The sequence below is a fragment of the Corylus avellana genome, chromosome 8, assembly GCF_965113065.1.
Source record: "Corylus avellana chromosome 8, dhCorAvel1.hap1.2, whole genome shotgun sequence".
In the NCBI taxonomy this organism is placed as follows: domain Eukaryota; kingdom Viridiplantae; phylum Streptophyta; class Magnoliopsida; order Fagales; family Betulaceae; genus Corylus; species Corylus avellana.
Window position 1 is genome coordinate 17996866 of NC_142497.1, and position 72089 is coordinate 18068954.

The window sequence follows — 72089 nt, forward strand, 5'->3', positions numbered from 1 at the left end:
TTGGCAATGTACTCCTTTAATGTTTCAAAAATTTTCAATTCAGATCTTCCGTTACTAATTTCCATCTAATTGAATGGAAATCATCTCATTTGCGTCTCATATGGGATTTTGACGCCCTCTATTCTAATTTTGCCCTCATTAAAACTTATGAAATTACGTAATTACCCTCATTAAAACCTATGAATTTAACCCTTTATTTTATATCAATGAAGATAATATGATAATATGTTAGTGTACTAAATAGTTAATATATCATTAAGTATTGCTAATTTGCTATAGTAGATTAGGGGTGAAATTTAAAACCGTCTAACCGCTAACCGCCTAACCGCTTTCAAAGCGATTAGTAAAAACCGCTAATCGCCTCGGCGGTTGCGGTTAGCGGTTAGTAGGTTTTGGAAATCCGCTAACCACTAACCGCTTTTTTTTAAAATATATAATAATAATAATAATAATAATAATAAGTCGTTGTAGCATAATGGTAATTATGCCCCTCTTTCACCTAGGATTCCCAGTTTTGATTCCCTAAACCTTGACTTTTGTTTAGGTTTTATATTTTTATTATATATATAATATAGAAGTGTAAGAAATAGGATTTTTTGGTTGATTGAATTTTTATGAACTTTTTTTGGTTGATTGAAATGGGCTTCAAGCTTCAAGTTCAACCATGTTGGTTTTTTTGGTTGTTTGTGAGTTTTTTTAACTTGTTTGTGTTTTATTCTATTTCTATGTTGTGTATAAGACTACAACTACAAGTGAAGTGATAATTTTGTTGTAATTTTATTTGTATATTATATGATGTGTAGATTTGTAGAAGGTGGCCAATAAGATTTTGGTATATAGCAATTTTTAATGCTAAAATAGCAATGAAAAGGCAAAAAAAAAAAAGGTTTAAAATGAGCAAAAAAAATGTTTAAAGTGAGCCCAAAACCGGTTCAAAACCAGCCCAAAATAGGTATAAAAAAAAAAAAGCCCAAAAAAAGGGTCCAAAAAAGCAGTTAAAAAAAAGTGGTTATCTCAAAGCGGTTAACCACTAACCGGGCGGTTAACTGCTACCTGGTTAGCGGAGGCGGTTAGTAAAAATTACTAACTACCTAGGTGGTTGCAGTTAGCGATTTTAGTAACTAACCACTAATCGCAACCGCTATTTCACCATTATAGTAGAGTTTTAGTATACCATCGTAACTTGTTAGTTAATATATAAATATGTTGCGTCTATTAACTAGCATCGCCCGAAATAAAAAATTATATAAAAATTTGAGAAACTTCTTAGAATGGGACCATTCACAGTCTACTAGCGTGAAAATAGGTTCGCACTTCACGCATCCTTGCACACCCCGCAGGCCCGCCCAATGTCATTGTTTGTCCAATAAAGCTTCCTGGCACCAATGAGCTATTATCTATTAACATAGAATACACATTTAAACCTTATCATGACGAAAATTGCCAAGAGTGAAACAAATGAATTAAGAAAAATTTTTAAGCTGACGTGTCAGGTTGTGAGTGGCAAAAAAGAGAGAAAAAACTGCATTTTTTTTTTTAAAAAAAATTTTAAAACCATTGCCACGTCAATTTAGAAATTTTTCTAAGTTCATTTGTTTGGCTCTTTAGTACTTTTCTAACAAGACAAGACCATGCCATTTTTTATTTTTAAAAAATTGAACCTCTTAATTACATTGGTCTATATATAAAGAGAAATGTTTAGTTTCCATCTTTTGTTAATTTTTGTCTATTTTCGTATAAGAGATGACCAAATCTACCATTAAATATGTGGGATTACATGGGAGTTCCACAAATTTAATGATGAATTTACATAAAAAAAAATAAAAAAGAGATGAATGAGAAATGCTTTATACTAGACACATATCTACTTTTTATTTACCAAATTTGATGTAATGTGGTTCCTCGTAACATTTGGTAGATAAAAATAGATTTTTTAGTTAGAAGACCACGTCAATAAAAATTAAATACTTATTTAGTATATATATAGTTCATAATATTGTGGGAGTTTTGGTTTCATCCCTACCCAATTACAAACTTAGTTCGTTTTGCTTTATAATTTTGTATTTTTAAACAAAAATTTTAAAAAATATCATTTGTGAAAGTTTTTAGATTTTAAAAATTCATTTATTTTAAATGCATTATAAATTTCTATTCTATGTATGCTTTCATTGTTATTACGAAAACTTCACATATTTCTTGAAATGTCGTGCATTTTGCAAAGATCTTTCAAAATTTAAAAACTTTTACTCTAGTGTATCGATCTTTTAATTATTTTTAATTACCCCATCTATTATAATTTTCTGTTAAATCTTAACGGAATGATATAAAATTTCTAAAATGCCCAATAATTGGAAAAAAATAAAAAAATTAATCTATTCTTTAGAAGGTTCTTTATAAAATACATGAAATTTTAGAAAATAAGTGAAGTTTTTCATCGTTATTTGTAGGATGGATTCAATTTTCATGTTTTCCAATGGTCCGAGCCCAAATTTGAACTTTTTATGGGAGCCAATTCTCTAACAATGCAGCGTTGAAATTTCTACTTTGAGTGTTAGGTAATACACACTCACTATCGTGGGATCAAACTATGACCGACGTGGCACACATCGGAGTCAGCGTACAAAGGAACTCTTCAAGACACGGAACGGAGAGGATCCGGAACTGCTGAACCCAGTTCCCGAACTGGACAAAACCGGAACAGAGGGACAAAAAGCGAAGGGTGGCACACCAGTAATTAACACAAAATCCAAGGGCATTCACTGGAAGTCTATAATATTTAATGACAGCGACGCAGAGAGAAAGAAAAGCCAGCAGCCAAAAAAGCCATCCAAACAAGAGCTCTCTCTCTCTCTCTCTCTCTCTCTCGCTCTTAAAGGCCGTCTCTTGTGGTTCTCTCTTTCTATATCGTGCGCTTCTCATACAATCTCATCCTCAGGCAGATTCGTTTCCTCTTCTCGATCCCTACCCCAACTGTAAGTCCTTGGAGCTCAAATCTCAAACCCTAAATTTATCGATCCTTCTCTGTCTTTCTAAGATCCCTAATTTTTTCTTTTTTCGTTGGAAAACCCTCAATCGTGTTTTTTTTTTTTTTTTTTTTTTCCTTCGGGAATTAGGAAATTTTTTGGATGAAACGATGACCTTCCGATTCGTGTTCGTTTGCATGTTTGGTTCCGATTTAGTGTGTTGCATGTCAGCGATTTTGATTAGGTCGTCGGTCATGAATTTTGTATTAATTAATTAATTAATTTAATATGACTATTTGGTGAAGTTGTTCTGTTCGATTTTTCTCTTGAATGATCTGTGGTGTCTTTACGCCGATGTTTGTAAGATTGAGTGCTGGATTATTGGTCAGTATTTGATTTTGGATAATTAATCGCAAAATGCCGATATTTTGAACGGATGGGGCTTTTAGGATTTGAATTTGGGGTTTTGGCAGAGAAGCGTAAGAGGTAGTTTTCAGATGTGTTTTGGTTAGATTGGATGCTTTCTACGTTTTTGTGATTTTTTGGGGGTTTTAGTAATATTTTTCTTTTCTTTGTTGCAATACATGTAATGCAAATGTGGAACATGTACGGTTGGGAGTGGGGTTTCTATTAAATTGTTATTGCATGATGAGTAGTATGCGTTGGTAACTTCCAGCTATCAAATTATGGTTCTTTACTTTCCAATACTATTAATAGAAAAGGTAAATGAGAATATGATTGTATGTTTCAATGTCATTTCGTTTTTGAAAAGCAGAAGACTGACCTTGGTCTTTTCAAGGTTTTAAATTAGCAATTGTTATCGACTGCCAAAGGGATCTTCAAGGATTTTAATAGTGCATTTTCAAGCATATTGGTTGCAGTATTTGGTGCGGGCGTGCTTGTGAACTGGATATTGGTTCTGCAGTATAATTTTGTGTTGTGCTTTTTCTGGATTCTTTAAGGCAATCATGAGTGACGAAGGAGAAAAGACTTGTCCTCTCTGCGCAGAAGAGATGGATTTGACTGATCAGCAGTTAAAGCCATGCAAATGTGGTTACGAGGTATGAGACTTTATTATTTATCTTTGGAGAAGGTTTTTGGCTCAAGTTGATAACTTTACTTATTCAAGTCCGTATTCTAGCTAGTATATTGACTTGTTTTTGCCTTTTCTGAGTCTTGATCACATCAAAGGTTTTATCACGTGTATCTCTATTGCATGCTCATACAATACCTAGCACACCTTTTAGCAGCACGTTACCTGTAGATCCAGTGGAATTATTTCATTCTCCCCACTTTCTGATAAATTTGAATAATCTCTTGCACTCTATCCATTCTCTTGGCGGTGGTACTAAGATTGCTGTTTTGTAGTTCTTGCAGTTGGAAGATTGGTTAACGTATTATTTTGTTAATTAACTATCCCTGGATCAAAATTTCTTGTTGTCAACCATCTAATTTATTTTTGATATGTCCATTTCCATTAGTAGTTGTGTTTGTTAATTCTATGCTAAATCTTTGTTCACATCTTCATAGATATGTGTTTGGTGTTGGCATCACATATTGGATATGGCTGAAAAGGACGAGACAGAGGGGCGGTGTCCTGCATGTCGTTCTCCTTATGACAAGGAGAAGATTGTTGGGATGGCAGACTCTGCGAGGTGGTTATTCTAGGAATGGCATATGATGCTGGCATGGAATCGATATTAGTTTTTGTCCGTTTGTTTTGATTATACTTTTATTTTAATTTCTTCCGCAGGTTGGCGGCTGAATTTAATGTGGAGAGAAAAAAGGGCCAGAAGTCAAAATCCAAATCATCCGATGGACGGAAGCAACTCAGTAGCGTTCGCGTGATTCAACGGAACCTTGTCTACATAGTTGGCTTGCCTCTTAATTTGGCAGATGAAGATGTAATCCTCCTATCTGTGTGTGTGTGTGTCATTTATGTACCTAGTATGTTTGGTTAAGTTCTTCGAAGGAGTACATGACCTTTTTTTCTTTTTAATCTTTTCAATCTTTTATGCAGCTTCTCCAGCACCGTGAATATTTTGGTCAGTATGGTAAGGTTCTAAAAGTGTCCATGTCTCGAACAGCAGCTGGTGTAATTCAACAATTTCCCAACAATACATGTAGTGTGTAAGTTTCTTAACGTTTGTTTTTGCCTGGTTAGTCAACAGTAAGAACTCTTATGCTTTGTGCAGTAGGATTTTTCCTTTTCACTAATGCTTATGTGTAAAGTCAAGTGCTCTTTAAATTTAATCATATACGTTTTTACTATTATTTGTCTTGCTTTAATTTACTATGCTTATGTAGTTTTTCACCTTTTCATTTTCCAATTTTCCTGTTTTATGGGGTTTGAGTTTAATTTGTTTCCTTGGTTTTGATTACCTTTCTTCATAGTTATCAGTAGTATTATTCTCACGAAATGTTTATTTTTATTTTTTTGTTTTGAGCCTTATTAATTTTTTTTATGGACTCAGATATATTACCTACTCAAAAGAGGAGGAAGCGGTTCGTTGTATTCAAAATGTACATGGGTTTCTTTTGGATGGTAGATCGTTAAGGTAAATGCATGTTGATATCTCTTTAAAAGTAATTTCATACTACGGCTTATGTGTCCCCTCTGTTGATTACTTTCAATGATTTCCTTATTCGCCTTTTCCTTTCTAGTTAGGTGTTTCCTTTTGTATACCTCCGGTGTGCTAAGGGGCACCCTACGCCTTTAATGAGATTGGATTATTACTCACAAAAATAATAATAATAATAATAATAATTTCATCAATGGGTTGGATGAGTTTGAATCATTTTAGTTTGACGTGGAATAATTTTTGATGTGTCAGGGCTTGTTTTGGAACCACAAAGTATTGTCATGCTTGGCTCAGAAATGTGGTATGCATTATTCACTTTGTTTATTCAGTTGTATGAATTGTTTTTTAGTTGTTGCTTGAGCAAAATTTAATGTATCTTTTTGGGTATGGCACTTCTACTTGGTGCAGCCTTGCAGCAACCCTGATTGTCTCTATTTGCATGAGATTGGTCCGCAAGAAGATAGTTTTTCTAAAGATGAAATAATTTCAGCATATACGAGGTATATGGATTAGTTTGTACTGTTATATTTTTTTCTGGGAGACCTTCAATATTGCCTTTTGCAACATTTTGGGAATGTTCATCACCTTTTGCTTTTGTGAGGATACTAAGTATGAGTTCATTGAGTGCGAGTGTACAAATTGTGATTTTCTTATCTCCTTTTGATAGAAAATTTGCTTAAGGGGGCAAAATGGATGTTACATGCAATTGGTTATAAGCCCATTGGTTTAGAATGAAATCTTGTCTCTTGCCTCATCCTATTGCTCTGTCTAATTAAGTTGAAAAACCTTACCACGCAATAGTGCTCCATGTATATGTGAAACCTAAGTATCAGAAAGATAAGAATGCTCAAGAGCTTTCTGGATTTTGTTTATTGACACCATTGGAAGGTCGTATGGCAAAAATGAGATTGGAATTCTGGAGGACTTAAATTCAAGATGTCATTTCTACAACTAAAGAGAAATTAGGAAGTTAAAAGTAGCATATGAAGTCGTTGGAGTTTCAATGTTTGAAAAGTTAAAAATGGATTTGAAAAGTTGATATTATATTGGTTTTGGGTTTTCATTTTGCAAAGTCTTTTGAATCAATTTTCCTGCTTTGTGCCGCTTGATAGTTATGTCGTGCCTTCACTGGATATTCAATTAACTTGCATAGTGTTTTTAAAGGAGTCGAGTTCAACAAATCACTGGTGCTGCAAACAATATGCAACGGCGTTCGGGGAATGTGTTGCCACCACCAACAGATGAATATTGCAATAATAGTTCTGCTTCTGCTGGAAAGCCAATTGTTAAAAATACTAGTGTAAGACAAGATGTCATAAATCAGCATTTTTCTTTATCGTTATTCTCATTATTGCTTTGATCTATGTTTGGCACTGTTCTATACTTTTGGAGGTACTGCTTTCAGTTGCATGTCATGATGTCATTGATATTTGTGTATGGGATGCGTCCGGCAAGTCTATTGTTGCAATAATGCCCATTTATATTGTATGACTGAGGAACTCAGAACAGAGTCACGGTGTCTCATTTAGTGCAAATTTTCATTACTTGTGTGTCTCTGTATTTTTTTGAAATTTACTTGTGTTGGACTGTCATCTAATTGAGTACACACTTTGTAACATGTTATGTTACATGCGTACATCATTTTCCTCAATGATATTGAAAATGACTTAGCAAGAGAATCATCAGCGTTACACCCTAGTACCTGAGTATGTCTACAATTGGATAAGAATGGGGATGCTCTTTTATTTTGTATAATGGTTGGGACCAGAATTAAGGGATCATTCATATATATATATATAGCATTCATGATAGTCAGTATCAAAGTTATGATTGAGATGTATGATTCTCTTCTGAACATAGGTCCAGGCAACATAATATATTTTTTTTGATAAGTAGGTCCAGGCAACATAAGAGTTAATGTTTGGTTTTACTTCCTTACAATATTATTATATACTTGGGATTCATGGAACTTCTGCTTAGTGAAAAAAATGTTTTAATTTATAGAATTACTGATATTCAGCTGTCATTATTGTGACAAACACATTAGCATCTATGTTTCTGATGATATGGCTACATTTATCTAGCAGAATATTGCAAGTGTTGTTAGAGGTTCTCCACCGAATGGAAGTTCTGGTAGATCAATAGCTCTTCCTGCTGCCGCCTCCTGGTATTCAATTTTCCTATGTTCCTTTAATTTTGTTGATGATGTTTGCTAGTCTAAAATTTTTTATTACTTGTACCAGGGGAATGCGTGCTTCAAATGGCCAGCCACAAGCAGCCAGTATAGCATGTCCAAATGGTTCTTTGAAGCAGAAACCTGACACCGTTGTCAGTACATTGGAATTTTCATCCGCAGTTGCAGGGACAACTTGGGCTTCGTCTATGCATGGTGATGCTGGAAAGAGGCCTACATTGAATGAAGAAATTCAAACTATGAACCCTCAAAGTAAACCGGAATCATTGAAATCTTTGAAACAGCATATAAGTATGGATTCTCAAGCTAATTCATCTGAGAAATCCGCCACATCGGATGGAACTTGTGCTTCTTTAACTTTGAGCTGTGAATTATCGTGTCCACCAGCATCTAAGGAAAATGATAGAGGCATTAGTATGCCAGCCGAGATTACAAATTCTGGTTATCACACTGGGCAGTCTTGTGATTCTGTTCCTGAAAATTCAAGGGTTGCTAGTGATGGTCAGATTCAGAACTTGTGCTCTGACATGTCATCAATAAGCATTGATAGAATTGCTAAAGATGAACATTCTAGTGTGGTCAGCCCAAATAGTTCACTTTCTGATCACGGCTTGAATATAGCACCAGGAAATCAAGGGTTACAGAAACATTATGTTGCTCAATATAGAGAACATTCAATCACAACAGTTGGGAAAGCTAATTCAATCAATGGGGTATATGCATCAAGAGAGCAATGTGACTGGAGATCAGATTCACATGCTCAAGCAACGAAGGATACATCTCCTGGAGTGGAAGATGATATCATATCTTTTGATAGTCAAAGACTCAAGGATCCAGAAGTTGTAAGTAGGTCTTCTTATTTGACTAATTCGTCTAACCCGCTCCATGTTTCAAGGTCTAACCCTTTGCAATATAGTGATGCTTATGGTGCACTTAGTTTAAATGCTGATCATCCAATACATGTGGATAATAGAGTTAGCGACAGTCCGCTTCTACATTCATCTAGTGTTTCAGTGATGTCTAATGGTTTCCCTGAGAACTTGGTCAGCAGTGCCTCTGGTTCAGGTAGGACCTTGGAAGATTCCTTTTTGCTTCCAAATGAAGAGAAAGGGAAGCAGATGGGAAGATTCCTGGGTGATACAGCTAATGGTGATAGCAATGCTGCTGTAGATAAAGGAGAGAGCAGCATAATCTCAAATATATTATCCTTCGAGTTTGACACGTGGGATGAGCCATTGGCATCCCCTCAAAATCTGGCTAAGTTGTTTGGTGAAAGTGATGAACAGTCTGGTTCTTCTGGCAAAATATCGAGTTCCTGGAAAATACAAAATAACAATCAATCCCGGTTCTCTTTTGCAAGACAGGAGGATTCGAAAAGTCCTGCATTTGATGTACAGCCATCTTTACATGCCATTGAGAATTTGCCAAAAAGCCGTTCATTTGGCCAGGATTTCACTGAAAGAGATTTGTATATGGACAAACTCGGCTTTGGCAACGGTTTCTCCTTCCGAAATTTTGAAGAATCTGAAAATCTTGTTAACAGTCATCCTATTATCTCTTCTAATAAGTTTTCTGGTGAGTCTTGTTTAGTTTCTTGAAATTTTGTTTTACTTTCTATGTTTTTATGTTTTTGGGTTTTAGTTATTTAATTGCAGCTTCCAGTTTTATGTAATGTTTTGTTGATTACTCTTTGGTTGAATGTAGCATACCACCCCCCCCCCCCCAAAAAAAAAAAAAATAATAATAATAAAAAAAAACCCATTACCATAAAATGAAGGAAGAGAAATAGCATTTGGGACTACTGTTTGTCCCTCTTGTTGATTTATGTTATAGAGGATCTAGGAGAGGACTCATATAGATGATGGTTTGATTTATGGCATGCAATTATGTTAGGTGGTCATTGTTGTACCACCAATTTGGCTAGCATCTAGACTTTCAATTCTGAACACCACTTGTTTGTCAATATTTATGTGATTTGGGGCCATAGAAATGCCTGTTGTGCTTTTGACATGTGCACAGGCTGTCATACATGTCAACTTCTAAATATCTGGGTGGAGTGCCCCAGATCCCTTGGCTGTCAAATGCGGAAGTGGAAAAAAAAGTTAACGAAAAACCTCACTAGCAGTTACTGTTTTTTTGACTTTATTGAATTGTAATGAAACAAGACTATAAGACTCCACTTACCACTCACGACATAGGGGGCCGAGTCCAAATACTCATTGCTTGAAAAGGCATGCTTTGCAGCTGTCTGAGGCCAGTGGATAAGAGTGGTAGTAATCCTGGATTTAAAAGTTAGTGTTGCAGTCAGTTGTTTTTCTTTCCTTTTCTTTTTATCCTTTAACTGCTAGTGGATGGATTAAATTCCACTGTCTTATGATCTTGCCAAAATTTAAATGGACTGCATATTCGTTTTGTATCCACCATCCATAGAAGTTGTAATTTTGTGCCTATCAATCTCTTCATCTTTTTAGTACCGATGTTTGTCAGGCGTCTCCAGAGCACAAATTTCAGCCCCTCCTGGATTCTCTGTACCAAGCAGGGTACCGCCCCCAGGTTTTTCCTCTAATGAGAGAGTGGACCAGGCTTTTGACCCCATGTCTGGTTAGTTACCGTACCATTTTTCCTAATCTTATAACCAGATTATTACATCTATATATTTCATCTTTAAAATGATTAGTGATTTCTTTTCTGTTTTACTTCTCAGGGAGTCATCTGCTTGACACCACGCCCTCCTTGTTGAGAAATTCATATCAAGCACTGCCCACTGGAAATGTTGGTAATGCTGGGGAGATTGAGTTTATGGATCCTGCAATTTTGGCAGTTGGGAAAGGGAGACTTCAAGGGGGCCTTAACAATCCAGGCTTAGACGTGAGATCAAATTTCCCTCCACAATTAAGCACCTTTGAGAATGATGCCAGATTACAACTATTGATGCAAAGATCGCTCTCCCCACAGCAGAACATGAGGTTTGCTGACATTGGGGATAATTTTTCTCATCGTAGTGATTCTTATGGCCTTTCTTCAAGGCTTGTGGATCAATCACAAGTGAGCAACCTATCCCCTTTTGCTGCACAGCTGTCCCTCCAACAGTCTAGAAATGCGCTTATGTCTAATGGTCATTGGGACAATTGGAATGAAGTTCAAGGTGGAAACAGTCTGGGTATGGCAGAGCTCCTAAGAAATGATAGACTGGGATATAATAAATTTTACACTGGTTATGAAGATTCAAAATATCGGATGCCCAGTTCTGGTGATCTCTATAACAGGACATTTGGGATGTGATTCTTGTCAGGATACTTTTGGCATGGCTGGCAATGCTTAAAGAGGAATTGAAAATAATCTTGTGTGATTTGGTGGCACTATATTGAGAGGAGGGGACTGACTAATAAGCTATAACTGGTCTCGTTGGACAGCCTGATGAAGAATCATAACTCCTTGAAAGAATACGGTCTGGTTGCCAATGGGTAAGGATGATTTTTTTTTTAATTTTTTTTATAACTTTTGGGCTATCATTTTGTTGTTGGAGTGCCTGCATAGTTTGTGACACCGAAGCATATGCCGTTTCTTCTCCACCTGGAAGCATATAATTTTCTTTAACCCACTCCCTCCCTTCCTTCCCCTCACCTCTTAGGCCCCGTTTGGTTTGCGGAATAGGTATTCCATTACGAAAAGAAATAGGTAGAAGATGTTGGAATAGAATATTCATTCCAATTCTGTAGTTTGGTAGCAACACATATTTCAAAATTGGAATTGAACCAAAATTACCCCAATGGGTGGCCGGCCACCCACAACAGGCACTGCGGGTGGCTGCGCTACCCCAGAGGACCTCGCCGTGCCCCTCTGGGGTTGGCGTGGCCACCCCCGGTGCCATCGGGGGTGGCCGCGTCCACTTGACGGTCCTCTGGGGGTGGTCACGGCCGCCTTGGATTCACATTGGTGATGGACTTGGCCCCCGATAGCATCGGGGTGGCGCGACCACCCTAGGGCCTTCTGTGGGTGGCCGGCCTCCCATATATATATAGAACGAAAAAAAAAATGCTTTTTTTTGGAAAACTTTGTCCGTTCTCTCCGTCTCTCATTCCTCTGTGTAAGAGATTTGTTATTTACATGGGAGTAACTTTTCCTAGAAATAGGATCCTACCAAACAAAAGAGTCATTCCATTCAAGTGGTCTATTTCGCCATGCCCTTAATGCTCAAGTTTTTGATTCAAAAAATTGTGCTTAGTAGTAGATGTCCCACTTTGAAATGTCTTTTAATCCCCCAAGCAGCATAGCTATCAGCTTCAAATTCGGATTTCAAAATTGTCGAGCAGAAAATCAAATTAAATTTATTTGTGGGCTGAATGCTGCCAATTTCTAGTTTAATCTGATGATATCGGGGTGTAGGTATTTTTCAACGTTGTGGAAGAATAATCTTTTTATTCTTTTTCAAGTACCCTCTATCACCATGCTTTATCTTAGGTTTACAAAATAATGACGCTTGACTATGTTACTTTTTGGTGCTTGTAATCTGTATTAACTGATTGATTGGTTTGTTATATTTTTTTTTGGTTTTCTGCAGGTGAACTAAGCTGCGAGTCTACTAGTAATGACCATGAAGACCCGCCATGGATAACAGATTATTGTGGTGAATGCTTTAAATGATCAAATTGGCATGCAGATGCTTCAGATGTCCCTATGTGTTGCTCCTAATTACACCAGTTAAAATCGGTGTTGCTCTCACCTTAAAGTAGATGGAATCTGACCTCTTCCTTTTGAGTTTTTTCACTGCCTTGACAGATCTAACCCTACTAACATAAAAAGTGGCCTAGGCCTCAGAGTGGTCCGACTTTCTTGGGGAAAAAAATGCCCTTTACAGTTTTTACAATATAACGATATCATCTCACATGTTTAGTTGCATTCTTTTGTTGTCGGATGGTATACATGTTAAGTTATTTTGACTTGGCATGCCTTTTTGTTTGAAGTGTTGCAATATATATTGGTTTGGTTAGTCATTACAAATTTACAACTATCTTGGAAGCCCGTTGGCACATTTATAAAACGTGCCAGCTTCATTCGAGAAAGGACAGAAGTCTTTGAGGAAAGTTGGAAGACTATGAACTAGACATGGCATTCAGGAATCTGAAAATGCATCGACACTTTTGTTAGTCCGAGTTCACTGCTTTCAGCCTCCCTTTGCTCAATCTCTTGTGTATTCCAGGGTCTGCAGTGCCCATCGAATCATCCCTTTGTGGGTAATGCTTAATTTGGAAAGTTGAGAGATTTACCAATCAAACTGCCGATTTGCAAGGACAAAGAAGAATGTCTTGCTCTTCCTTGCATCACAGCCTGCTTACAAGGTTTGACAAAGCAGCATTGTCATTGGAAACCAAAGATCTCACTGGAGGTACGCAGCAAAAGTTTAAATCTATCTTAAGGTTCTCTCTAGAAACCTACCTACCAGAAAATACGATTATTAATAAAAGTTCCCAAATGCTCTTGGATAAAGATCTATCTTTATTTCAAATAAAATTAATATTCAGTTTATGGTCTTGATGTAAAGTTTCTGCATTTAATGGTATATATAAAGCTATGACATGTCTCTTAAAAAAATTAAATAATATAAAATATGTATACCAAGTTACAAACTTAAAATCGAGACCATAAACTGAGTGGTATCAATTTTATTTGAAAATAGAGATTATCCTATTCTCTTTTTATGCTCTTGCATCTTGGCTCGTTCTAAACACCCGTTATCTAGTAAGTGTTTGTTTTTGCTACCAATTTCACAATGGGTCCTTCATTACTTGAGAATTTGCTCGTTCTATGCTGATATAATTCTCAACATCCCTCTTCCTTTTGACCCAGCCGAAGATATATGGACTCTTGAAGCCTCTGGTAAATTTACAATACAATCTGCTTATGGTTCAAGTGTGGCCTCTTCTCTCTCTACTAACCCCCTCCTCCGATTTGGCTGAATTGCCATTTGGAAGCTCAAATCTCTAAGAGCTACGAAGAGTGTTTGGGATTGTATTAAGGAGGGTAAAAAGTATTTTTTAATATCTAAAAAGTTGTGCCTAGGGGTGGGCATGGGTCGGGGTTGGTCAGGTCCTTAGTTTACCCCAACCTGGCCCGTGGGTGCTGGTTAGAAAATTTAGGCCTGTTACCCTTAGAATAGTCATGCTTCATGCCGGGTTTTGGGGGGGGGGGGGTGGGGGGGTAATGTTTGGGTATTATTGAGAATTGGACACGAAGACCCATTTCCGCAATCCGCCCTGTACAATTCGGTTCCAACATATTGAAACTTGTGTTTAACATTTTGAACCATGAAACCGGTAATTGTGGGGTGGGGTGGTTTTTGCTCGTACATGTGAGTTATGTCCACTCTTAGTTATGCCAAATAAAAAGTTGGTATGTTTGGTAAAAAATTTTAAAAGTATTTTTTTTGACTTTTTTACTTTAAAAATGGCAAAAACGTATTTATGTGAAAAGTTTAAAATTAAAGCTTTTTCTAATAAGCTCATTTTGACTTTAAAAATTTTACTTGCCAACGTAATCCCAAATATGCTCAAAAACTTCTCTTATGAATCATAAACTAGAATATTCTTCCCACTTGAGGGAAAATTTCAAAATTCTAGACATATGTTCGGAGGACTCGCTATGCCCTCTATATGCCTAGCTCGTTGAAAGACTTTGTGGCACCTTTTCACCAAATGTAATATGAAAAAGATTCAACAAAAATATAAAATTCGCTATTTATTTTACGTCAAGCAATACATGGAGTAACTATTGATCTAGCAGTAAAGGCAAGATATTTAGGTAGATCGACTCATCAAGTTTTCATTGAAATATTATCGGCACAAGGAAAAGCACTTACCATTCGTTGGTTATCAAGAGCATCCAGAAAACGTTCGGGTCAAAACATGAATTTCAAGTTCTGAATTACTGGCTATTGCCAAAAGGAGTGATGATGCTAGGGCTGTAAATGAGCCAAGTTGGGTACTAGAAATTCAGGATCGGCTCGTTTTAGAAGGCAAATAAACGAGCCGAGCTCGAGCCCGAGCTGAGCTAGGAAACCCTTGCTCGAACTCGGCTCGCGGAGAATGTTCACATGCTTGGGATTGAGCTCAGGATCGTCTAAGGGAAATTTTGAGCTGAGCTTGAGTTAGAAACAAAAAGTTCAAATTCATGATTTCGAGCCCGAGCCTGAGCTCGAGCTCGGCTAACAAACCAATCGAGCCTTAAATAGGTAGCTTGGCCTGATTAAGGCTCGTTGAGATTGATATTGACTGAATTAGGTAAGATTCAACAATGATAAAATTCACTAAATTAGGTAACATAAAATTACATAAGGGCCATTGTTCAGGACAAGATATTAGGGCATTAATTCATGGGAAAACCTAAAACTAGGTAACTTACAATTGCAAAAATTAGAAACACCTAAAATTACGTACTTATAGGACAAGTATATCAGCGCATGGGGGCCATGATTCATGAAACATTTATAAATTACAAGCAACTTCAAATTGAAGAAAAAAAAAATTAAAAGTACCAACAGAAAATGACTCAAGAATACATAAATGAGTCAAATGACCAAAAGACAAAATTCATCTAAAGAGACTACAGTCTTCGACATAGCCACCAGCTGCCCACACCATACTGCATTCAATAAAAAAAAAAAGGTGTTAAATGTTTTTTTTAACTTCCTCGCAAGATGTCAAGGGAGGGGCTTGTTTGGCAAGCAAATTTTACTCTTTTCAATTTTTTGGGTTGATTTGGCACCACTAACACTTAACTCAATTCAAAAAATTTCAACCAAACTAATAAAAAACATTAAATAAAAATTTAAAAATCAAGAAAAATTTTTAAAAAATTAAAAAATATATATATTTTAGGGTGGTGGCCGAACCATCCCCTAAGACTCGGGGTGGCTGATCCACCCCCTAGATGGTGGATCGGCCACCCCCGAAACCAGTTGGGGGTGGCTGAGCCATCCTTATCAAAGCCACCCCCAACTGGGGGTTGCCGAGCTACCCCCCATTAGTTTCGAGGGTGGCCAATCCACCTTCAACCCTCTGGGGTGGATCGACCACCCCAAGCAGCTACTAGGGGTGGCTCGGCCACCCCCCATCTGTTTCAGGGGCGTCCTTCCCATCCCGAGTGGTTTTTCGGGGGTAGCTCAGCCCACCCCCGCCTATTTTTGGGGTGGCCGAGCTACTCCAAAATCGCTGTTGGGGGTGGCTCAACCACCCCATCAATTTCGGGGGTGGCCAAGGGGTGGTTCAAAACCACCCTTGCATTTTTCTTTTCTTTTCTTTATCTTTTTTGTTTATATATATATATAAAATTTTTAATTATAATATTTTATATTCTTCAAACAAACCAAACACAATCTCAACTCTTTTTTCTCCTCGATATTTACAATTTTGAGTTGAGTTGAGTAAAATAGAAAAAAATCGCACACATAAACAAGCCTTATCACTTAAGGTTGAGTAATGAATAATTATTCAAAAAACCAGATAAGCAAATGCACATAAAAGACCAAGATAACAACTAAAATTAAACATTGCAAGATGTTAAGGATATTAGGATATCGGTTCAACTTGCCAGTTGACACTGATCCACACTGCAATTCGTGAATAAAAGAAAAGATGTTAGCTGTTTTTAGGGGAAAATGCATTTTACTCCCATGAAGTTTGAAGTATTTTTCAATTTGAACCCTAATGTTTAAAAATTTGCAATGTATCTCCCTAGTGTTTCAAAACTTTGTAATTAACACCCTTCGCTACTAATTGCCATCTAAGTAGACGGAAAGGACATCACGTGTGTCTCACGTGAGATTTTTATGCTGAGTCTTCCCATTTTACACCCAACCCACTATGTGAAATTACCACAGTGCCCCTCATTAAACCCAATGCCTGTATTTTTGTTTTTCTTGTCAACTCTTTTTTTTTTTTTTTTTCAAACCCACCCACACGACAACACTCTTGTGCTCCTTTTGGGAAGCTATCTTTTTCAATACTATTTCCAACAGGGAGGAAGTTCATGGCTCTTGGTGGGAGGTAATCCCTATCTCTCTCGCTTGATCTATCTAAGGAGTAGACATTCCAAGCACCATCTCTCCAGTAGGTAAAGTTGATTTTGGGGACATGTGCAACCTTCCAATAATGTCCATTTTCGATGTTTGGACGTATTGTCATGATCAACTCATTAGGCATGTCAAAAAATTCAACCAATTTAAGCACTGCCAATACTTGATGGCAGCCTGTGCAAGGATTTACAGTGCTGCAGGATTAGCTTTTCAAGGAAAGGCATTGCTCCCATTTCTATTGTAACTATCTTCAGTGCATCTAACTTATCAAGGCCTAAAACATTCAGCCTTTGAAATCCTTGAGCCGTAAACTGCAATTTCTCTCCCTCATAAACCTACATAAATTCAAGATGTACAAGATTTGGCAGACCTTAGAGTGACTCAAGTGGATCAGCCCTCAATTGACTCCACTTCAAAGATACCTTTGCCAAACTATGGAGAGAAGATATCTAGTATGGTAACTTCTCTAAACATCCTGTCAAGTATAGTCGCTACAGAAATGGAGGAGGGAAAGATAGGCTTTCAAGATCGATGATCTCGTTCTTTTCGGTTGACGTTATCGACAAAGTGCGAAGGTTTGCTAGCATGTTAATGGAGGAGTACAAAGCAGCCCCATTTTCTCTTCTGAGCTTTACAATAACAATCCTCCACAGTTGATTCAGCCTTCCAAGCTCTTTCATCGTATCATCGCCACCTAGATCATCGGCCTTGATGACGCCGAGCTTTTGTAAGAATCGGAGACGTCCAATTTGTGGTGCCATGGCCTTAAAACCATATTTGGAATTGAAGTGTGCATAGGAGTGAATCTCATACTGATACACCAATAGATGGCGAAGTTTCTGAAGCCGCAAGATCTCAGCAGGCAATGCAGTCACCCATGTGTGTTTAAGATCAAACGTCTCTAGGTTTTGTAGATTCCTAATTGAGCTTGGAATGATTTCTATCTTTGTGCCTCTCAAGCTTAGATATTTCAGATGGAACATCTTGGTGATCTCATTTGGGAATATCTCTAGAGGTGCACCCTGCAAATCTAACAAATTAAGTAGCCTAAAATCAAGAGAAAACAAAAGGGAGTTTGAAGACTCGGACAATGATGATTCTACCCTTCGAAACATGAGCAAAGAACGAAGCCGAGAGATGCTCTTGGTTTCTTGCACATCCTGCGTGGTTTTATGTATCGATAGGTGACAAACTTTTTCCGGCCACATCATGTTCTGTTCTCGAGCTATGGTTACAAAATTTTGGTCTCTTGACTTCGAAATGATTATCTCACGAAAAAGGTCATGGATGCGACAAGTTCTGTAAAAGGAGCACGAGAGTGCTGTCGTGTGACGCACGTGATGTCCTTTCCGTCTACTTAGACGGCAGTTAGTAATGGAGGGTTTGAAAAACAAAAGACTTGACGAGAAAAACATAAAAACAGGTGTTGGGTTTAATGAGGGGCACTGTGGTAATTTCACACAGTGGGTTGGGTGCAAAATGGGGAGACCTAGCATAAAAATCTTATGTGAGACGCACGTGATGTCCTTCTGTCTACTTAGCGGCAATTAGTAATGGAGAGTGTTAATTGCAAATTTTTGAAACATTAGAGAGTACATTGCAAATTTTTAAACATTGTGGTTCAAATTGAAAAAGACCTCAAATTTCAGGAGGGTAATATTTTCCCCCTGTTTTTAACTCCCTTGCAAGATGCCAAGGGAGCTTTATCACTTAAGATTTAGAAATAATACAAATTGGGTAGGGACTTTCTATAGCTAAATAGCCTAAACACACACATAACAAAGACCAAAGTATGTACATCAAATTATAGTAAAACATACAGTAAAGTGTGATGTACATGAAAACAATAAATGGTATAATAGAATAATAGAATATGTACTCAAATGTGCAAAACTCAAAAAATAATAGAATCAAGTTGATCAACCAAAACTACTAATTATAAACCACCTACCTATAAACAAGAACATTAGGGTAAAAAAAAAGATGTAATCTCAACAATTTACAGATTGAGTCAATAACAGTTTACATATATCATCAAATTACAGTGTATCACAAACCACATAGCAGCAGCATAAAGAACCATATACCGCAAACCACAAACAGATACACATGAAATTACAAAATGAATTAGCAGGAATAAAAATAATTTTTTAGGAGCAGAGCAGTAGCATAAAGAAATAAAGATGATCCCAATAAGCACAGTTTTTAGAGATATTCAGGCAATATAAAATGCAGAAACTTAAAAATACTAAACTAGCAACTAGCAAGTGAAAAAATGTTGCAGCTTTTAATGAAGGTTCTTAGTCAAGGACTCAAGGAATATGTACTGCATTCACAAACAAACAAAAAAAAAAAAATTAGATAATTTTTACTCACTTGCATTTAGTTAGTCAAAGTCTCAAAGGTCTTTGACCTTTAATAAACGAGTCAAGGAAGGTTCAAATAACCAATTTTTTGTTGAAAAATGAAAACAATACAATGAAAATGGAAAAAATATATTACCTCAACAGGCTCAACAATAAAATGAAAATGGAAAAAATATATTACCTCAACAAGCTCAACTCCAAGTCTCCATGCATTAACTACTTGCTTAAATACAGGTTGTCCAAGTTTCCAACAAAAGTATAATATAGCACTTAAACATAAAACATAGTAATCAATTTACAGACTTAATAAATAAAAGGAGACTGAATCAAAAAATGTAGTAATCAAATTGCAGACTTAATAGAGAAAAAGACTGAAACAGTTCAAAATACACTCCCTATCTGAATCTGAAATTCTGAATCACATTCAGGTAGTTGTTGTACTTGTAGTTGTAGTTGTAGGCAACTCAACTTCAACAAATTTCTACAAAAACAAACACAAATTTAATAAGGCCAGTTCATACAAAAATAAGAGTTAGTAAATCACTAAATAATCTAAATACATAAATTATAAAGTCCTTACTTCACCAACAGATTTTATCTTGATGCCATGAAGTGCTCTTACCCAATTTGAACCACATAAGAGCATCTGAACAGTTTCAGTGGATAATGATGCTCTATGTGGTTCAATAACTCTACCACCAGCACTAAAGGAGGATTCTGAAGCAACTGTACTTATGAGAACAACCAAAATATCCATTGCCATCTTAGGCAAGATACAGTACTTCAAGGCATTGCATTTCCACCATGCCAAAGCCTCAAAATCAGTTTCCATATCTTCTCCATTCTTATTCTTATCACAAATGTAGACATCCTCTTCAAGATAAACATTCAAATTTGTTTTAACGGGCTGGATGATGTCATTGCTTCTAATATATTGAAAATACCTTGATCAACTAAGGGAAACTTTGGGTACTACATCTCTAACTGTTGCACTTGAGGAAGAAGAAGCATCTACTTGGGTAGTTTTTTGCAAGATAAAAGCATTATGAGCAAAAACATATAACTCAAACAACTCTTGCAGAACTATTAGCACATTGTGAGTGTGAATACTAGCTTTAGCCCCAGGATAAATGATAGGAAAACAGAAATTGATCAACTTCATCTTATATCTTGGATCCAAGACAGCAGTTAGGGACATCAACAAATTACTATCACCCCAATACTTATCAAATTTGGCAGCCATCTTAGTTGCCATTGACCTTATGTAATCATTCCTATCCTCACACTTAATCATCAAAACTTCTTTCATCCTCCATCTCAGGTAAAAACAGATTTGCTGTAGGGTAGTCACTATTGGATACAACATTGGTTACATCATTGAAAACTGATAAAACCTAGTTCACATTATCCACCATATCCCACTGTTCTGGACTTACAACCTGAAAGGTTTGATCAACTCTATGGTACCTAGGAAACACTTCTTTGATCCTAATTACAGTCTCCAACATCATATAGGTGCTATTCCAATGTGTGGGGACATCTAAAATCAACTTCTTGCAAGGTAAATGCAATCCCTTTGCTATCTCACTAAAAACATTCAACCTACCATCAGAAGCCACTATATATTTTATGCCCTGCCCAACAGAATCTATGATATCCCCAATTTCTGTAAGCCCAGCTTGCACCAACAAGTTTGTAACACTTAACATGAAACAACCTACCTGCAACCGACAAAAAATTCCTCAACTCAAAATCATCTTTAATAAGTCCAATTGCAAAATCATTAGCTCTAGCATTATCAACAGTAATTGTAAGGACTTTATCCTCAATTCCCCAATCAGAAAAACAATCTCTTAATGCATTAGTAATCACAGCACCAGAATGTGGAGGAGGTACATTGCAAAAGTTTAAAATTCTTTTTTAGAGGCATCAATTAGAATTCACAAAGTGGCAAGTCACCACCATATATGACACTCTTTGAGAGGAGCTCCACATATCAGTGGTGATGTTTACCTTATCAACCGATTTTAAAAGTGTTCTCAGCTTCCTTTTTTCATTGTTGTAAGTGGTAATGTAGTCATTTCTTACAGTTGCACAACTTATTATTATTATTATTTTTCCAATGGGGTGTGCAGGCCCTCATGAACTTTTTAAAAAGTTCATGCTCTATCATATTAAAAGGGTACTCATTTAGAAGCACCATATGGGCAGCAAGTTCCCTAACCCTACTCTCTTTATAACTAAAAGTTGTCAAACTCCCTACACCATCAGGGCCACTATTAGGTTCAAATGACAAAGTGTTTTGCTTTTTACTGCTATTAAACTCCATAAATTTAACACATGAAGTCAAATGCCTATTTAAGGTTAAGGTAGTACTAGATTTGCCAACAGCAAACAATCTCTTACACCAATTGCATTGTGATTTTTTCACTCCCCTTTTTTGTAACTGAACTAAAGTCATTCCAAACTTTGGAAGTCTTTTTCCATTCCTTCTTTTGATATGGTGCATTCCCACTCGAGCCACTCCCATCCCCAGACCCAGCCCTACCAACAGCAGGAGAAACAGTGTTAACAAGTTGATTTGGTGTATTTTCAGTGCTACGAAACTCAACAGATCCAGGGGTAGGGTTGACAATAAGTGTATCATCACCTAAACAAGTTCAATGTCTTCCAATTCCAAAGTCTGACTCGTATTCTCCATAACTGTTAATTATAAAATTTAATTGATGATTAAATTCTAGCTTTCTATTTTCTAACATGACAGATTTTTAACTAACATAAATCATGCTTAAATTGATTAATAGATATACATAGCACAAGGAGGTAGAGACTTTATAGAATCTTGAGTAATAACATAAATGAATAAATTGAATAATAGATAGACATGTTAAGGAGATAATTTGTTTTAATCAAAGCATTAAGTAATTAGAGAGTAAATGTTAACAGAATATTGAGTTCTAGCATAATGTAATAATAGATAGATATAAGCTGATAGGTTACAGGTACAAAGCAATTCATTTTAAATTTTTAATCAAAGCGTAAGTCATTAGAAAGCAAATGTTAACACTTAACAGAATCTTGAGTAATAACATAATGGAATAAATTGAATAATAGATAGACATAGCAATTTGTTTTAATCAAAGCATTAAGTAATCAGAGAGTAAACATTAACAGAATATTGAGTTATAACATAATGTAATAATAGATAGACATAAGCTGATAGGTTACAGGTACAGAGCAATTCATTTTAAATTTTTAATCAAAGAGAAAATGTTAACATTTAACATAATCTTGAGTAATAACATAATGGAATAAATTGATTAATAGATAGACATAACAATTTGTTTTAATCAAAGCATTAAGTAATCAGAGTACAAATGTCATTTCTATGATTCTATCTAGGGTTTCCTATTCATTAATCAAAGCATAAATTATAACAAGTTTTTTTAAAAACCTCAAGGCTCAACAATCACACTGTTGCAATTTCCATAGCCAATTGGGGTTGTAGCTTGCAAATCCGATAGACCTTCTTCCCTAAAATGCTAAAAATTAGCAACATTAGTTAGGATTTAGGAACAACCAAATCTGAAAATAAAATAACAAATACTCTAAAAATTGAAATAGTTAGGAATTAGGTTTTAGGAGAAAAACATAAATTAAAGGCAGAAGAGGCTCTTCAGAATGTTTTCCCTCTCGTTAGCAAGAAGCAAGAGCAAACATGCGAAACAAGTTGAAACAACTAAACAACTCGAGTAACTTGCATACATAATAGGTTCATACTTGTGTATAAAAGTGGGGGGGGGGGGGGGGGGGGGGGGGGGAGGAGATTTGGGAATGAATAAAAAATAAACCTATGATGACTGAAACGCCAATACTCGATTGCCATTTCTGTCATAACAAGATCAGGAGCAATAATGTTTGTCTTTGCCTTCGGTATGTGCTAGGAATTGGAGAAGATAACATGTTGTCACACCACAACCAAGATGTCACAAAACAGTTGAAAAAGTAGAAATAATCAAATAAACTATGTAAAGAACACAAAAAAATGGGGATTTGGTGACGAGAGTGAGAGTTTGCAAGAGAGGATAAAATTAGGTTTAGAAACCAAAATTAATGTTTGGTTTATGTGACGACCCGCTTGATAAAAACATGACTACAAATTTTCTTTTAAAAAACCGATAACCCACAACAAAGCGAACTGTCATAGTGGCATGGCGATACCATAGTATGCCATGAACCCATGCATTAATCTGGTTGACAATATAATATGCCACACAGAGCTACATGCATCATTAATAATTCATCAGAGATATCTTTGCAGCGGAATATAAATAACATTAGACAAACATAACACATTAGAGCTGATTTATATATCTATGTGAGTAAATTTTACATATAAAATAATGGCTATACACAAGTGTCACATGCGACATGAGCCATATACAAAGCACTAATATCTAAGCATATACATGAATGCTTCTATACAAGCGGACTATCAACTAGTCCAACAAAATAAACAGTAGATGTATCTAGGCCTTAGAGATTGTGGTAACCCAGACACATATCCACTGAGTCATCATCAAGAGTCTCTGCCCCTGCATCAACATTAACAATATCGTTTCCACCACATGAATCATCACCACCCATGATACAGGTGGAATTATGAGTCCGCCGTCTCCATAAAATAGAGACCTTAGTAGTATAGGACTTACTAAGCTTTCCAAAAGAGTCAACCCCTCAACATTACTTACGTTTACCCTAATGACTACATTGGTATAGATGTAGCTGATACGATAGACACCCTAGTCTTGAAAGTCATTTGAAATCCTACTGTTTATTTGTGAACATAAATAAGCTCATCTAAATCATTCATATGCAACCATTCGTAACGGTATGCATTATGCGCAGTTGCATGTCCTACACATAGGCATACTGATACGCCTAGTATAAAAATCATCATATGCAACCATTTGCAATGATATGCATTATGTGCAGTTGCAAATCCTGCGCATAGACATATTGATACGCCTAGTATAAAAATCATCATATGCAACCATTCACAACGGTATACATTGTGCACAGTTGCTTCTCCTACATATAGGCATACTGATATGCTTAGTATAAAAATATAAACAAATCTTCATCATCATAAAATCGTATGCTATGCATGCTCATGCTCTTCATCTCCTCATATATATATATATATATAACATCATCTCCTTCATATCATCCATACATATATACATCATCTCTTTCATATCATCCATGTTCATGCTCATGCCATAAAACCTTTGAACTCATATGCTATCGCATGTCTTTTCATAAAATCATGAAATCATGTTATAAACCATTAGAACCATAATAAGTGCTTATAGAAACTTTTCATTAAAATATGTCACGAAACATCATTAAATCGTCATAGTGTCGCAAAACATATTTTAAACCTTAAAACATAGCATCTTTGCCGAGTAAATAAAATACTTATCTAATCCGTTTGGGATTTCTTAGTAACCTTGACCCACTTGCGAGTACCTATGTATTTGCATGATAAACACAACGTTAAACTCTTTTATAGGCTCTATCAATTCAAACTTCACCAAGATACTTGAATCCCATAAGCATCTCTCACTACAAGGGAACCCATAAAACCTAGGGTTTCCATTTGACATCATTTTCATTTATAAAACTAACCTATAGAAAATCTAGAAGGTTAGACACTTCAAAAATAATCAAATCAACACTTAGTCAAAACTAGGGCTTTGGGACTTACCTTGATCTTTGATGAAATTTGAAGTTCCTGATGAGTGCTAAAATATACATATTTTAGCCGTTTAATTTACATATGTTAATCTCTTAGTCATGCTATTTTATGTTGTTTTACTTCATTTTTGTGTTTTTGTCAGTTTTTAGGCCTTTGAAGGGAAAGGAAGCATTTCTGAAAGTTTCAAGCATACATGACCAATTTTGGGAAAAGCTGGAGCTCGGATCGAGCGCATCACACCTAGGCTCGAGCGCAAGCTACGATCGAGTGCAAGGCAGTGCAATCGAGCGCACTCAGGCAATCAAGATGCGGAAAGATGTGTTTCTCACTTAAAATTAGGTTTTTCAAACCCTAATTGGACTAGGGGTCTGTCTTCCGATTTTATTAAGGTTTCTAGGGCTTCTAGGTTTTTCTAAAGCCTATAAATAGACCTCTAAGTCTCTTAGAAAATACACAATTTTAGAGAGAGAAATTGGAGGCTACTTTCAGGAGTCGTTTTCGGTTTCTTCTTTCCATTTTCTTTTAGTTTTAGTTTCATTATGTGTAACTAAACTTATTGTTAGGGTTAGATTGAAGCCATAATCATGTCTCTTTAAGATTAAATACTTGTACCTTTGTTTCAATCATATTGTGGTTTATTTTAATTGATTATGTCTATGTGATTGAATTCCTCATATGTTTATGGTATGGCTTTGTTAATTATGTTAATTTAGATGACCGAATCTTGGGCTTAATAAAGTAACAAAAGAATTTCATCATCATGGGTTCTTGACTTAATCAACGTGGGAACTAGGAGTAGATACCATGCCCTAAACTCATGTGTTTGTCGATCTCCATAGAATTATGTTTCCCTAAAGAACAACTTAGTAGATACTATGCTACATCATTTAGGGAAGAAATGAATTAGAGTAGATATCATGCCTAATTCATTGCTTAGGGAGATCAATAACTTAAGGTATAGATACCATGCCCTTACGTTTACAAGCATTAATTATACCATATGATTGGAACATAGGCCTAGTATTTTCTTAATTAGTCGGATTAGTGGTGGATATCAAAACCCTAACCTTTTCATTATTATCTCCTTTTCAATATTTCAAAATCGTGACATTTGTTTAATTTAATTTGGAAAATCAGTTTTAAATAAAATCATCAATCCTCATGGGAATGATCTCGTATTTACCACATTATACTATCGTTTTGATTTTGTGCACTTGCGAGTAAAATGTACCAATTATTTGCCTATTAATTTATGAGGGTATTTTGCACAACAGTTCCTAGCCACGAAACTTCAACCCAATGCTCGAGGAATGTTTAGAAGTCTTCTTAACACAAGAACCCCAAATAAATTTGATAGATTGAGCAAAACCTCCAAAAATATAACTTAAATTAAGAAAACTTAAGATTTTATGGATTTACCTCAAATCAATCAGTGGAAACAACAATCTAACGTCAAGGGACACGTTCCTTGGGTTCGATTACTCTTAGGGAACCTCAAATAATCATTACCTAAGGTTTGGGTACAAACCCTAAGAGAGAGAACAGAGAAAATCGTGTGGAAGAAGAAGAAAATGGGAGAAAATGAGCTGAAATCGTGATTTAGCAATTTTTATAGTTATGACGTTTCCCATTCGAACGGCCTGCGAACGGGCTTCGAACGGGAAACATTGACCTCTCTTGTGTATTTAGTAGCATTCGGAAGGTATTTTGTAGCGTTGAAACGAACAACACTAGATTGGCAGATTTGATCAGACTGACTTGGTAGATTTGAACGGACAAACTTATTTCCAATGTAAAAATGTAAGTAAATGTCTTTTACAATTTTATATGTCAATTTACTTTAAGTTTATATTGTAAATAAGGAAATACCCCACATTTGGATTCAAATAAAAATACCAAAATCTAGAAATCCAGTTTTAGTAAAAAATATGATTTTCGACAGCTTATGAAAAATGGTCCATTGTTGTTCGTCCATGTAAACTCTTTCATAAAATCCCAATTGGCTATCTAGTGTATGAGAAACAATTAGCGGTAAAAATTATCATGAAAATATCAATAAATGAAAAAGTCATTTTTCACACTTAGCCAAATTTAGAATAGACAGTTTTCCATCCAATTTTCTTGGGCGTTACAGTTTCCATCCATGAATCCCAGCCGTTGGATTTTTAAAAATATAAAAAAATATAATAAATGAACGACTCGATTTGGAGAGAGATTTTACCAATCGCTTGGGGCGTACTGCGTGTCAAGACCTTTAGTTTACCAAAAAACTAATCCCATCTGGCCATTTCTAATTAAATCTGGTGTGCTTATTTAATAAGGTCTGTGGATTATATAAATCTTTTCAAGATTTAATTTTACTCGTTAGATCGAATCAATCAGGGCATGCTTACTGAGCTTGCGATACACCATTTAACTCCTACACAATTTAATGGTTGACAATAGTCTTCCATTACACCCATCCAACGACCAATATTTCATCAAGCAATTTGGAGTGTTGAGACGGCCCGTGGTTAAGGGTGTCAACCCTGTCCCGATTACGGGTTATTGGCTAAAACCGGTAATCGTAACCGGGGTACCCGGTTATTAAATTTAGAAAATCAGAACCAATAACCGACCACCGGTTACCTGGTTATGTAATAACTGAACGATTATTGGTAGGTACCCGGTTATCCCAACTGGAAACCGAGTTTTCAAAAAATTGTGCATTTTTGGCCTATTTTGGATATTGGACCTTTTTTTGAGCTTAACTTAGGCATTTTTGCCCTTTAAAGAATAATTATGGTTTTTTAGCCCAATAAGCTAGGCTTAGTTATGGTTGTTCTTTGTTTTCATAATACATTTTAATAGTGCCCTAAAAATCCGAAGAAAAAAAAAAGTATGTATACAAACTAACAACCAAAAGAAATAACCCCTATATATATATATATATATATATATATATATATATATATATATATACACACACCTGGTTACCGGTTATAATCGAGTGTGTGAAAATACAAAAATCGGTGACCGGACCGGGGTACCTGGTTACCGATTGGTGGCCAGTTATTACCAACCGGATAAACACCCCTACATGTGGTCATACCGAGACACCTGTCACCCTGTGAATCTCGGTGATCGTATGTGCGTGGGGACCGATAGCCATTGATTAAGTCCTCCGCATGCAAGATTGAATATGAATCGTCGGATCAGCTCAATCAGGGGAAGCTTATAAAGATTCAACTACACCATATAACTCCTATGTGATTTAATGGTTTATAGATGTCATCCATTACATGCATCCAACAGCTTACATTTCATCAAAAAAATTTGGATGGCTGAGACAGTTAGCGTGCAAACCGAGACTCCTGACATGTTGTCAGTCTTGTAGACAGTGTGTGCGTGGGGTTGATTTTCGAGACATAATTTATCCTCCGTGTGCGGGAGTTGGTGAAACCGGTTTCATGTGTTATCGAATAAATGATCTTGACTGTCTATTTTGATCTTTATTTTCTCATTCAATTTAGAACGTTGGATTAGTAAGCTCATGGTGTCATATGGAACACCATATAACTCTCATGTTCGGAATGGCTTATAACTGTATTCCATTTATCAAATCCAACGGATCTGATTAAATCAAATTAAATTGGACGGCTATGATTCTAAGATGAAATATTTCAAATAATCTAGTATGGGTAATTTCAGGTGAGCTCGCCTCTTAGTTATCCAAAAAATGATCTAAACCATTCAAATTAAATACAAATTTGTATCAATTAAATCCCAGCTGTTTAATTAACTAAAGTACTCAACAAACCGTGCGTGTATAGTACCCCATAAAAACTCTAAAAATAATGATTTTTAAGTAAATAGGTTTAAAAATTGTAGTAGTATGGGGAAAATACATTTTACTCTCCTGTACTATCCACCCATTTGCACTTTTAACCCAAATGTTTAAAATGTGACACTTTAACCCCCCCCCCCCCCCCCCCCCCCCAAACTTCCAAATTGTTGCACTTCGACCGTTTTGACTTTTTTTTTTTTTTTTTTCCAAAATGCCCCATCCCAAGTTAAAAAAAAAAAAAATTAAAAATTAAGGGGTGGCCGGCCAATTATTATTTTTTTTTTTAAAAAAAAAAAACTTGGGATGGGGGCATTTTGAAAAAAAAAAAAAAAAGTTAGAATAGTCGAATTGCAACAATTTGGAAGTTTGGAGGGGTAAATTGTCACTTTTTAAACATTGGGGTTAAAAGTGTAAATGAGTGGATAGTTCAATGGGGTAAAGTGTATTTTCCCATAATATTATTTAGCATTATTTAGTATTAATTAGACAATAATCACTATAATCTCACTAGTCAGTAGTATTATCATATGTTAAAATTAAAACAGTTAAATTGTTAATACTTAACACCATTAAATAATTTGGTCCAAAAAAAAAAACTATTAAGGCATTAACATTGTTAGAATTTAGTTGATACTTGATTCCTTAAATTAAATTAAATAATTAAAAAATAAGCAATGTCAAAATTAATAAAACAAATAAATTACTCACTTGACTTAGTGTATTATGTATAGAGTATAGTTGTATATATATATATATATATATATATATATATATATACTAACTAGTAATCTACTAGGTATTATTATTATTATTATTATTTATTTTAAATAAGTAGTCTAATAGACTAATAGTCTAATAGTAGTAGTTAATAGAATAATAGTTAATAACTTAATATCTAAATATCATAAATATGTAGTAAATAATATGTTAAATTCTTAAAATTAAATTATAATATTTGTATATAAGTTATAAGGGCACACACTATTAAGTTATTAACTAACTACAAGTACACGACTCACATACTATTATCAAATAATGCTATATATAGTAATATTTAGTTATCAACTTATCATGTTAGATTATTTAGTTATCAACTTATCCCTATGTTACTAAGTAACTAGTAGTTTATAATGTCTAGTTGTTTTAGTGTTTTAAGTCTCCTAATCCTAATTAATATATCATTAAGACAAAAACAAATAAGTAACATATATAGACTATAGTTCATAAACATAGTTACATTACATATTAAATTAAAAATTTGTAATTAATATATCATATATCAATACATCATATATGTAATAATTTATAATCAACTTTGTATATAAATATATAATGTTAAATGTTTGTAAATTTGTAATGTTCATTCAAATCATATTGATTCATATATGATATATCATATATGTAATAATTAATATGTTAAATTATTACAATTAAATTATAATAACTTGTATGTAATGCCACACACTATTAACTAGCAACAAGTAACATAACTACATAAGTAACATAATTAGTATCTAACTAGTTACATATTATCTAGCTTTGTAATTACTTATATCATACATTCATATTCCTATGTTTTGTAATTTAGTATATATTGAGTAATAATAAGTATTAACTAAAAGACAAAAACCCTAGAAGCCATATCTCGGCCCTCCTCATTTCTCATTCCCCTTCTACTCCCTGCTCCTACTCTCCCCCTCCCCCCCCCCCCCCCCCCTTTTTTTTTTTGTTTTTTTCTTTATGTTTGTAGGTGTTCTCCGCTATGCATCCATCCACCTTCCACTGTATTGTGTCGTTCATCTCCTCCCCGGCCGCCGCTGCTGCTTGCTGGTTGTTTATTTGTGTTTTTTGTTTTGAATAAGAGGTTTCTTTTCTCTCGATCTGCCCTCATGAGCGAAGAGGAATAATTAGGTGTGAGTGGTTATTTCTCACGGCGTGGATAGTTCGGTGTGAGGAGTTATCTCTCACGACTAGTTTAAATACATTTTGTTAGAAAATTTGGCTACCCATGTCTTAAATCTAGTCTGCTCGAAGCAGATCTACTCTTTAACTGTATTTGTACATGGGTTAGCGAAAGATTAAAGTCATAAATAGCACTTGTTTGTAAGAATTTTTGTTTGTATCTCTAACTTTCTAACCTCATAGCATGTTGCTATGATTTTGCAGAGTTTTATGCTTTGTGCTGTAAGAGCTTTTTGCTCTGCTCTGTAAAAACTTTATATTCGTGATCTTTAATCAACGAAATCTTCAAATTTCCGTTCAAAAAATAATAATAATAAGTATTAACTAAGTTATTAAATTATTAAATTATAATTATGATTAATAATATATTCCATATAATATTAGTTATACCCTTAATTAGTTAATTGTATACACATTAAATCTATGATTATTATTATTATTATTATTTGTTTGAAGAAAATCAGACAAAACTTTCATTGAGAAAATAAAAAACAGAGCAATGTACTCTATAGGTACAGTCAAAACAGAGCAGTTTGCTATGTGGTTATAATCTTGCTGATACTACCTGGGATCAAATCCTCCTAGGTTCTATCTATACCATAACATAAGGCTTCCTTGGCTAAAGTGTGGGCTGCTCCATTTGCCTCGCGGCATATATGTGTACACTACCATTGGGGGAACGAAAGGTGCACCACCCTTATATCTTCTATCACATGTCCATACCTACTATGGTTTGACTTCATATTCCTCAGTGCATCACATACCAATTCGACATCTCCTTCCAAACATATGTTGTGGTAACCCATACCTTTGCAAAGATTGACTGCATAGAAACTGGCCATTGCTTTGGCCACTACTGGTTCCACTGTACCCCTCCTTGGTAAGCATTGTGCAGCCCTCACCGCCCCTTCATGGTCATGCACGACAATGCCAAACCAAACCGCCCCCTATTTTTGTCCAAAGCCGTGTCATAATTGACTTTTACCCAACCCTCTGGAGATTTTTTCCAAGTTTTGGAATTGTCCACCTTAGAATCGACAGTTTTCACACTTGTATTGTTGCACAGTGGACAGTTCATCTATAGCTACCTGTATGTCACGTATTGACCGCATAGAAACTGGCGAAACCATATTTTCCGGGCAATTGCCACGAAAAGTCTGAAATCATCTCTGATAGAAACCTTTGGCTAGGTGGAAGAACTCACTCTCCATACATCCTGGCTTTTGGAAAACCTTCTTGCTGGCATCCCAAACCTCCGTGGCAGATGGGCATTCCCATAGGATATGGAAAGGGGTTTTAGTTGCTAAGCTACAAACTAGACACCAAAGTTCTTTGATAACCTTTCTTCGAATTAGATTCTCTCTTGTTCGCAGCAGATTTTGACAACTCCTCCACATGAAATTTTTCTATGCATTTGGAATGTTCAACGACCAAATTTCATTTCATATCTTGCTCTCTCCCTTCCGGGTTGAACTTTCTGCCTTGTCTTGGTTTGCGCCCTCTTTTGCCAGATGGTAGGCACCACTCATTAAAAAATCACCCTTAGCAGTACCCCTCCATATTTGGATATCCAACTGATTTGTTGAGCTGAGTGGGATGGATTGGATTGCCTTTATCTTTGCTTCATTGAAAATCTCCTTAAGCAGGTTTGCATTCCACCAATGCATGTCTGGCTCTATCAACTTGCTAACCCAAGCCTCTGCATTAAGAATAGCCGTAGGAGATTGGATCTTAAATGTCGTGGGAATTGGTAGCCATTTCTCCCCCCAAATTCGAACACTATTGCCATTTCCAATCCTCCATATCAAACCCTACCTCACAAGACCGCCCGAACTATATACTTCGCCACGCAAAAGATGGTTTATTGCCCAGTTTCGCCTCAAGTACCGAACAATTTGGATAATATTTTTCTTTCACGATCCTGGCCATGAGACTATCTGTGTTCTCCCATAATCTCCAACATTGCTTTGCAACTAAAGCTTTATTGAAACAATGGAGGTCTCTAAACCCCATTCATCCTTGTGCCTTTGGGATTCCCATCCGCTCCCAACTCATCCAATGTATGCGAGCTTCATTACATTGATGCCCCCACCAAAACTTTTGCATGAGTGAGTTGATCTCCAAGCATAGGGTTTTTGGGAGCAAGAAAACGATCATACTGTACTTTGGAATTGCTTGGATGACCGCTTTGAGTAAAAAAATTTTGCCTGCTTGGGAGAGAAATTTTAGCTTCCATTCTTGTAACCTTGCCCATACCCGGTCTTTGATGCCCTGGAATGCACTAACTCTTGATTTTCCAACTAAAGCCAATAATTCCAAATACGTATCATACCTTTGAGAAGAAGGGAGTCCTACTACTTCCAAAATTTTTCCCTGCATCTCCAATGGTCTATTACAACTAAAGAAGATTGCAGTTTTCTCCTTGTTCAACCTTTGCCCCGACACTTGCTCATAAGTGTTCAAAATTCCTGTTAACCGATTCCAATGAGTCAAATCCGCCTTGCAGAATAAAAGACTATCATCTGCAAATAACAAGTGGTTAAGGCGTGGACCATGTTTTGAGGTTGGGATTCCCATAAGAGCACCCTCTTCGTCTGTTCTTGTTAGTTGAGAACTCAAAGCTTCGCCATATAGGAGGAAAAGGTAGGGAGAAATGGGATCCCCCTGCCATATCCCTCAAGTAGGCTAGATCCCACCAGAGTGCCATTCACCAAGACAAAATAGTTTTATGTTCGGACACACATCATTATCAACTTCACCCACTCCCTTGCAAACCCCATTTTGGACATTACTACCTCCAAGAAATTCTACTCCACCTTGTCGTAGGCTTTGCTCATATCAAGTTTAACTGCCATGAACCCCTTTTTTCCGTACATACGTGAGTGCATTGTGTGGAGGGTTTCGTAAGCAGCCAAGATGTTGTCTGTAATTAATCTCCCCGGGATGAATGCACATTGGGTCAAGGAGATGATTTCTGGCAATAGTGTTTCCAACCTGTTTGCAAGCACTTTGGAAATAATCTTGCATAGTACATTACATAGGCTTATAGGTCTAAAATTAGACACACAATTAGCAATTGTTTTCTTTGGAATAAGTGATATGTAAGTGAAATTCAAATCTGTATTGAGAATCCTAGAATTAAAGGTAGTAAAAATAGCTTGGCAAACCTCATCACCCACAATGGACCAGTTTTCTAGGAAAAAACCAGTTAAGTACCCATTCGGTCTTGGAGCCTTCAATGGGGACATCTGGAACACAGCTGCTCGGATCTTTTCAGAGGTGAAAGTTTGAGTAAGGTTGTTGTTCATTTCTGGGGTAATTCGGCCTTCAATTCCTTGCAAGCATTGGCTCATCTCTCCTGTTGGTTCCACTTTGTATACTTTGCTGAAATATTGTATGAAAGCATTTTGGATCTCCTCCTCCCCCTCCCACGTACAGCCTCTTGCATCAGTAATTTTTTCAATCATATTTTTCCTCCTCCGTTGATTAGCACTTGCATGGAAAAATTTTGTGTTTCTGTTTCCATTCTTGTGCCACAATTCTTTTGATTTCTGCTACCAGCAAATATTTTGATGTTCAAGCAACATATGGGTGTCGTCTTTAAGAATCCCCACTTGCTGCCCATCATATTCGTCCTCCATTCCTTGCAGTATCACCAACTGTTCAATTTTCTGTTTTATCTCTCATTCGGTAGACCTGAAGGTATTGTTATTCCAACGGGTCAACTTCTCCTTACATGTTCTCAGTCTTTGGTTTAACAGCTTCCACCTACTCCCTTGATAAACCTTTTCAGGCCACACTTGTTTAATGATGGCCTTGCAGTACTTGTGCAGGGCCCAATGAGCCTCATATTTAAATGCTCTTCCCTTATATCTCCTTCCACCATGGCCGTGCAATCTCATGATCATTGGGGTATGGTCAGAACTAAGGGCTGCTTCAATGGACACTCCCACGTCCAGAAATTTGGTACACCAAGATGCATTGGCCACCACTCAATCAAGGCATTATTGCATAAAATCTAATCCTTCCCTTCCATTGTTCCAAGTGAATTTTGGACCATAGGCTCCCAAGTTTGTCTGTCCACAAAATATAAAGTGCTTTTGAAGGCTTCCATTAATCCCCTTGCCCGTATTGCCCCAACTTGTTTCTCATTTGCCTTTATTATTTCAATATTGAAGTCCCCCAAATGTACCCAAGGTTTTAGTGCATAAGAAGCAAGATGGCGTAGCAAACCCCACGCTTCATGCCCCTTGTGCGTCTCTGGATGGTCGTAAAATCCTGTCATCTTCCATGGGTTACCTTCATTTGTAGGCTTAATTATCGCATTAATATGGTGACGGCTGAAATTCAGAATTTACAATTTCATCTCCTCATTCCATAGTAAGGCGAGTCCATCACTTCTCCCCAGACAGTCAACAACAAAAGCATTATGAAATCTCGTCCAAGTTTTTATCCTTTCCATTTTTTTTTTGGTTGAGTTTGGTTTCCATGAGGAAAACCACATTGGGCTTCTTGACCTTGATCAATTTGACATAGGTCCTTTACTATCCGAAGGTTTCAAAACCCTCGACAGTTCCAACTAAGTGTTATCATTGCGGTCAACGGGGTTGCGTCGTAGCCTCCGCATCCTAGATACGTTAGTTTCCTCCCATTCATTTTCACTTCCTCCTAGACCTACTTTCTGGGTGGGATATACAACCAGAGCCCTACCCTTTTTCCCTTTCATCTTCGATTCCCCTTCAGACTCTTTCCCACCTGTTTTCCTCTTTCCAGCCTGGATAAGTGAAGCAGTTTGTTGAGCTTGCCTCTATCCAGCTCTAGCTCTTCTCTTCCAGGTCGTATGTAGGACTGTCGTTTGTACATGGTCTGCTGCATGGGCTCTAGCTACTCCCTTCATTGGTGGACATGTGTTTTGTTGTTGGGCCCCCACCTCAATCCAGCCCATATTGGCTTTTGGTCCACGTTCACTCCGTGAGGCCCCCCCTTACCTACTATACCCACCTTTTGTTTCACTGTCGAATCTATATTGGGCGTATTAATTCCCATATCTTCATCGTCTATAACTGATTCTTTCTTTGTTTGTTTCAGCTCATGCGTATGAGAGCCCTTTTGGGAGTTTTCACTAACCCATAAATTCTCTCCTCATATCTCGCAAAGTCTTACTTTCCTTTCCTTTATTGTACATCGTAGGGGACACAACCATTATCTCATTATGGCCATTGTAATCAACATTCATTAGCACGGGTATCACGCTCTCCCTTTCCATTTCGGTCTCTTCCTCCGCCTTCCCCGAATTAGGGTTTTCCTTGCTATGACTACCCCCTCTACCGGAGACCAACAACGTTCGGGCAGATCCTTCCTGGTTATGATAGCCCCCTCCTCTTCTTTATTAGCCCAATATGAACTGCATTCATGCCGTGTTTTTTGGGTCCTCGCCCCCCCTTGAGTTTGGGGGTTTGATAGCCATCACGTTCGTCCTTTGTTTCCCTCTTATAGTCCTTCCGTTTGGACAAGGAAGGCACCCAAAGCCACGACCCAAACTCAGTTGCGGCTTCTTGCACTCGAAAACTACTCCTCTTCATGCACTCCAATTTTCCATGTTGGATCATTCCACAGTGAAAACAAAGACGTGGAAATCTTTTGTATTGCAAGGGAATCCAAATTGAGTTACCCTACAACTTCAATCACCTTCCCTAGGGTAAAGCTCTGGTAAGATCGAATTTTATCCGCACCCGTAGGTATACGCCCCACTCGAGGCCTTCCTCATCCGTATCCACTTCCTCCATTATCCCCATAGATGAACTGATCTTAGATCCCACTGTTTGACTCATGCATGCTAATGGGAGGTGGAACATCCTAACCCAAAAAGTAGCATGTTCAAAATCAATGTTGTTTGGCTGTGTTATGCCATCAAACTCTTCCACTACAAAGAGGCTCCCCTAAAAAACCTAAGGTCGTCCCTCCAAAACCCTCTCCTTATCACATATGTGTTCAAAATCCAAAAGAAACATAGTATCCCCCAATACTTTGAACAACAAATTGCCTGACGGTCTCAACCCTCTTATCAAGATAATATTCTTGCCCACAATCTGCTCTGTATTGAGTTTTCCAACCAAACAAAGATGTCATCTGGTTACCACTCCCTTAACCGCACCAGTATTGATTTCCAGTTCAACATTCTCCTCCTTCGACAAGGAGAGGTTTCCCCACATTCGTATTAAATCTTCAGCCATTCCGATAGACGCCTCATCCACTTAGATTATCTCTCAGTTTCCTTCATAGTCAGTTAATTTGACTTGAAGCAGGTTTTGCTTCTCACCTAGGGTTTGGTTCCTAGAGAGAAAAATTTTCACAGACATGGAAGTCAAATCTATGATTATTATTGATTAATAACATAGTCCATAAACATAGTTACATTGTTGTGCAGGTCGGGTGATAAACGGGTTGAGCTCACGAGCTGGGCCATAAACAGGTCGAGCTTGCAACCCCTAAATGAGCTGGGTGATTCTCAAGTTAAACAAGTCAAGCTCGCGATACCTAAATGAGCAAGGCGAGCCAAACGATCTCGACTTAAACGAGTCGAACTCACGAGCCCCTGTCGAGTTTAATCGAGTGAGCTGGATATGTATCACTAGCTAATCGAGCGAGTTTCAACAATAACGAGCAAGCTTGTACAATGTTAAGCTCGAGTTCGGATAGAGCTTAACTGAGCGGGTATTGAGCGAGTTGTCGAGTGTGTGGGCTCATTTACAGCCCTCGACGATGCCATACATAGAAAGGAAGACTCATAGAATGGCAGAGGCAAATAGAGCTTTTGCACATTTTTTGTTAATCCATGAACATGGACAAACCAACAACAAGAATAATAATAATAATAATAAACTATCATATCTTACAAACCAACCAAAAAAAAAAAAAAAACACTTAGAGATATCCATGGGCCAAAATCCTTTTCTCCATAGTTAGAAATATCAATAAGGGAAATGGCATTCAGTGAAGAGGGGTCCTAGAGTCTTTCAACGAGCATATCTCTAACTTCGTAAATGGCTTTATTGTTGATTGGACAAGCATTCCCATTCTCTCGTTTCCATTGTTTTGGAATTGTGTTGAAAAATAGAGTTTATGTTTCTATAACTTTGTCAAAAAGATCTACTATTGAAAGTCGTTTAGTTGTTTGGTATCTGCGTTGCCACAAAACCAAAAAAGGTGATTTTAGTAGTAAAAATGACAAAAAAGGACATTCAATGTTTTTTTCCCCATTTTATTGCAACTGTTTTTATAAAATGGATAATCATAATAAGATTCAGTTTATATACTTTTCAAAGTATCATATAACAAACTTATTAAATCTCTCTCTACTTCATTTAAATATTCTTCTTCTATTTTTTTTTTCATGATAGTTGGAAGGCTTTTTTCTTGTGGTAATCATTCTCTCATAGTAACTATTTCTCCTTTTTAGTTGGAGTGAATGCTAAATTTAGAATTGTAATTCATTAATCATAAATAGGATAATATTACTCACAAAGTACATAAATTACATGATAATGCATCTTTTGTTCATTAGAAGCAACTTATGTACAACAATATAATATTTATACAATCTAGGATGAAGAACATCAACACTGTCCAAGATGAACAATGTTAAACCTCTCCTAGTCTAGCCATTGCACCAAGTGCAATGGGTTGTCGCTGTCCATAATGCATCAATTGGTGCAGTGGCGGAGCAAGAACTTTGGCTAAGAGGGGCCAAGATTTGTTTGTTTGTGTGTGTGTTTTTTTTTTGTGAATGAAAAGAAAATTTGAACAAAAATTGATTAAATATATTAAAGAATATAAATAATAAAATAAAAGTTTTTACACACATTTATATTATTTAATAATAAATTAGTGTAAAATTAACAAAGAGTCCATATTTAACCAATTTACTTTTTAACCAAACGTCATCATCTTTAGCAAAGGTTTATGACAACTTCTCATACATCTCTAACTCTTTGTTTCTCTCTATCTCTCTTAGAAACAAAGGAGCCACAAAAAACATTGGGAGGTGAGCTAAGATATACCCAACTCGCATTTTTTTTTCTCTATTTCTCTCATTTTTATTTTCTTCGTTCTGTTTTGGGATTAGTTCAAAAACTCTAACGGTACAAATCTCGCTCTTGTTTGGTTCACATTAAAATCCGATTCAAAAGCTAAAAAAGTAAAAGGAAAGAAAGAAATAAATAAAGGAAGGATAATAGTAGTAAAAATCAAACGTATTGAAGAAGATAGTATAAAAGCTCTCTTCAGCCGTGGTTCCATTTTTCTCTTATGTTAGAGCTTTTCTCTCTTATGGACTATGCTTGTTTTCCTCTATATGCGTACGTCTGAACAAAGGGTAGTTTCGACATTGAGGGGACATTAACAATGTTTTGGTAGTTTGGGAGGGGACATTGTCACAATTGAAAGTTTGAGAAGACATTATCAATTGAGTAGTAGTTTGAGAGGTGTATGTGAACTTTCAGCAAGAAAGAAAGTAATTGGTGAGGCCCATATTACAATTGTATTGAAACAAGATCCTCTCCAGTTCAAATAAACTGGAGAGTATCCAGTTAATTATACTTGAGGGTTATTTTTGTCTTTTTATTTTTTGAGGAGACAAAATGTAATACCCCGAAAATAAATTAAGGCTAAGTACACCCTAATTATGATGCTAGGGTTGGTTCTCATTTGGTAAAGTGTGAGACCTTCAACTCTTTAAGAATTTACTATTGCACCGAAGTTCAACAGAGGTGCCGATGCTTGTAGTACTAAAGCATTAGCTTATACACGGTAACCAATGAGTATATGATCAATTATGGCATGAAGGTTAAGGAATAATTCCTAAAGGACGAGAAAGCATTGGAAACATTGTCTTAAAAGGGAATCTTAGATTTTCTAATCCCAATAAGGTACTCAAAAATATTGAGATGGATGCCATGACGTTTGTCTCGGAAAGAGCTTTCCGGAATGGGTTGGCATGCGCAATTCCAAGACCTGTAGCAAGAGTTATACTTGTTTTACTAAACACTGTGCAGTTGGTTAGTCAACTGCGAGCCCTCGCTGGTTTTGGCCGAGCACTCATGTCAATGTGTCAGGAAAGTACAAACAGGCTTTTTCAGGCGTAAGTCCAAATAGTACACGGAAGCTCGGTGGGGGACTACCTGAGTGCTCATTGACCAATTTTTGGACCGCTAGATAAAGACAAAACGCTTGACAAAAGTTGTGCATAGTATACGAACACTCACCCCTATGTACCGAGCGCTCCCCCTTTCCAGGATAGCTCTTGCAGTGCCCATAGGCTTTCTAGCCCTATAAATACCCCTCCCCACTCGACCCCTAAGCCCCATTCCGCCCCTGTTGCCCTCCAGAACCCTGCTTAAGTGATTTTGTGAGTTTTGTGAGTTATTGGAGGAGAATGATAGATTTGTTGGATGTTTTGCTTCAAGGAGGTAATCTTCTAAGCCTAACTTGTTCCTTACTTAGTTGTTATGCTGTTTAAGTACTTTTCACAGTTAGCTTAGTTGGTAGTTTTGAGCTTCTAGTTATGTTATTGCCATTAATCTTGGTTTAAGCATGGGTTAGCGTTTCATTCTTGTTGGGCATATTTCTTTACGCATGGAGACGCTGTTTTGGGTTAGGAAGTGTTAGAAACTATTTTTGTAGCCTTAGGACTAGTTGAGAGGACTTTGGAGATCGTTGGACCAAATGAGGTTCCCTGAACCTCTTTGGCCGAACGCTCGACCTAAGGGACGAGCGCTTGCCTAAAGACGTCCCAGGGAACACCTTTTTGGCCCAACATTCTACAGTCTCTATTTTATGTTCTAAGTTTGTTTTAGCTCGGGTTGAGAAGTAATGATAGCTCTTTTTTCAGTATTCGAGGTTATGGAGCCTCAAGGGGATTTTATGGAGGAGCCTTGCAACCCGAGTGAGTACAAACTCACATGGATACTTGTTGTTACTTTTCCCGCATTGCACGTCTATTTTATATATATATATATATATCAAACATGCATATTTACAACTCTCCTGAAATATATTTTGGAACCACTGTGAACTCTCTTTTGTGAAAAAGGTATGTTGATTAACATGATAATGATGAGACTTCTAAAACCATGCATATAAAAAACGGATAAGATTAATTGCATCGTATGACATGGTACACTGGTACGTGCGGGATAACGGTCATGGACTTACTGTACATGTTAACTTTATGGTCAAATATGTGTATTTATATAGGCCTTGGATCCAATGGTTATTTGTGACCGGTGCAACCATTGCCTAATGGTTGGCCACTATAGGACGTACATCACTAGTAGTGTGGGCCACCCGAGGTTGGACTTGGTCTGGCTGCTAGTGGTGGACGGTAGCGTACAATATCCGAGGCACCAGCATTGTATTACAAGTCCTTCAGGACATCACCAACCCTGCAGAAAATGAGTAATATCTCAGGTAAACCATACTGTTGAACTATGACATGATTCTCATATTACAGCATATATTATATCTATATTGCATCCATGATAAACTGTTACATCATAATGGTGCATGTACTTTATAAATAATTGAGTTTACCATTTAATGATGAGTACTTCATGTGCGTTTATACTCACTAAGTCATCAAACTTATCCTTGTATTTTTTTCAATTTTTTCTCCATACCGCGAAGCATTTGGTTATTGTGGAGGATCCGATCCGTGAGATGCTTGAGGACTTATTGCGAGTTTAGACGGGTGCTCATAGTAATTAGTACTTATAGGTTATGCTGTAAACTAAAGAGTTTTGATGCATGCTTATATTAAGGTATACCCTTGTAAAGATGATATGTATAGCGTGATTTAAGCTAGTTTGATGATCCATGGTAGATACTCTCGTTGTAATGATTAATGTTCATTAAGATTCTAATTTCGAGGAGTAGAGATCCCTGAGTCTTGTTCTTCGCGGAATAAGGTTGGGAGACGAACCATAAAGTTAATTACCAGTTAATTAATTTCTGAGGTGTTACACAAAAATGCTCATCAATTATAAAGAATTGGATATTCTTCGGTTCAAATAAATTGGAGATGATCCTATTGGCACTATGCTAAAACTGAAAATGCAACCTTGAATGCTCCAAAAAGCCCAAAGCTTGTTGTGCCAGCCCGTGGGCTACCATATCTGGCTTGCTAAAGCTTTGGGCTCTTCAAGTTTAAGCCGATTTTGCTGACGAATTGGGCACAATGGCTTTCATGGTCACCAATAATTATACGGATGGTCCTCGCCTCCTCGGTAATGTAATTGATTTAGCTCTTTTAGTCAAATGATTTTCTTTTTCATATTTTGCCTTCTTCCATGTAAATTGATCCATTTTTTAGTCCAAATATATAATCATATTGTTATAGTATTAATAATGTCGTTTCAAAAAACAAATAATACTACTTCGTCTTTTGTTTCTCAACCTAACGTTGTTTATTTCACTTGGATGTCATGCTGCCAAAAACATTTCTTTTCATTTCCTTCTTCTCTTTTAATTTACTTAAAAAAATTATTATTAAAAAAAATTACTGGAAGACCTTGAGTAACATTCTCTCTCTCTCACAGAAGACAAAAAAAGAAAAAAAGTACTAAAGGACTGAGCACCCGAAGAATTGGTGCCAAAAGCTATTCCGTCCTTAGAGTCCTATGCAGGGTCCTATGCTGACGTCGATTATGCAAGTTATTATTCCACGGCTAAAGTAAAATTCAATGGTTTTATTTTTATTTTTTTAGTTCAATAATGGGACAAGGGTTCCAGTGAAAAAAACAAACAAAAAGAGGTGAGTTTCCCAACGACAAAATTCAAATAGAAAAGGCAATAGAAATATGAAAATAAAAACAAACAGTAGGCAATGGAACTAAAAATGATATGGGTCTCTCTAAGGGCCGCACTAAGCTCTACACAGGCAAAAGGGCTTAGTTAGAAGCCCCATGCGGTAAAAACAACCACCACAGTTAAGTGGTGGTTGCAGGAGAAGTATTGCCCAGAACCGAATGAAATCTGTTGACAAATAACAAACGGCGGTTACAAAAATCTCCACCATCAAATTAGGCCACAAAAGAGTCGGGAGACAATAACCCAAACAATGGTTTATTAATTGTTGCACCTTGATTATTTATGCTATTGCTAAAGAGAGGCAAAGGCGTAATTCCACCAAATAGAGGGTCCATCTAGGCATCCAGTACTACAAAATTGGCACAATACATATGTATTAATCGAGAAGAAGGTGATAGAAGACAGGGTACTCCTCTAAGCATTAGGATCCCTCTGAATTTTTCTGCCCAAATTTCAAGAAGAGAATGAAAGAGTGGGTGCGGAGCTTAAGTTCTCCGAGCAAGTAAGCCCTACACTCTGAGCTACAAAGGATATTTGAGCTATTATATATTAGGGTTTATCCCTTTTTTTAAGTATTTTAGGGTTTACTTGTTCACCACTCTTAATCTCTCTACAAATAGAGGCATTTGTGATACATATAAACATACTTCAATATACAAGATGTAGCCTATTACTTTTTATCCATTTCCACTTTTTCTTCCCTTATATGGGATCAGGGTCGATTGCGTTCTATAATCACTATTGCGGCCAAAGCCCCTCATTCACTCTCACCATATAGAGATCAGCTGCCTTCTTCACCCTTCACAAAAACAAACTCCTCCATTGACACAACTCTTAAGGCCAATTTCGATTCATAACTAAAATGACAATTTATGGTTTTTTTACTCCTTCGAGGGATCGGTCTCTTAGATAATAAAATTGTAGTTTTCAATTAAGAAAAAGAAAAAGAAAAAGGAAAAAAAAAAAAATTGTAGTTTTCAGAAGGGTTGATTATCGAGATAAAAAATTAAAAATAAAAATAAAAAACCCTAATTGAAGATTCATGAAACTGGGAAACACAACCAAATAGTTACCTTTTATTCTCACACTTACTAACGACAAAGAAGATACCAAATCAAATCACCATGTACGTTGTCTCTTAACAAATAAAACTAGGATGAACGCAACGCATGAGTAGTGGGTTTCATCATTCTATTTTATCTTAATTTTTTATTTATTTTTTTAAAAAAAATTGGTGGCATTGAGGTTATGTGTTCTTTCCCCACAAAAATTGTGGTTTTATAATGTTATTTAGGCTTTCAGCAGAGGAATTGACAAGGCAATTTTCCAAGGTGGTCCTAGTAGAAAACATGAAAAGAGTTGATATGCATGACATCATAGATCATCATGACCATATCTTTAAAGCCAAGCAAGAAGCAAACATATGATACGCATAATCGGAAGATAACCCAACAAATAACACTATTTATTCCCATCTATTTATTATACTCATTTCACAATGAATAACATAACCTTTTATAGGGATGGCCATAGGCGTTGAAAATAATATGATTGATGATAAGAATGAGAGACTGAGAACGACAGGAGGGGGTTCTGTTCCTAAACAGTACTTTCATGTTATTGCTTATCCTTTTGGAGCTTTTGGTCTCCTTAAAAGAGATCCCTGCCCTCTATCTTGCTAAAGCAAGCAGCTAGAGAAAATGCCTTGGATTGATGGGGTGGGAGAGGGAGAAAGGAGAAAGGAGAGAAAGGAGAAAGGAGGGGCCTTTGAAAAGTCCACCTCACCCACCATTTTAATAACAACAAAGACACACAGAGAGAGCTGCAGACAGACAACAAGCCCACATAAACAAATCAACCTATTTTGGTATTCGTGTCTCATTCAGTGCCACACATTAAATGCTTATTTTAAGAATCCCACCCAAAAAAAAAAAACCATCAACAGCGAAAAGAGAAGAGATAAAAAGGCCCCGACCCTCAGGAACCAACTAGAGCCAAACCTAACCCGAAAACCGACAACTGCTCGGGTGGGACCTAAAAAGCCAGCAAGTGTCACAAAATTACAACTGGGCCTGGGCCCACCACGTGTTCCCCTAACCCATGTGAGATCTATGGTGCGATTTTCTCCGGCCCATTCAATCATGATGGAGTGAGAAAGAGAGAGAGAGAAAAGTTTGGGGTGGGAGGTTATTTTCATGGCAGGATTATACGTTGAAGGAAGACAAAGGAAACATTGAAAACCTTGTACAGTACACCCAAGTTGTTCTTCTCTGCACAGTGAAATAAGAAAAGGATGGGGGCCTGGCATTGCTACCCCTTTGTTTTATTCAATTGTACCACCACATCTTTGCTTTGATTCCATCCCCATATTATCAAAATATGCTTCAAAAGTTTGGCTACATACCTAAGTGATAGGATAAAAGTTTTAGACTTTAAAGTTGGGGCCTTAAATTTATTTTATATTAGGCTGGATCAATCAGTGCCAACCTCTACGACAGTCTACTTTATGACAGCTTTCACTTCGAATTTGATTAGCCATTTGAGTAGATTTGATGTTCATACTTTAAATTGAGCTCTACCAAGATCTTAACAATTTACCACGCTTTCATTCCGGCATTTACGATGATTTATGCCATTGCAACTTTTGCTCTGAATTTGATAGCCATTTTCACATTTATGCCCTTGTCGACTCAAGCACATTCATGATGATTCATGGCAACTTTTACTTTGAATTTAATAGCTCTTTTCACATTTATACTGTGTGGACTCAAGGACCAAGTAGCGTTCTACTCTGAATCAATTTTTTTTTTTTATTATTCTCAATCAAATCCTCTTGTCCCTGTCCTATTCTTGTTTCACACAGACTTTTGTTCAATTCTAATTATATTCAAAGAAAAATTCGTAAAAAATTCAATATAAATAATAAAATAATAATAATAAGAAGAAGAAGACCAAGAACGGTGCATCAAATTAAATAAAAAGTAATGTTATTTAGTAGAACGTTATACGATTATTATATAATTAATTTGATGAAAACTAACCCTTAGATTAACACACATAAAAAATAAATAAATAAATAAATTTTATTGGTAAAACAGCTGAGTCATCAACAAGAACTGAACACCGACTATTTCTTCATGGAGTAGAAGAGTCGGGCCTCGAAGCATGGCTAGTGAATATCTCGCGAAAGCCACCATTTTCGTTTTTTATTTTCTTCCAAAGTTTTTTTTTTTTATTATTATTATTTTTTATTTGGGTGTATTTTCTTTCCTATAAACGGAAAATTTGCACCTCGGAAGCTATGGCACTAATAAACAAATAATTATTTGAAAACCAATAATTCTAGTCACACTGACGTTTTAGGTAGCTTTTCATATTAGGCAATTAAAAAATCAAACTTATAAGCTATTTCAAACGTATTGTTATAATTGATGTAACATAAATATATACGATAAATATGTATGAAGAGAAGTATTACTCTTTCAAATCAGATAATTAGGAGCCCTGCGGATAAGGCTGAAAATTCATAAAATGATTTGAAAACTAATAATGCTACTTTTCACATCATGTTACACCAACGACTGATGTTTTAAGTAGCTTTTTATATTAGTTGATTGAAAAAAAAAAACTTATAAGCTATTTAAAACGTGTTGTAATAACTGATGTAACATAAAGATATACGATAAATATGTGTGGAGCAGCGTTACTCTTTCATATCAGACAATTGGGAGCTTCTGGATAAGGCTGAAAATCCATAAAACTATTTGAAAACCAATAATGTTACTTTTCACACCATGTCACACCAACGGCTAACGTTTTAAGTAGGCTTTCATATTAGCCATTAAAAAAAAACAAATATATAAGCTATTTAAAATGTGCTATAATAACTGATGTAACATAAATAAATACGTGTGAAGAGTATCGTCTTTTCTCGAAAACATATGAAAGCACATGAAATCCTTATCTAGATTGGGTGAAAATCAGGAGGTCTTGTTTTTGGTGGTTGAGATGGAGAGAAAGAAAGAAATTAAGCAGAGGATTGAGGACCAGTGCCACTGCCACCCTGCTCTCACGATATATCATTGCCTTCATCATTTTTGTCATATTCATGACCATGGAGGATGGCTTCCAAAACAAAATATAGACTTGGCTCTTCCTTTTTGTATGCTTCTTCATGTTTCCCTAGCTTTGTCGTCCACTTCACATTTGATAAAATTCCATGATTCCATCCACCTGCTTCGCTGTCTCATCACTCTTCATGGTTCCTCGTCTCATTCAAATGCAGAAACTGTGCACTTTTCATTAACTTTACCTATCAATGGGGATAAAAGAGCCGAGAAAGATGATAAGTTGTCGGTTTGTTAATTTTGTTGCATTTAACGACGTTGTATATTGCGTTAATTTACATAAAATCTGTTGAAAATAAAAACAATTTTCCCCTCTACAGACTGCTTCCATCATTTCAATGGACAGACAAATGCTAGTTTGCATATTTAAGGATTCCCGTTACACTATCAAAAGAGAAAAGGTATACTATTAAGGGTGATATTTCAACGATTTAAGGAAGTTTTTAAGTAGTCAGAGCATGTATTAGGACGTGGATTCGAATATTCACAATGAAAATTTTTCACATATATCTGATTAATATTAGTCGCCTTCGATTTTCATTGATGCTCTGATTGCCGGGGCTGGGTTAGGCTAAGACTCAGTCAGACTTGAGGGAGCGCCTATGAATCCTACCATCTAGACCCTTCCTGTGCAGTTATAGTCATGCCTAGATAAGATAGCTACAATTGAACTCCCTGACCTATTATTTTTATTTTAAAAAAAAAGTGTGGATAGGGGGGGAATTGAGCGGGTATTTCCCACCCTTCTTAAAGGGCAGCTGCAGTCAAGGGGGTGCCCACTTTGATCAGGTCATATTGCATTTGCATTTTTGTTTTCAAAGTTAGCATTTCTATTTACACAACCTCAATTTACTCGGATTCACACTAATTATTTGTCTACCTTATTAGCAATTTAAATAACTTCAAATAAATTGGTCCAATAATAATTGTGAATTCTTTTTTTACAAACCCAAAAAGAATAGAAAAGAAAAAGAAGAAAACTATACTTGGCTTTGTGGGAATTAATGAGAAGTGATTAAGCCAGTTGGTGCAATGGGGAGAGAGAGAGAGGGTGTGATTGATTTGACAGTACAATGATACAATGATTCATAAATAGTCCATGAACAGTAACATCAGATTTCTCTCATGTGTTTCGTTTCTGTCAATCACGGGTACGTGGCTCTTCCCAAGCCAATTTATTTGCAGTGTGACTAATTATGTGGAGTTAATACAATTTCCATGCACTCACAATGTGAGTGGGAGTGCCGTCCAATCACTACATGCCACAGCAGCGCTGTTACAAAAAGCAGAAATTCTTTGGAAAAAGCTTGGTGCCTTTCATGCAAAGAGTGTGCCATTTGCCGAGAGAAGTCGGACCCGATTCTTTCTTCTTCTTTTTTGTTAAAATATAAAATTATAAAAATAAAAAATAAAATAAAATAAAATAAAAGAAAGAGACAAAAAAATTTGAAGTGATTTAATCTTAGTGGTCTCCATCCACCATTATTATGATTTGTCTATAATTGTGTTAATGTATTTGTAGTCTATGAGGGGAAGATGTAAAGTGATGTTCTACCCTCTCTTTCCCTCAAGACACTGATAGGGTTTCATATCTAACAAGAGAGTCATCGGAGGGGCCCTCCCCCTCATTTTCTTTTTTCTTCCACACCCTAGAGGTAGTCTATTTACTTAATGTTCCTTGCTCTCTGGGCGTTTTCTTCTTCTCCCTCCTTCTCTGCCCCTTTTTTTATTTTAATAAGGTTATGACTCCTCTCGATTTGCATGTATAATGCCTTATGAGTTATTTGCTATAGTTTAGACCTTTAAGTTGTGGATGTGAACGTTATTCTAGCTTTCGGGTCGAAGATGAAGAGTTCCGGCTGAGAGTTTGTCTACCCTCAATTCTGAGAAATAAGCACTACCTATGCATTAATTTGAATCTGTTCAGCATATGTTTTTTTTTTTTAATATGTAGATTAGTCATGAGTTAGTGGATTGGTTTTGGATCTGGAATGTAATACGGCATCTGTCATGCTTGTAACCTCGTTGCTTTGGTTATGATTACTTGTAAGAGCTTTATGCTCATGATTTCTATGAATGAGATTGATATGGATTCCGTTTCAATATATATATAAAAGGGGAAGATGTGTTAAGGAGTTTCTAAAGATTTTAATATTTAATATATATATATATATATATATATATATAATAAGAAATTGGAATGTGTATTCAAATAATTGATGTTCTAATTAATTTCTTTCATAGATACTTTATTGCCTTTTTGTCTGAATCAGAATGAAATTGGAATGTGTATTAAGAAAACTCAAAACAGTGTAAAAGATTGTTTTTTTTTTTTTTTTTTTTTTGTATACGTTCAATTTTATAACAATTTTCAATTTTGTATTACCTCTCTCACAAAAGGTCTTGATAATGTTGTGGAATCTTACTTAAGATTTGTAATTTCACCTTATTTGGAATCAATATATAAAAACGCTCATGGATACTAAGTTTCACATTACTTACTTACTACGTAACATTAAACTTCATAAGAATTTTAAAACAGTTTTAAATTAACTAATCATTTTATGATAATAACAAATATATATGACTAGTGCTTTTCCTGAATCGTTATGAAATAAATATCACATGGTCCATCATGATTTTTACTATGGGACCATAGTAATAAATATTAAATTGTACTACAAAAGTACATAAATAATTAAACTGGGTAGACTTTCTTTACTATGTACGAACCATATTTCTTTACAATGGTAAGATAAGATGTGTTAAGGAGTTTCTAAAGATTTTAATATATATATATATATATATATATATATATATATATATAATTGGAATGTGTATTCAAATAATTGATGTTCTTACAAGTTTTAATATGGTAATTAATTTTTTTTCATAGATACTTTATTGCCTTTTTGTCTGAATCAGAGAATGAAATTGGATTGTGTATTAAGAAAACACAAAACAGTGTAAAAGATGTTTTTTTAATAGGTTCAATTTTGTTCTAATAACATAATTAACTTTGTTTAAATATCCATTTATGAGTTGTGTGATTGGTTAAGTACCCAATTTATACATTTAGTAGTAATAATAAAAAAAAATATATAGTGTTTGCTTGAGTTGGTGTTTTATAACAATTTTCAATTTTGTATTACCTCTCCCAAAGAGTCTTGATAAATGTTGTAGAATCTTACTTAAGATTTGTAATTTCACCTTATTTGTAATCAAGTTATTACCACGACTCTTCCTATCATCATAAGTAGATCACGTAAAGTGGACAATATATAAAAATGCTTATAAGTGCTAAGCTTCACATTGCTTACTACCTAAAATTAAACTTCATAAGAATTTTAAAACAATTTTAAATTAACTAATCATTTTATGATAATCACATGACTAGTACTTTTTCTCAATCGTTGCCAAATAAATATCACATAGTCCCTCATAATTTTCACTATGGGACCATAGTAATAAATATCAAATTGTACCATAGAAGTACAGAGAAAACTCTAGGCAGAAAAAGAAACAATTAAACTGAGTAGACTTTCTCTACGCACGTAAGAAGTAACCTGCCCAATACGAACCATATTTCTCTAAAATTAATATTGAATATAGTTTGGTGAATCACACCACAAACCTAAACTCCCCAACAAGGAAGAAATCTCACAGATCAAACAAAAGACATAATGGTGGACAACAGAGGCGAATTAACATTTCTTCATACTGATATAACCAACATAGTATATTGATGATGTATCAAAGAAGTCAGGAATGGGGGTGTGCTTGTGCGTTCGTCAAAACAATATTTGGATTATACAAAATTTTTTGAATATCACAACTGTTTTGTTGCCCCTTGACAAGGCTATGGTGGTGCCTGTGGTAGCTTCATCTGGTACAAATATTGAGAGGCATTGGTGGCAACCGTGGGTGACGAAGTAAAACAGAGATTGTGGGCAGTTGAATTGCGAGGTTTCAATGGAAGAATGGCAGCGGAGGAGGGAGGGGTAGCCGAAAATGAGAATCCTGATGATGCTGCAGTCGAGAACAGTGGCATTGGGGTAGTAGCACTGACTTGGCCATGCATTTGCCATGCCCAATTGGCTGGTCCATGTGAAGAGCCTAATGCAATTCTCTTCTCTGTTGCTCTTTCCTGCCACAATTCACAAGTTTTGTTGAAACAAAATCCACAAGGAAGGTTTTATTATCAGTCGGAAACCAAATAGTGCAAAACCAACATCTTAAATCCTTGCTTGTTAATATGCAAATGGATTGGACATCACTTCCTCTCCATGGCTAGATAAAAGACCCTTCATTGCATGATTATTCTGCATTTTATATGATTAGAACAAGTCTACTTCACTGATAAGTGATAACTATTGTTGCACCATCGTTTTCAATCACAAGAAGAGAACGCCATGAGCATATAACATTAAGTATATACACCAGATAATATAAGCACTACCATAGTGACAATTGTTAACATACAAATTCTCTAACTATAATTTTTTCTTGTCAAATTTAAATTATCTATGTTGTGCAAAAACACGATCACAATTATGGTTAAATAGGTTTGAGTTCACTTAGTCACAGAAACATGGATGATTTAAAGGGCCCAAATGGGGTCATTGAAAGACCTTATTAGAGGAACCCTCTTTCAATAAACATCTTCTAGATCCGTCCTAGCACAGAATCCGCCATATGAAACTACATAAATGGAACTCAGCTGCTTGTATGGGTTTGATTTGTCGACTCATGCAGTTTTTGGTTATTGCCACGAAAATATCCGCAAAGAAATGGCGGAGAGGGAGAAAAGAGGGTACTTAGTCTAACGAGTAACTGGATACCGATTATGAAGTGAAGAAACAAAGCAATAGAATTCACCTCATTGGGAATGAGAGGATATAAACCATTCCATATGGGCGAATTCTCTGATGTCAGTACTAGCCCTTTGAAAGGTGGATCAGTTGATGCTGCATGCACATGGCTCTCCATCTGCAAAAGAAGAACATAGTGAACACATAATTTGTTGGAAGTTTTAAAACTTGAATATGGATAAAATTGCATCCTTATCATCCAGCATGTGTGGGGAAAATTAAACAGGTGAACTGCATTTACTACAGCAAGCTAAAGGTGACTTTCAAGTCCTTCAACTAGGGTCACCAGATTTAGTATTTGAACTTACTTGAACTCGTTAAGTACATTACAAAATTTGGGCTTCTCATATGTAAACACAAAAGGAAATTGAAAATAAGATAAGTTTGAGTTTTACCCTTCCGCTGTGCACGTCGTAAGTGCCAGAGTGGAACTGAAGACACCCCTCATTCTGATCCTTTGAACTGTTACCAAATGAAGGAGGAGATATCCCCAAATTCAGATCAAGATTGTGGTTGCCACCTGCACCAATACAAACACAAGTTTCTCGCAGCTTAACAGATGATATTGACAATTAGTTCCTTAGAAAATGCATCTATAAGTTGAATAGATTTATGAATAGCCATAACTATCGAATAATACCTTCAACACTGGCCTCTGAGATCATCTCCCCTTCATACGTACTGGGCTCAAAGTTGGTGACTGCCTCCCTTCCATTACATTTGATAGCTGCCTTGTCATAAGCCCTGATTTCCAGAAAATCAAAAGGGAGACACGTGTTGGAGTGGAACCTAATGAGCTTCATAATTCAGGGTAATAAATTCAGTGCAGTAGAGAGAGTAATTCATGATCATTAGGACCTTGCAGCTTCTACTTCGCTGTCGAACAGCCCAAGATATATATACCTGCACGCAAGCATCGTAATCTCCATGATGAAAAACACCATCCCCAATCATTTCTTTGAAATAGGCATCGTCTTAGACTTGTTTTTCCAAACAAGGGAAAAACAAAGATAACCCATTTGAGAATTTAACTGAAACCAATGCTCAGTTGACACCGATCACTTGAAACTGCTAATATCTCTACTTCTAAGCATAAAATAAGCTAAAATATAAATTACACAAAATGTTTCCTCACTTTTTCCCAAGAAACTGTCCCATACGAGCTTCCCATCGGCCACATTTGTGCAGTGTCACTCCTCGATATTTCGAGCTCCCCCTAGAGAATCCGGTGCTCTGCCGACGTAGTATGTGCACAAATTCTTCCTTGGTGAGATTCTTCATCTGCTGCCCATTTATGAAAACATACATAAACAGTCAGATTACAGATTGACCATTTGAGTAAATACAGATTCAATCAAGATCACAGCATAACCTAACCTGTTTCAGATCATCCTCATAATCACTGAGATTGAAATTGATATCAGCATCAACTCCCCTGAACTTAATAGCAGCTCGATCATAGGCCCTGAATTCACGAAATCCAATCTCCAAAATCAGTAAAACTCCTAAAAGCTTCAAATTTAAAAGCTAATACAAGAGAACAAAGTTTCCATATATGACATCTTTTACCTAGCCGCCGCATGAGCAGTGTCGAATCCACCTATAAAATCCATCACCAAAATTCACAAAAAAATCCAAAAATAGAAAGTTACATCAAATACTTTGCTCAATAAATAGTATAACTCAAATCAATCAAACAAAATTGTCAAATCCATACCCAAATACACTTGCTTCCCACAATCCCTACACCAAAAGAAGAAGAAATTAGCTAGAAGCACAGTTAGGCAAGGAAGCACCTCAGACTAGGAAATGGAAATCAATTTTAACTGAGCAAACAAACACATCCAAATCAAACATCACTTGAATCACACGAGAAATTTCACAAACCAGATATGTGATTCCCATCTCCCAGTCCTCCTATAGAACGTGACCCCTCTGTACTGCGAGCTCCGTGACCTCGGGCCTCTCCGACTCTTCTTCACCTGCTGTTGCTGTGGCGGTTGTTGAACCACTCTCACCTCACCGGACACACCGCCGTCATCCAACGACAGGTCGATCCACTTCTTCTTAGACGAAGAAGAGGGCGAGGACTGACCCTGCCAATTCACAGAATCCCCGTTCGCTCCTCCGCTCACAGGGAAGAGCTCCTTGGTGACGACGTCGTTCTCACTTCCTCCGACTTTCAATATGTCGAAGTTGAACGTGTACACGTCCCCGGCAGCGCGTGTAGAGCACGAGTCGTCGTCGCAGGCGTCGGCATTGACGATCGAGGAGTTCGAGGTCCCCGATTCGTCCATTGGCTCCTCCCGGAACTTCTCGGGAAAAACGACCGAGTCATCGTCCTGAGTCGACTCGGCCGAGAGCACATTCAGATTGAGATCTAACATCGCGCTCCTCATCTTCCAGATTTTGAACTCTGATTCTGTTTTTTTAAGCTAAAAAGACCTTCACCTACTTGTTAGCTTCGAAATGGCTTCGCATAAACCATTTGAGCACCGATTACTAGCTTTCAAAGCAACGAATCGAACGTCGGAGACCGATCCAGAAACCCCCAAGGACTGGTAAGAACACGATCGGAGCTCAGATTTCGAAGGAAGAGAAACAGAGAGAGAGAGAGAGAGAGAGAGAGAGAGAGAGAGAGAGAGAAAGAGAGAGTTCGCAGAGAAAGTACGAAGAGTTCAGAGAGAGACAAACAAGAGAGAAAGAAAGCTAACACAACGTCTTTTAGAGGATATTAACAGTGAATTAGAAGTTCGTTTTTCTCTCTCTCTAGAGCCACCGGAGGAGCTGGCTAGGAGAAGAAGCAGCTAGACTAAAACGTCGCCGTCTAGAGGACGAAGACGCCAAGCTTTAGGCTTTAGCAAGTTGCATTTGTCATTTCCTCGGCGATGTGTTCAGCGAAGGAGTGAAATCATCGCCGACTATCTGATTCCATGGCGCACACAGAGAGATAGATGAGAGGGAGGAAAGAAGAAGATGGGACGTATGAAGGAACAATTCAGACCCATTTTAAGAGGGACGGAATATATAAACATTTTCTCTCTCATCGCTGCCACCGGTTGGGTCGGTCACCGGTCGCTCACATTGTCAGGAAGATTTTTCTTTAATCGCTGACCGTCGTGTTTCATAGACGGGAACAGCAGTCTATAACTACCAAATCATTTTTCAAGATTCGTTTTAAACTTTCTCAATGTTCTTCGTTGTTACATTTACTCACTCAGACTCTTCTCACCCTCCCTAACAAACTAACTAACAAAAAATTTACCCTATGCGTTAACAAACTAATTAACTAACATTATATTCAACCAACATATGCCATAATATATTAATACCCTACACCAAAAGTTGTCGTTTTTTGTATTAAACGACTGACCGTAAGAGCTGCTTGCCCGTGCTAGGTGAAAAATTCAGTTGCCTGAACAATTTCATATGTAATAGGGTTTTTTTTTTAAACATAAAATTTTTGTACATCAAGTGTAATAGTATAGGTGCGTTTATTCCATCATGACTAAAATAATTGCTTAATAAACAATTCGTTTTTATTTCATGCGTGCTCACTTACCGTCCAACACCTAACTAAGTCACTTAATGTTATTTCAATTTACATGTCGACATACCTCTCGAGTAATGTAGTATTATAAAGAATTTTAATAGTCCAATAAAATTACTTTAATTGGAAAGAAATGCAAAAAAAATAATAAAATAAAATAAATCATATAATTATGTTAATTATATTATTATAATATATCTCTTCCCTCCCTATAGGCTGTAGAGTGTAGATGACATGCCAGGCCCTGATATTTTTTCAATCAAATCATATGCTACACCGGCTTTTCGGTGTACGCGCAGCCCATGTTGACCTTTTTTTTATTAATGGTTGATTAAATATGGTGTTCCCAAGATCCAACGGTCGGGGTTTACTCATCGTACTCTTTAATTTATTTTCCTTTTCTGCCCCCAAACATTGTTTTCATTTAGCATCAACAAAATTAGAAAAACAATTTGTTTTTTTTTTTTTTTTTGTAATTTTACCTTCCAAGGAGTCCAAATGCATCGAAGGTAACGCATGTGATTTTATACCAACAAAGTTTTTTTTTAAAAAAAAAAAAAAGAATGAGAAGAATGGATACTATCAAACCCTACCTTAAAATATGTCCTCAATCAAAGGACATGTAGGCATCATTTTCTTGAAAAATATTAAATGAACGAGAAGAGAGCATTTATATGAATATTATAACTTTTATTATAAATTTTTTTATTGACATGATAGTTATTTGTCATATTTATCACTTTTATAAATTGACATGATAATTTTTTTAAAAAAAAATTCAGTTTCATTGAAAAAGGATTACGAGCATAATGCTCTTACATCACAGAGCAAAAAGCTCTGAAAAATCATAATCGAAGTTACGAGATTACAAATCATAGATGCTTACATAAAAATCAAACATTCAAAACTTATTTATGACATCAATATCCGCTAACTTATGACTAATTTTCAGTTTAACATGTTAATAATAAAAGGAAAATATTAAGTGCTCTCATGATGTTTCTCTTAGTTGTAAGTGAATATTATTTTCTAAAAAAATGGTTAATGAAATAAGTGTCACTTTCTTTTTTTTACCTAGGACTAAAAATCCACGAGAAGAATACCTAATGTTTCTTATAATTAAAATGAAAACAACCATGTGACGGTCCAAGTCACGTAAGATTGTAAATAAATTATAGTAAAATATGAACTCCAAACATTATATCAAACTACTTGAATGGGTGGGTAAATAATAATAAATATAATGGTACTTTTTGGATACTAAAATAAGTGTATTAGTTTAATTGACATGATTGTTAATGAAAGGGAATAAAATAATGAGACAAGCGTGATCCTGAATAAAATAATGAGACTACTTTAAAACATCTGAGGAAAAAAATATAATATATATTGAGATAAAAAAATATATGTAGGAGTCACGTAGCTCAAATACGTAATGCATGACAACATCACGAATCTTATGCTTAAAATAGTTACACAAATAGAAGATGTAAAAAAATAATAGGGAAGTCATTTGAAAGAACAAAAAAATTAATATTATAAATAACAAACGAAAGAGAAGTAGGTTTAGCGGGTAATGGCCGTACACGTCGGTACCTGCCCGAAAGTCTGACAGCTGGAAAGCACTCCCCTGCCCTAAACTGCCCTGCCCAGTCAACAGTAGCACCTAAACAAAACAACCGTTATATATATATATATATATATATTTATTATTCCCCGCTTTTTTATTTTTAACTAAATTTCGGAAAGAATAAGAAACGGACACTATGGGAGCGAAATGAAACGGAATCGGTAAATTAATTTCCGTTGGTTGCCCTTGTGAAGCTCCGAAATTCCAAATGTGTCCTCCGCCGACCGGTTCGACTTCTCTAACATGTATAACACGTGCTTTCCCCTTCTCTCTCTCTCTCTCTTCTCTCTCCACGGGTTGTTACTCTACGGTTAGACTTTATTTCTACTAAGGTACGAAATTGCCCTCTTAGTCAACGGGTATTTACTGTACCTAATATTTTTGTGTGCTCTTGCCACTTGACTGCACAATAGGATCACGAGAAAGATAAAGCTTACACAATTTGAGCCTATTTTATATTTTTTCATGACTTTTTTTTTTTTTTTTTTTTTTGTAAATTTCCACGTCACAGTTACAGGGGTATGTTCGTACCTTCTTTCACCAGAAGGAACCGAAGACCTTTAATTTCTCTGTATTTTGATTCTTAAAGAGTCATCGAAAAAGGAAAAGAAAAACTCAGATATGCGAAGCGAAGCTTAAACAGATCTCTCTCGATGATTCGGCGTCCAGAGAGAGGGAACCTAAATCTCTTTGCAACGGAAATCTCAATGAAGCAAGAAAATTTCATAGCCCAAGCGCAACTATGGAAGAAAAGAGCACATAAACATCTAATAATTAAAGGACAAAGTTTTCTTTGAAATTGGATTGAAGGAATTTTTTTTTTAACTTAGTCTATAAAAGTGATATGTGTCCCACGAACATGTAACATGCATATGAATTTTTAATAGTAAGAATAAAGTTGAAATAAATTTTATTAAAAACTCATGTGCATCTCAAATGTTATTAAAAAAAAAAACAAACGAATGTCACTTTTAAGTTAAGAGGAAAACTTTATCCATAATTAAATATAAGCGGTTTTAATAATAAGAAAAAAAAATATTAATTGAGGAGAATAAAATTGACAGTGGCATGAAAATGGGAAACAAATAACTGAAATCTTTAAATAGACAAAGGCATAATTGATAATAAAAATATTAATAAATGGCAAAAGAAAAAAAAGAGAAAAAAAAAAAAGAGAAAAGAAAAAAAGGGTGGACGGATCTATCAACACACCCGAAAGGTGATCATCATCATTGATTGATCGATATGAGACTTGCATGCAAAAATTATGCGTCTAAAACTTGAAAAAACACGTGGCTCTTTGATGTAGGAGAAATTTGAGAAAACTACTATTTTAATTATGTATGTATGTTTTAATTTTTCTTTTAAATAAGGATTGAGTTTTATCTTTTATGTTAGGATTATGTTTTCTCTTTTCTATTAAGATTAGATCTTCTTCTTTTTTTAATTAGGATGTGTTTTTCTTTTTCTTGTTAAATTTGGAATATATAAAGGCATTTAGTCTTTATTATTTTTCAATTTAGTTTGAACTATCAATTAGATTTATGTATTTCAGAGTTATTTTTATGTTTACTTATTTAGAGAAATTAGAGTCTTTATCTTCTCTATTTCTTATGTTCTCTCTTCCCGAATTTCCTTTCCAATCTTCAATTATTAGTTTATGCTGCTATTATACGCTGTTAGAACAATCTTAGTTCTCCCTGGCATCAGTTGGTATCAGAGCTTAACGTCTTCTTCGGATGAATTTTTTTCATGACTAATGGTCGTGGTCGACGTGGACAGGTTCCCAATGAGGAAGTCCCTTGCCATGAGCGTAATATACAAAACGTGATGATTAAAGATTTGCATAGGCATGTTACGGAGTTAACCCAGTGTCTAGTGGCACAAAACTTGGTGATGTATTGCGATATTGACGGTCGCAATTCAGAATCCAATTTGAGAACCCGTATCACAAGCCTGTTCTGGTTTAAGAACATTGTATTCGGGATGAGCGACAAGGAAAATTAGGCTTCAAAGTTGAGCTTCCAGAAATTTTTGGCTCTCACATCCTTGACTATTGTTAGTAAGTCTCAAACCCATCTACGAAATCTATCTTATGTGAAGGAGGAAGATGAATTTATTGAGTAAGATTTTTTTGTAGATTGGGTCTCTTCACCAATCTATGACATTTATCCTAAAGAAGAGGATCTATTGGATGAGGTAAATTTATTTCCTGATACCATAAATTTTTTTGAAGAGAATGATGTCCACCGTGTATTTGATGAAAGTCCAAAGAGTGAAATATCTCAATGGGGACTTGAGAAAATTAATTATGTTGATTTTCTTAGAATTGAAAATTTTCTGTCAACTTTTCCTAAACAAAATCTTGACGCTGGTTTTGGCATGTTGAAGGAAATTCTGAATGTTCGTGGCAAGGAAAGATTTCTTCATTTTCAAAAAATTTTTACGATTGGTGAATTTATGACAATCAATCAAGAGCCTCTGAAGATTATTTTATCTCAAGTTGGTGCGTGTAACTTCAAATATAATACTCAAAGTCATGTTATGAAGGCTTGCAAATTATTTCTCTTCATGTATCAAGTTGCTTTGATGTTGAAAAGTATGGGATGGAAGGGATTAATTGGACATTCGAAAGATCAAGGAAATTAAAAATGATTTAAACTCAAGAGCGAGTTCTTTCCAACCCAGAGAGACTGATGCATGAGAAATTTGAGAAAACTATTATTTTAATTATGCATCATGTGTTTAAATTTTAATTTTAAATAAGTATTGGGTTTTTCCTTTCCGTTAAGATTATGTTTTTCCTTTTCTATTAGGATTAGGTCTTCTTTCTCCAATTAGGATTTGTTTTCATTTTCCTTGTTAAATTAGGAGGTACTTAACCTATATAAAGGCATCTAGTCTTTGTTATTTTTCAATTCAGTTTGAACTATTAATTAAATTTAAATCTTTCAGAGTTATTTCTTTGTTTGCTTATTTGGGTCAATTAGGGTCTTTCTCTTCCATATTTGTTATTTTATCTCTTCCTAAATTCCCTTTTTAATCTTCAATTCTTAGTTTTTGCTGTTATTATACACTATTAGAATAATCTTAATTTTCCCTGGTTTCTCTCTCATTATAAAAGCCCTAAAAACCCTAAGAGACGCATTCATTCTTCCAACCAGCAACAAAGAGAAGAGAGAGAGAGAGATGAGTAATTTTTATGGTTCATCGAAGACTTGGAGTTAAGGAGGAGGGTATACACCATAAAAAGTAAAATCCAAAACTCTAGTCTCTATTTCATATTTGTTAAGTTTACATTTTGATTAAATGTTGTTTAGCTTGTTCCAACTGTTGATCAAGTTAGGAAACTGGATGTTTGTGGGAAAAGGTAGTAACTCTTTGTACCCTACACGAAATTATGTGGCTAGCTTAGGTGGTTGTGGTTTGGTCCAGACCAGTACTATGACACACCCTATTTTGTGAGTTAATGTTGTTTAAGAACCTAAATGGGTAGAAAATGTGATAACTTAAGGGTTTTGTGTTAAAGTTAGTGTTTTTAAGACTTAAATGTATTTAAGGCTCGAAAAGTAAGTGCCTTAAACCAAGAACAAGTAAATTTTGGTAAAGTTAGAAACTTAAAAAAGAAAATGACTCAAAATGGTTTCAGTATAGTCATCGATAAAAATTTGCAGAGCAAAAAAATGACTTTTTAGAAAGTCCAAACTTGAATATTAGCGTATGAGGTAAGTAATTGCCCAAAAGAATGCCCAAAAAACAATTTATTTTGTTAAGTATGAATATTTTCATCGATATAAATTGTGCATTTTGTATGTATAAAATTTCTTTTGGCCATATGTCGAAAACCCTAATGTTTTTTTTTTTAAAAAAAAAAGGATAATTGATTTAAAATGCATTGTTATTCACTATGTTATTCATGAAATTAACTATGCTCTCACAATTGAAAATTATAATGGATTTTTTGGGGGAAAAAGGTGGTGACTCTTTGTAACCTACATGAAATTATGTAGCTAGTTAGGTGGTGGTTTGAACTCTATTGGTCATAGTTCCCTGTTGTTGTGACCGGTCTAGTTGAGTGCTATGACACACGTACAATCTATTTAGTGAGTTAATGTTGTTTAAGAACCTAAATGGGTAGGACATGCTATAAACTAAGGGTTTTGTGTTAAAGTTTAGGATTTTTAAAACCTAAATGTGTTCAAGGCTTGGCTCGTAAAGTAGGTGACCTTAGGAGATACTAAAAACAACTAAAGCTTGGTAAAGTTTGAAACTTGGATAAGAAAATGACCCAAAATGATTTTTGTGCGGTCATCGATAGATCAGTGCTGCTTAGTAATTGATTAGTTCCCGATGACAGATAGATCAATCTCTGGACATTGATCGATTGGTGAAGGCCATAAATGTAATTAAGGTTTTAAAGTGAAATTAGGGTTCGTGATTTAAGGAGACGACTAATAATAGAGTGTAAAAAATTGCATAGCAAGGAGCTTGACTTTTCAAAAAGTCCAAACTTGGATGTAATTGAGGTTTTAAAGTGAAATTAGGGTTTGTGATTTAGGGAGACGACTAATAATAGAGTGTAAACATTTGCATGGCAAGGAGCTTGACTTTTCAATACGTCCAAACTTGGTTATGTGTACGAGGTAAGTAATCGCCCAAAAGAATGCCGAAACAATTTATTTGTTGAGCAAGAATATTTTCATAGATATAAATTGTGCATTTTTTTACATACACGATATCTTTTGAACATATGTTGTGAACCCTATTGTTCTTTCTTTAGAGATGACTTATTTAAAATGCATTGTTATTTACTGTGTTATTCACAAAATTAATTATGTTCTCAGAATTGAAAATTATGATGCCTATGTGGCGTGCCATCATTGGAAAGTGGATGATGAACCTGAGGCATGTGAACATTATCTTAGACAGACTTGATCCTATGGTCCACTAGGAGTGAAATGTTAAATTACCCTGTATTTGAGGGCTATTGTGACTAGCGCAACCACCCACCGGTGGTCGTCACACTTGCGGCATTACTAGTTGTGTGCCACCTAGGGTATCAACCTGCGTACCGCCTAGGGTATCAACTAGAGGGTAGTTGGCTATTATATCTTACTAGAGCATCAAAATTGTATCATATACCCCTACAAGATAGGCAAACCGTACCGTGAAGAGGATAAGGGCACGTATAGGCCATATGGATGATGGTTATGAACTATAATATATTTATTGATATTGCAAGAGAGATATAGTGGGAATGTGTCTGTTTGCAAGAAACTATCTCATAAATGCAATGCAATTATTTTCCTTGTTACCTTGTTAAAGGGTATTTGTGATTGCAGAAAAAATCTTGATAAAGTTACTTGAGGACCTAATTTTATTTTCTTATTGTTTCCTGACCTAATTAATTAGAAATAATTTCAACTTCTTTGGTTAATCGGTTAGTCGGTTAATAGGTGGTTAGTTAAGTCGGTTACAAGTTTTATGTTAAAATTTATCAACTTCTTTGTGACTACAGAATGAGTAAAAAATATGTTTTATAAATAAAAAGAAAAAGTAAATTCATGGAATACAGACTAAAATGACAACTACAAATCAGCTAGAAAACACAATAAGGAAAGTTACTAGATTAAATTCAAAATTTACTTGAAAAAGCGGTTAACTAGGTTAATTGTCGGTTTATCGACAAAAAAAAAAAATTCTACCGCCTACCGAACCGAATTAATGTCGAAACAGTATTTTTATTTTGCCTACTGACCGCCAGAAGTCCGTTGTCAGTCAATGATAATTCGATGGCGGTCGGTAAGCTGTAAACGGTTAATATACCACCCCTATGTATAACTAACATTTCTCTAATTAGAAATTAAAAAGAATTTTTTTTTAATTTCACTCTTTGAATTTTTTTTTTCACATTAAAAATCATTGTTTTCCGTGTTTTTTAGATGTCTAGTAGGTCTTATCTTTCTCTTTTTTGTAAGAGAATAAATATTTATTTACAAAATAATTATTTCTTTACGAATAAATTTATATGATCAAATATGATTGCTCTTTCTCTCTATCATTAACACCAAAAAAAAAAAAAAATCTTGTTAGGGTGCCCACCCAACTACTCCTCTTACAATAATTTTATTTTTATTTTTTATTTTTATTTTTTAATTTCTGCCTTTGTAGTTTACATAGTCAATTCTTAAGTTTTGAGCTACTCTGTCAATGATATGGTGCATCTAATATGGCATGTGTCTGATGTAAGCCGGTTGACTAGATGATCTAGACATGTGTCTTATTTTTATTGGACATAGCGTGACCTGATGACCACTTTTTACATATCGCTTAAAGTTACCGAAACAGAAATTAAGGGAATTATTTGATAATGGTGTGAACCTAAGGACCATTTGAACTTTTTTTCTTTTTCTTTTTTCTTAAAATATTTCCTTTAATTTATATAATCCTACAAATTCTCATAAATCTAATATTCATTGTGGATTGAGTCTCAGGCCTCCTTAAAAGGAAGAAAAATCTTGAAGTTACAAAACTACTTATACATGTAACGAGACTAATACCATCATACAAATGAAATTCTTGGAGAAAGCAATTGAGCAGCATGCGTTGAGTTGATTTGAGTATAATTTATTTAAGAAAAAATAGACAACATAAATGACTTTGGAGTTGGAAAAGAAATCCACTTCCCTTTCATGTATTTATTATTTATATATATATATATTGATATTTTGAGAATTTTGACCAGATTTAACGAAAAATTCTAATAAAATAAAATAATTAAAAAATCAATATCCTTAATTAAGAATTTTTAGACTTTAAAAATAGTTTCGAAACCAGTAAAAATTTAGATAAGTTTTGTAAATTTCTCCAGCATTTTATCAAGAATTCTAAAAGAATATCCCGTTAATAATTTTAAAATAAAGGAGATTCAATCCAACTTTCTTTTTGTTGGTGACATATAGATAGATTGATTGCATAGCTCATAGGATAGGCCTAATAGAGATGACCCGTTGGCTGCCTAGGGAACAAATGAAGCTTTATATTAGACGCAAAGTTTGACTGCGTGGGGGTTTCTCCATTAGTTATATAGGAAACATCGAATCTAGATATTTTCAAAATTTTCTCCTTTTGTCTTTCGCAAGATTCAAAGTGCTCTCCACTTCTCCTCGGTTGAAAAAAAGAGAGTAGTGTTTAATGCGTGGACAATGATTACCATTTAGAATATATTTGCGATAGTAATTAAATTCTTGTGAATAATAGTATTTATTTATCACATTTTTTTTTAATATAAATAAGATTATTGGTATGGTAAACATCATCAAGAATAAAAGAAAAAATGTAGGCTCTAAACCTTTAACACGTGCATATAAATCATAGACCGAACCATGTAATTATTTTATGTCTCTTTTCTTTCCTCTCTAAATTTCATTTTGAATTACCCTAAATTAAGGGATTTGATGAAATTGAATAACTTTAAATTAATAGATTTGATTAAAATTACATTTCATATGTAAGCTCTATAAATAGAGCGTTTTGTATTGTAAACTCATCGATTGAATAAGAGTAAATGTAGTACTTAGGTTTTTATCATGTTGTTCGGTATATGACCTACGTTCACAGGATGAAGCCCTAAGAACTACATTTACTCTTATTCAATCGATGAATTTACAATACAAAACGCTCAATTTATAGAACTTACACATCATCAAATTCCTCATTTTATGGTCATTCAATTGTACTCTAACACATGTCACTATGTTCTTCTTCGTGTATGATTATCAATCACAAGAGATAGATTTGATTACAATCACGAATATATAAAAATATATTCTAACATACCATGTCTTTGTCTAGATAGAGATGACAACAATTTTTCTGATTAAATTGCTGATAATACAGACAACAAATGCAAAAGAATATTGCTTGCGGGTTCTTCACATTTGGACACTTGCTGAAATGAAACACGTGCAGTTTAGGATATATATATATATATAAACTGTCATTTTCATCTTCTACAATTATTTGCCATAGCAAATGTGTGTTTCTAGCCCTTTCCTCAAATATCCACACATTTTTTAGACCTTTCTTTTAAGCACATGCAATTGAAAGCGCATGGAGAATGAATAGGACACGAGTAATGTTATATATTACACTTATATCTCATTTTATTTTACTAGCATCAGTCTTTGAATTAATTTTTATTAATAAAAAACAAAACACAAATGAACACCGACATATTAATGGAAAATACTGTGTACGTTCTTCTAGTTTTAAATAGATATTATTTAATAATAAAATAAAAAAGGAAGTGACCTTATTTCTCTTACTAAATTTTAAAAAAATAATATTTACCTAGAATAAGAAAATAAAATAAAAATATATTATTTATATTGCTCTTACCGTGCTATGAGCAAAGGCCAAGCAAGCTTACACTTAATTATTTGGGCCAAATCTACAAAATTTACATGGTTTATTGGTATAATTTCTGAAACAGATATGCTGCGTGAAGGTTCATCAAATTTGGAAACTTGCTGAAACACGTGGTATTTAGAATCATTTACAACAGTAAATATGTTTCGTCAAATGTTCACATACCTTTGGACTTTTTGTTTTAAAAGCACATGCAATTTAAAAAATGTTTGTTTAAGAAGAAGGAGAACAATCAATTGCGGTTCACTTTGCTTGAATTCTTTCAATTATTCAAGTGTTGCTTCAAAGTTCAATCCCACACTTTTTACACAATTTACTATTACACGGTAATGACTCGGTCGTCGTCTTTTCTTGGTGATCAAACCGACACGTGTCAACTATTGGAAAAATCACCTTCAAAGCAACTCAACAAATCACGGCTACTTGCTCAAAAAAAAAAAAAACAAATCACGGCTACCTAATTTCGCTAGCAACTTCCGTTGGTCGATTGTACCGACCAGGGTAGAGCTTTGTCTTTCTTCTTCTTTTATTTATTTATTTATTTTTTAACCATGCTTTTATTTATTTACTTTATAAATATAGAACATGTTTTAACAAAACAATATCATAAATACAATGAAAAATTCATTTCATCCAAATTTGATCTATGCTTTGTTTAACTCTTTGAATTGACCGTCTCAATTAATTTCCAGATCTTCAGCCTATTCACGCGAATCAATTTCTTAGCCACTGCCCAATCCATCATAACTTTCTCAATTAGACAGTGATTTTCTTGTTTTTTCATCTCCACTACAAATGCACTCTTAAACGCAATCTCCTTCATTGTCTACACTATTAGTGATAATTCTTCCATGAGAATAATTTCAATCAGATCATGGTGTTAAGTGTAAACGGAGTATTTTGCACCCTCCAATAAAAAGAGCATACATCTTAGCTTGAAATACCAAAAAAATAACATAACATTTCATACCAAATAATTTTTCTTCTCTTAAAAAAATACTCATTAATAAAACCATATGATTCACTGTCTTGGTTAGTTTTTGAGATTCCAATGCTGATGGCTTAGAGGTAGGTGGGGGCTCGGTAGTGAGTGGTGGACATTCGGTTAATTGTGTGGATGACCTAGTCTCTTATGCCAAATTGTAGGAGATGTTTTGAATCCAATAAGTACCATAAGATTTGTTGTCTTATTCTTGAGGAAGTGTTGCAACTGCACAGGGTAGAGGCCCCCTTCCCTGGCCCCCCCTGTAGGAGGATCTCCTCGGTTATGTTGTTCTTCACAAGAAAATAAGAGCCAGTTAGTTTAAACCAACAATTGTTATCTTTGCAAAATTTGTTTATAGAGAGAAGGTTAGCTGAGGCATCTGGATAGTGCATGATATTTTTCAAGTAAATAATAGAATTAGAAAGAGAGAATGGGGACGATCTTGTGTTTGCAATGTTAAAACCACTACCATTCCAACCAGTAACCATGTCATCTCCTTTGTAAGGTTGTTGTCGTGTCATTGTCAAGTTCTGCCGTGATGTGGTGGTTAGTTGCACGATCAGCCAGCCAGTCTCCTTTATACAATGTATTGGTTTGAGACATCATGGTTGCAAGCTCAGTTGATGAATGTCTTCCTTAGTAGGAGAAGTCTATGCGATGAAAGCAGTCCAATGCCTGGTGGTTATTTTTTCCACAAATCTGGTACACAAGGATGGAAGAAGTTGAGTTTGTAGGTTGTCCAACAGGTGCTTTACCGAGGATGGATTCTCCTATTGGATTGAAGGGCTTCTTCTGGCATTGATTCTTGAAATTTGCAGAATTGATTGGCTGGCCACGCTGTTGGTTGCTAAAAGGTGGCTAAGCAAGTGGCTAATTGTTCCAAGAAGGTTGGCCACGCTACTGGTTTTTTCCAGGATGGCTGGCCACATGGCTGATTGCTCCAATATTTCTGCTTGGGGCCTGGCTTATGCAGGTACATGGCAAAGGAGCCCATGTCAGTAGAGGAGTTTTGGTGTTCCAGCAGTTGTTCATGACTTAGAAGTTCACTTTGAAATTCTGCTAGGGTCATGAATGAATCTTTGGTAGCAAAGTAGAAGGACATAATGAAGGGATTATACTATGGGTTAAGTCCTCCCATAATATAAGAGATGACGTCCTCATCATCAACCAGTTTTTTTGGAGATTGCCAGTTGGTCATTGAGTGATTTAGCTTTGGTGAATAAAGTCAGTGCAGGAGATTGATCATTGGTGTAATAGTTGAAGTTGTCGTCACATGTGGTCGATTCGTGAGCGCAATGTAGAGGCATACCGAGAAGCTAAGGTACTCCAGACTTGTCTGGAAGTATTCAAGCCATAGAAAATGATTGTTACTTTCTCAAATAATGAAGCAATAAGCCAACTCAAGAGATATTGGTCCTTCTTTTCATAAAGAACAAACTCAGGATTGAGAGTTTCTTGAGGCAAAATAGGGGCTTTGTTGTTAGAGGACGGAAGAAACTTGGTGGGCATGGTTCGGAGCCATCAATAACGCCCATGAGATCGTTCGTGCGCAATATTGGAAGAAACTAGCACATGTACACCCATACCAAGTAGTTATTATCATCTAACTTGGTGGGAGGAAGGTGAAATATATTAGGGGATTGAAAAAGAAACAGGGGCTGCCGTATTGGAGTCACTGGATTGCGCCATAGAGAAGAGAAATTTTTGGTGTTTGCCGAAAGGATCTGATACCATGAAATAAATATTACTAAGATAGAGATTGGTGGAATGAGTTGCCTCTATTTCATTCTCAATGATTTATTGAAAATAACTACATGTATACATAGCTGTGTTTTCTTCTAGTCTATACAAGGTTGTGAAGGGGCTTTACCTATGTTTTTGTCGATCTTTTACTCTTGAGAAACTTCATCTGCATGATGGGGAGTATGGTTAAGGATCTCATTAAGCTCTGGGGGAGGTTCTCTCTTTCAAAGGAAGAAAGGGTGGGGATAGAGGTTGAGGAGGAGGCATTGTGTGTTTCGGTAGATAGGGAAAAATTGTGTTTGGTTGGAAAACTTCTTACTAACAGAATAACTTGTTCCTTATAGAGTTTGAACATGAATGATGATAAATCAAGAGTCTAGAAGGTAGACCTTGGATCTTTGATGGGTGTCTGTTAACGGTGGAAGATTTTAATGGACTCAGATGGGTGTCTGTTAACTGTCGATGCAGATGGAATTTAAGAAGGCTACATTTTGGGTACAGATGTACAACCTACCACTAGCACACATGGGCATGGGCATAAGGTTCAAAATCGGATCATTAGTGGGTATAGTCAAAGAAGTTGGTAAGTCGGAGGATGGAGTGGGGTGGAGAGAATATCTGAGTGTAAAAATTATTTTGGATCTGAAGAAACCCTTTTCTCAGAGTAGGATGCTACAACCCAAAGGCCAAACTATGTGGATAGCCTTTCAATACGAAAAGATCCCTAAATTCGGCTTTAGGAGTGGAACTGCTTGCCATGGACCATAGAGTGTCAAGGGAGACCCATAGCCACCAATCGGAGGACGTCGAAACCAAAGGGAGAAGTCGGTGAATCAATTTGGATCGTGGTTGAATGCCACATCTCCCAATCGACAGTATGGAGTTGGAAGGGTATGGCTAGGTGGCGATCAACTTGTTAGGACAGCTCGAGACGGAGTATCAAGGGAGACCTATAGCCATCAATCGGAAACACGACATCTGGAGGAGAGGAGGCACACCATCAACGAAAATCATGGCTTGGTTGGCAGAGAACCTGATTTTGCATTCAAGGCTACGATGAGCAATAAATGTGGTGATGGTAGTTTTAGTGTGCAAGGAGGAGAAAAGGGAAAACAAATTGAAAATATGGAGATGGAGAGAGAGAAGCACGGCGAGAATCTTGTCAATCATGAAGAGCGTAGGATTTTGGGCGCTGGTAGAATTTCAGGCGTGATTCCCTGCACGAGATATTTTAGGGGAGCAATCCGATTTATATCATAGGCAGTGGATTGTTATCAATGCACAGTTGGAGAGGGGCAATATAGGTAAGCTGCTAAAAATGGAAGAGATTTAGAATTAATGGAGGGATGCGTGCCACATGCTATGCAATTCACTGGTAGGCCCACGCATATCACTCATAATTTAAAAAAATCTTTTTCTCTAGCAGCTCGTGGGTTAGGCTTTATGGGCTCCCAATTGCTAGGTGGGGTTTTCACAACTAAATCCCAAAAATAAATTGAAAGGGCCCAAGAGTCTGGAGGATTGTTTAGTCATTTCACTACATCAATGGGGTCAAACAAAAATCATAGAGGGGTGAAGTCTGGCTTGGTAAAGAAGGGTGGAAAAAAAAAAGGCTAGGGGAGAAATAGATGAAGATTCCATGGGCACGAGAGAAATTATTTTGACATTGAAACGGAAATCTACAGCTCCGAGAGGTGAAGAGTTGGACATGGGATATGGAGAAAAAAAAAACGAAAGGAAAAATGAATGAAGATGAAGTAGTTTTTGGTCTTATTTGAATGGCGGTGGCTCGGTCCTAGCCCCTAACTCACCACGAGTGTCCTTAGTTGGAATTATCGGGGGCTTGGGAATTCCCTAATAGTTCGAGACCTTTGCCATAAATGTCGAATAAAAAATTATGTTTTTTGATAAATAAAATTAGCTTTGATGGCTTATTTGTAGTTGATAGTGTGTGAAAAAGTGGTGGTTTGGCGCTACTTTGGAAAGAAGAGGAAAATGTAATTATCCATAATTATAGCTGGCGACATATTAATGCTATAATTAAGTTTGAAGGTAATTATGTAGAAAGGAAATTTACGGGTGTCTATCCTAAGGTTGCAAAACGGAAGGAGGCGTGGACACTGTTTAGACACCTTGCTTAATTCCAACCACTTCCATGGATGTATGTGGGATGTTAATTTCAATGAAATTTTGAATTTTTTGGAGAAACAAGGGATTGCTACACGACCTAGTTGGCAAATTGAATATTTTAAAAATTTCATGGAAGATTGCCAGTTGAGTAACCTGGGTTTCAGAGCATCAAGATTTATATGGAACAATGAGCACAATGACAATGGTTTTACAAAGGAAAGATTGGACAGGGTTGTGCCTAATAAGGAATGGTGTGAATTATATGGTGCAGTGGATGTATGGGTCTTGACGAATATGAGCTCGATTCATAATACCCTTTTGATCTCATTTTCCCACATGAATGACAGTAAATGGAAAAAAAAATGTTGAACTTTCCGGTTTGAGGCAAGTTGGGCCATGCATGGAGACTATAAAGAAGTTGTTAAAAATTCTTGGAGGATACCTGAACGAGCAACTGATATGTGGGGAGTGGTAAATGGAAAGACTAAAAGGTTTCAAAAAACTCTAAAGCAATGGGTGAAGAAGACTGAACACTCATCAGAGATGCTCATAAAGAAAAAGACAACAGAATTGGCGGAGGTGCAACAAGCAGAAGATCCCCATTTTAGGATAAGGAGAAAATACTTAAAGATGAGCTCCATGTTTTTTTGGAACAAAAAGATGTCAAATGGAGACAAAAAGCTAAGGAAAATTGGCTCAAATACAAAGGATTGGAGTACAAAGTATTTCCATGCTTGTGCCAATAAGCGAAAACGAGGTAATCAATCTCTACAATTCTAGATGCAAGTGGGAGATTATGCTCGAAACATAAGGATATTGAGTAGGTGTTCATCCATGATTATTTGGGATGGTTTACCATAGCAGAACCTCAAACGATTGGTGAATGTCTTTTTAATGTGGAGAGGAAAGTTAGCCCAGAAATGAACTTGAGCTACTAGCTGAATTCATGGTTGAGGAAATTAGTCAAGTTCTAAACCAAATGCTACCGTTGAAGGCACTACGACCTGATGGTTTTGTTGCATGTTTTTACCAACAGAATTGGGTGACAATGGGAGGGGAGGTATGTAGTGTTGTCCTTATTTTTCTAAATTTCTAAATTTTGAATGAACAAGTTAATCATACTAATATTGCGCTTATACCAAAAGTTAAAAACCCTACAAGGGTGACTGAGTTTCGACCAATCAGTCCATGCAATGTCTTGTACAATATTATATCCAAAGTGTTGGCAAATAAATTGAAAGAGGTGCGCCCCATATTATCTCCTACAATCAGAGTGTATTTATCTATAGTCGTTTGATTTATGATAATATTTTAGTGGCCTATGAGACACCTCACCCCATTGACACACAATATTGTCTGCTTTTGGCTCCCCCGAACTAGACTTCCTAGGAGGTCACCCATCCTAGTACTACTCTCGTAGAAACATGTTTAACTGCGAAGTTCTAATAGGATCATAACCATCACGGCTTTAAAACGCGTTGTTGTCATGAATGGTGAAAGTATACATATAAGTACATTTCCATCTCTATACCCAGGCAATGTGGGACGTCACAAGATGGGCTATATGGGGATCAAATTAGACATGAGCAAAGTTATTATAGGGTGGAGTGGAATTTTTTGGAGGTTATTATGCGGCGAATTGGATTTGCAACTCCTTGGATACGTCGTATTATGATGTGCATTTTACGGTCCCTTATGCGATTGTGGTAAATGGGCAACTAGTGGGAAGCATCAAACCAACGAGAGGGATAAGGCAGGAGATCCGCTCTCCCCTTATCTACTCATTATTTGTGTCGAGGCTCTTAGCTCACTCATCCATAATGTTGAGAGATCTGGTCTCATTTTTGGCGCTCCAACCTCTAAAAAGGGTCCTCGTCTAAGCCATCTTTTCTTTGTTGATGATTGCTTATTGTTTTGTAAGGCAAATGATGTGGAGTGGTGCCGACTGATGAAGTTGTTGGAACAATGTGAAAAGGCATCTAGTCAGAAGCTCAATAAAGAAAAAAAAAAAAAAAAAAAAAAAAAAAAGAGTCT

General features: G+C 35.9%; 2 protein-coding genes and 1 pseudogene across 6 annotated transcripts; 1 reads left to right on the top strand and 2 right to left on the bottom strand.

Moving 5' to 3' along the window:
* Nucleotides 1–2820: 2820 nt before the first annotated feature.
* LOC132163428 (uncharacterized) lies at nucleotides 2821–12733 on the top strand. Of its 2 annotated transcripts, XM_059573713.2 has the most exons (14): nucleotides 2821–2972; nucleotides 3926–4024; nucleotides 4494–4618; nucleotides 4717–4867; nucleotides 4984–5093; nucleotides 5438–5521; nucleotides 5798–5846; nucleotides 5954–6045; nucleotides 6710–6845; nucleotides 7633–7712; nucleotides 7789–9314; nucleotides 10227–10340; nucleotides 10444–11203; nucleotides 12301–12733. In XM_059573713.2, exons 2-13 carry the CDS (start codon nucleotides 3932–3934, stop codon nucleotides 11019–11021), a joined length of 3138 nt encoding a protein of 1045 aa, XP_059429696.1. In that variant the 5' UTR covers nucleotides 2821–2972; nucleotides 3926–3931; the 3' UTR covers nucleotides 11022–11203; nucleotides 12301–12733. The 2 variants fall into 2 exon arrangements, with proteins under 2 accessions (XP_059429696.1, XP_088375205.1); XM_088519079.1 differs by lacking the exon at nucleotides 2821–2972 and having other exon boundaries at nucleotides 3907–4024.
* A 1958-nt stretch (nucleotides 12734–14691) lies between these two features.
* LOC148584220 (disease resistance protein RPM1-like) lies at nucleotides 14692–18224 on the bottom strand (annotated as a pseudogene).
* Nucleotides 18225–50417: 32193 nt separating this feature from the next.
* LOC132163518 (ethylene-responsive transcription factor RAP2-7) lies at nucleotides 50418–54565 on the bottom strand. 4 transcript variants are annotated; one of them, XM_059573830.2, is made up of 10 exons: nucleotides 53475–54565; nucleotides 53305–53330; nucleotides 53157–53187; nucleotides 52965–53052; nucleotides 52723–52868; nucleotides 52446–52490; nucleotides 52228–52331; nucleotides 51983–52107; nucleotides 51595–51705; nucleotides 50418–50863 (listed from the first exon to the last, which is right to left on the bottom strand). In XM_059573830.2, the coding sequence occupies exons 1-10, from the start codon at nucleotides 53984–53986 to the stop codon at nucleotides 50576–50578; spliced, it is 1476 nt and encodes a 491-aa protein (XP_059429813.2). In that variant the 5' UTR covers nucleotides 53987–54565; the 3' UTR covers nucleotides 50418–50575. The 4 variants fall into 4 exon arrangements, with proteins under 4 accessions (XP_059429813.2, XP_059429812.2, XP_059429815.2 ...); XM_059573829.2 differs by having other exon boundaries at nucleotides 52723–52871; XM_059573832.2 differs by lacking the exon at nucleotides 52446–52490.
* Nucleotides 54566–72089: the final 17524 nt, after the last annotated feature.

Coding starts and splice junctions, on each gene's coding strand:
- LOC132163428 (XM_059573713.2), top strand. CDS start 3,932: ATGAGTGACGAAGGAGAAAAGACTTGTCCTCTCTGCGCAGAAGAGATG. Junction 5,094..5,437: donor CCCAACAATACATGTAGTGT/GTAAGTTTCTTA, acceptor TTATGGACTCAG/ATATATTACCTACTCAAAAG. Junction 6,846..7,632: donor CAATTGTTAAAAATACTAGT/GTAAGACAAGAT, acceptor TTTATCTAGCAG/AATATTGCAAGTGTTGTTAG.
- LOC132163518 (XM_059573829.2), bottom strand. CDS start 53,986: ATGAGGAGCGCGATGTTAGATCTCAATCTGAATGTGCTCTCGGCCGAG. Junction 52,491..52,722: donor GGACAGTTTCTTGGGAAAAA/GTGAGGAAACAT, acceptor GCTTGCGTGCAG/GTATATATATCTTGGGCTGT. Junction 50,864..51,594: donor ATCCTCTCATTCCCAATGAG/GTGAATTCTATT, acceptor GAATTGTGGCAG/GAAAGAGCAACAGAGAAGAG.